This window comes from Momordica charantia (genome assembly GCF_013281855.1).
Source record: "Momordica charantia cultivar OHB3-1 chromosome 5 unlocalized genomic scaffold, Mcharantia_2.0 BLBB01000005.1, whole genome shotgun sequence".
NCBI lineage: Eukaryota > Viridiplantae > Streptophyta > Magnoliopsida > Cucurbitales > Cucurbitaceae > Momordica > Momordica charantia.
The window spans coordinates 1062943-1123890 of NW_028275163.1; the positions used below are offsets into that span (position 1 = coordinate 1062943).

Here is a 60948-nt window from a genome sequence, read left to right on the forward strand (position 1 = left end):
CACCTTGTCATATGTGATAAATTACAGTTCTTTATGCATGAAATGAAAGATTAGATTAGAAGATGGATAAGAAGGAAATAGGAAATACAACAATAATTGTTATGGAGTATATTGCTTTCAATGCAATGAATTGGGAGAAGAACAACTCAGCATCTTTAAAGTGCATGTCTGAGGAGTTTGCATTTGTAACTAAGTGAAAATTCATCCTTCTACTTCTGTCTCCTTGTACATATCCATTTGGGAAAAACTTTTGGGCCCAACCCACATGCTTCCACATTGGTTTTTCCATCATCCAACGCTGGAAATCAATACTCTCCACTGTTCTTATGATATCCTTTCTTGATCTGTTCATTTGGAGAGGCCCCATTTGCCTGATGCCTTCTGTTAAGACTAGGACATAATTGTCATTAGAATCAATTTCCCCCCAATTATCCAAGTGAAAAAAATAGTTGTATTATTATTATGTTGTCTTGTGTTCTCATGTCAATTTTTGACAGGTCTTAGTTATTCAAAGTTGTCATGTGTATCTTAATAAAGTCTTATTTAGGTCTAATTTCAATTTGGTTTCTATGCTATGAATCAAAGAGCATAGAAACATAAGTATAAACACTTGAATTTCTACCTGGGTTGAAAAATAAAAATTTTAAAATACTGTTTTAGTTCCTATACTTTAGCTTTGTTTCATTTTGGTCCCTATACTTTTAAAATGTTCATTTTGATCCAATGTTCGTCTTGGTCCCTATATTTTTTTATAAGTGACCACTTTGGCCCATTAATTTTATTTTTAATCTCATTTTTTCTATCACAATAATAACACGAACATTACACTTAATTTATTAATTGAAACGTAACCATGAGTTTATATTAAATATGAGTTCCGTTATGTGTAGAATTTGTATAAAATTTTGAAAATAGGAACTAAAATAATCATTTTTAAAAGTACAGGGAACAAAATGAATATTTTGAAAGTATAAGGACTAAAATGAATTAATGTTGAAAGTATAGAGATCAAAATGAATATTTCGAAAGCACAGAAACTAAAATAAATCAAAACTAAAAATATCGAGACCAAAATAGTATTTTAACCCAATAAAGAAGCGGGAAACCATGTGGTGGGGGCGAGGGCGAGGCACCAGAGTATAAGGTGGTGGAAGGTTGCTTTGTTTGATTCTATGGTGTTCTTTCAACACACTTATCAGTTGTAAAGTGGGGCATAAGCCTACCAATGTGTACATGTCTTCCTTTATTGGTAGAATAGTCATCAACTGAATTTAGTTCTTGGAATGAATAATATCACTTTGCAATACTTCCTAAAAACATTTGCTTCATCCTCTTCGTTTAAGACGAATTGGATTCTCATCAAAGAATTGGTTATTAAATTGCTGACATTCTTGAATGAACCGCATTTTCATTTTTTTTGTTATAGCATTTATTCTTTTTTTTTTTTTAATATTTACCAGGTATTTGAACAAGATATAGTGGAAAAGAGGAAGGTAAGTATGTGAGTGAAAATGTAAATTGATGTTGTTCGTGGGTAAAATTAAGAAGTAAGTAATTATGTAACAATTGAAAATGATAAGTAGATTTATATTTTCTAGATGACATGATTAAAAAATAAAATAGTCCTTTTCGTTATGTTTTGTACTCATTTATTGAATGGATAAAATATTATTTATTACCATTCATATCCCTTATAATGTTGAAAATTGATGATTGTGATCATGTCAACCATCTTGGTATATGTCAATGAAAAATCAAAGCTTTTTAAATGTAATGAAAATGATTATTCTTATTAGAATTCATCATCCTCCAAAAATGGTCAAATGTTTGATGCCCTATAACAAAGGGCATGGAGTTAATTTTATACCATGAACTCTTCCTTGCATAGCTTATTTATTTGGTGTTGACTTTGACTTCTAATTTGACCACTCCAACAAAATCATTTTAGTTTCCTTGTAGTAGAGAAAAATGAACCATGACCAAAAAAAAATCTCAATGTTCAAACATCATTTGTTTATCATAAAGGTACCTTCAATAACTACTATGCCTTTTAACTTTGTGCTTATATTGATTCACAATCAAATTTATTGAAGGTCTAAAGTTCTTCCTACTAAATATTAACCCGACATGTTAATCTAAGTATGGTTCAACTGGGAAAAGTATATATTTTCGATCAAAAAGTTGGAGGTTCAAATCTTCACTGACCCAATGTATAAATTCTCTAAAAATTTATTTGAAAGGATGAAACCCCAAGTGAAATTTTGATCCAAATTCACAGCTGGTCATGTCTTTGTCTTTGTGGGAATCAAACTGTTATTTTTCCCACCACTTTAAAATTGAAAAGGGTATCAAAATCCCAAGCTTTATTTGGAGGGGAAGGCCATAAAGGGAGAGGGAAAAGGGCAATGATGATGACTTGGTAGCATGTGGGTTGGCACATGCAAGAATTATCAACTGCCACACTCCTAATTGAAAGTGATTGCAATAACAAAACAACATAATCTTATTGAGAATCTAACTCCATTAATCACAACCAAAAAGTTTTAAAAGCCCTGCCTTTTACTGCTAAAAAGTGAACTCTCCACAATTTAATTGGCTTGGTCCCTTTTGTTTTAGAAAATATAATTTACTTCTAATCACTTTACTTCATAAATTCCTTTTCCCCTTTAATCTCTTCTTTTTCATTTGTGAATTTGAAATCTCGACACAAATCTTATCAAATTACAGAGCGTGTGAGAGTAAGAATTTGCACATATTGTTGTATAAAAGCTTTAGTAGCTTTTTGAAGATTCTTTTGTTTGTTAAAAGTAGGTTTCTTGTAAACAATTTTATTCTCCCCATAGTTCTTTTGTGGTAGATATTTAGTTAAGATTGCAAAATCATTTTAAAAAGTAGAATAAAAGGTTGATTTTTATATGTATGGATAGAAAGTTAAAAACAAAATTGCCACAAAATGGGGCCTAACATATTTAATCTGTCTATCCATAATTCTTTATATTTATGATTTTTGTGAAAAGGAAATACATGAGTATTTAAAACTCAACCAAATGAATTTATACCACATCACTTCTCAACCAAGAATAATTAAAAAAGAGAAGAAGTAGGTGAAAGATGGACAAGGGCATATCAACAATATTTGCTATAATCTTGAGCAAACTTTTGCTTCAATAATTCAATGTTTGACAAACATACTATAGCTTGTATCACTAGACAGAACAAAAGTGTAAAATGGGTGAAAAAAAAAGAAAGAACAAAAACACTCCAACAAGAACCAGAAGACAGAACAATACACATAAAAGAGTACCAATGATAGTTGAAGGAAGAAGAAGAAAAGTGGGAGGAAACTGAGAAGGTAATAAAAAGAACAAGAACAACGCTTCCGCACCTGCTTGTTGAATGGCAATTGTGGCTTTTTTAAAGATGAAGCAGGCCGAGGTTGAGCCATTGATTTCAGAGTCTCAACAAACAGCAAACTGAAACTGGGATGAGTTCAATGGGAAACGTCTCTGTGATGAGACGACAGAAAATGTACACTTAGTTTTCAGATGTGGCAGAGACAGAGAGGATTGGAAGGAGATATCAATTGATAGAATATGGATATTGGGGTAAGGCTATTGTAAGTAAATATTTGAAAAATTCACAGGAAAATAATAGAGGGAGGTTCTGTGACCGGCGGCCGGAGCGCTAGCAGGGATGGCCGCGGCGGCAGGAAAGCGCTCCGGCGCTGGATGTTATGGAAGCAACCATGGATGAGGATTTAGCTCCCAAGCTTGAGGCTCTGGCGTAGCTTGCTGAGGCCCCTGCACCAGATGGAGTGAAGAACGCACCATTCAACAATAGGTCTCCTTCTGATCTCCAATTCCAGCTTTTCCACTCAGTTTCAGCTGTCTCAACCCTCTTGGTCACCTGCACAAGAAGTAAAAAAAGAAGAGAAAAGCTGAGCCTAAGATTCTCGACTTTTGTTTATGAACTTGTAAATTAACGCAATATTCAGCGAGTAGCTATCGATATTAATTGAGGAAGAAATAACATTACACTACCATCCAACTTAAAAGTCTAAGCTAATCTTAACGGAATTTAGTACCTCTTTTGCAAAAGGATTGGTTGGGGCAGCATATCTGTTACCCTGGCTGTTGATGGTTGGGTTTGCACTTCCACCGATGGCATACATCTCCCAATGGGTATAATCATTGTTCACCACATGGAAGTATCCGTGTCTGCACCTGAATAATTGATGAAATTGATTCTATTTTGTAAGATTGGAAACGGGGTTCAGTTGTTCTTATTGTTCTCTTGCTTCTAAATAGCCAAACATTGTCGTTTAGCAGGCTAGAGTGTGTTAACCCAATATCTGTCCGTTGTCTTGTTTCTCTCATCACGTTTCAGGAAACTATGATACTTTAAATGAATAAACGACAAATAATAATCAATAATAGTAAATTGTACCTTGGCATTCTTTGGATGAGGCCTTCTCCAAAGTGATTGTAAGCAATGGTCACTTGCATTTGTTTGTCTCTTACATAAGAGTCACTGTGCCCCAATAACATTACCTGTTTATTAAATAACGTTATGTCTTTGGAAAGAAAACTTATTGAATGTGACGGTCAAAATGTAACTACCCTCTAATAATCGTTAGATGCAAATTAAGAACCTATACACTTCTTAATAACCATTCGGTAAAGGTTGTTTCGTAACACCCCCCAATAATTTCTCCTCTGAGAATGGTAAAACTACGAACTTGAGTAGAGGAATGGAGTGAAGATATACCTCATTGTGGTGGGTGAAGTAATTGCTGGTGATGGTAATTGCAGTGGATCCCATCACAGCATCAACGAGTCCATCAGCACAGTTAGAAAGTGAATTGTGATCGATCCAAATATGACTCGACCCAAAAATGGAAATGGCATCCCCATCAGCCATTGTTCTCCACCCAACATGATTGGGCGAGCTTCTTACCATGGCGTTTCCAGTGGGCTTGCAGTCATGGATGTTCAGACCATGAACAATGACATTGGTCACAAACTGGATTGTTATGCAAGCGCCATTGGCAATGTGAACATTGGCCCCACGGGCATCAATTGTCTTGAAACTATTCATGATCAGCTCCTGTTTCAGCTGTATCACCATGTCCCTTTTGAACACAATCCAGAGAGGTTCATCCTGGATGACCGCATGGCGCAAGGTGCCGGGCATTGGGTTGACCGGGTTGTCGTCGCCGGAATCAGTGACGACGTAGAATCGGCCGTCCCGACCACCGATGGCATTCCGGCCGAAGCCAATGCCACAATCTGCCAGACGTTTGCGGTTCTGTTGCCAATTGGGGTCGCAACGCCAGCAGTCATCAATGGGATTGCCAGTTCCACATGAGAAGAAACCGAGCTCCCTCCTAGCAGTGGCATTGCGGATACTCCTGTTCAAGTATATATTGTTTAACTGTGTTAACCTTCCACTTTATAAAACTTTTACAGAATTAAACAACTATAGACAGAAATAACAGCAGAAAATCTTGGTTGCAGCGTCGGTGATTTCTTATATAACTAAAACAAAAACCAAACAAGAGGGGAAATGATGGGAACCATAGGAAAAAAGCAATTCCATTTGTCAATTTGTGGAAGACTCTTCAGTTTGATGGGTGAAAGTTTGGTGGCCTTTTATCTCGGGTCCTTGTCGCCTGATGGGCCACGTTAATGGCAGTTGCGACTTGCAATAAACTCATCCAAATAGGCTAAATTTAATTTTCCTCATTTTACAGACCCACAAGGACTGGATAACAAGATCCTATGAAGTGTCCTGTTCCGAAATAAGATCAAATGGTAAAAACAAAGTAAAATAGACAAAGCTGTCGACGGACGCCTAGTTGCTGCAAATCTAAGGAGTCGTTAAAGAGAGACGGATAAAATTGGGTGATTCCAACTCTAGAATCAAGATTCAATTATAGAAAATCTGCCGACGACAGAAAAGCTACCAATTTTTTAAGGTGGGTTTGCAAAAATTTGGTCAGAAGGACAGTTTTACTTAATTTTCCTTGAAAAATTGATCGAGGCCGTTGAGCATAATCTGCAGTCAGAGATTTTCCCTAAAGATTATTCAAATTCAGACTTTACATGGTATTATTTCACATTTTTATTATCTATATGATGATGAAAAGAGGACCCACATGTCAACCATAGCAGCGATCTCTTCTGGGTTGTCCACGGCATGCTTGTTATCGAGAGCCTCAACCTCGTCCAACCTGAAATTACCATCACAGATCCAATAAAAAATAAGACCCCCAAAAGAAAAAAATGAAATGGTAAAATTTAGAACCGACAGTTGATAGGCACGATATCGATTCTTGGCAGGGACAATAATGCATTTGTGACCAAGACAGCAGCACATGCAATTTGGGAAACTCCAGTAGCCAGCAAATCATAAAGTAAAACGTGGCAGATGCACAAAGCGAGTGCAAAAGAGAGGGTGGGCTAACGCGTTTTTCTTTTACTCTTTTTTATTACCTACACTGTTCAACGCCGGAGAAACTATTTGAAAAAATTATTGATTTAGGCTGTCATATTGTAGTAAAATTTTATAGTTCCTCTCTCATAAATCCAACGGTGTAAAATAGTCATATTGTGGCCATCTCTTCCAATAATAATAATTCTGTATTAAATAAAACTTTAAAACTATATTTATATCAACAATTAGCAGACGCATATAAAATTTAAATATACATGAAACGTTTATTAGAGCAGCCACCCCACGAAAGGCCATGGTTGGAAAAACCGTTAAAATGGCCTTTTCTAAGACAGAATATGGTATAGAGCGAGCAAAGGAGAACTGCTGGAAAAGTTTTCTTTTTATTTATTTATTTATTTTTAATATAAAAGGGAAGAGTTGCAAATATGGGAGGACGCCCAAATTTGTTACTGCAGGGGAGGAATCCAAAGAAATAACGGGTAACGAAATAAACGGTTCAGATCCAGGGATCTAGATCTAAACGATCGAGATTGACACAAGAGTTGGGGGAAAATAGTACGAGATAAAAGCCCAATATTGTAAATAAATAAAGAACGAAGGCCTGAAAACAGACGGCTGAGATCAGTTAAGAATAGAGGGAGGTGGGAGGGTACGTAATTACGTCGGAAGGTTTTGGTTAGGTACTGAATCTGCCGCATTTATTCTTTCAACTGAGTTTATTCATTATATTATAAAGAAAAAAGGTATTCACCTCACTGCCATTGATGAGTTGCTCGAGCTCTGCAACATCTCAGTTGCCCCATTCCTGCAAAATTTATTGAAACCACAAGTTAAGAAAAGGAGGAATTAAAGTTTGAAGGAAGACAAGAGGTTATTCAACTGATCTCCGTCCATCTTCCTCGCATTCTCTCTGTACTGAAATGTTTGGTAGGTCGGAATGTACAAGACAGTAACAATCAAAATTCAGGTTCAAAGAACGAGAGCCATTTCCTCGAAGGAAACAGAAATTCCGCGGCTCAAAGGACAGGAGTCGTAAATGAGAAGCGGAAAGAGAGAATTAATTAAAACTCTGGACAATACGGCATTAAATGGCGATGAACAATAAATTAGATCCCAGGAGGATTCGATTAGAAGAACATTCAACATTACAAACAAGAGGACTCTAAAATTGTTCAAAAAACGAGCGTCTAATCACATAATGTAGCTTAAATCCACACCGAATCAGGAAGAACAAACGAAAACTCATCGGGATCCCCCGGATACAGAGCAAATAACAGAGAAGGAGGGGAAATCACCGGCGGAGGACAAAGATAAGATAACAAATTAAAAACCGAACAATTTCTAGAGCGACAAAGAGAGAGAGATTCATACTGAGTTTGAGAAATTTCTTTGGGAACTCTGGCAATTGTCCCGACGAACAACATGAACACCACGAGAAGAACCAATCGAATCCATTTTCCAGACGCCGCCATTGCTACTCCTTCCTCTCCAATTCCGTTTGCGTCCAAATGCAGACACAAATTTTCAGAAATGGGAGCGAAGAAGACGAAGAAAAAGGAGAAGAAGAAGAAGAAGAAGAAGAAGAAGAAGGCAGTAATGGAGTCAGAGTAAGCTTCCAACGAAATGGCTTTTTTTTATAGACTTTCTCCAAAATTATAAATAAATAAATAAACCAATCCAACCGACGTCAACACCGTTAACTCGGTTAGGTCACCTTTTAATCTTCATTCACATTAGAATATAACCTAACCCACCACCACTGTATATTTCCAATTTTACCCTCCGGTTTAACTTTTAACCACCGTACCACTCCAACATGGTTTCTACGCTGCCGCGCACGTGCGAACGTCGGCGCTCACGTGCGAAATTTCCTCTCTCCCGTTACGTCCAACGGCTCCTAAACATTGACCGTTTGACCATCGTTCCCTCATCCGTCACGAAATCAGAACCCAACTCTTCTTTTTCTCTTAATTTAGGTATAAGTCAATTTAAAAATTAATATTTATATTGGGTTTCTTTCGTATTTTAACTCCTACTTTCTTTTGTCTATCAAAAGTATTTTATTTTAGCTTATAAATTTTGTCTTTAATCTGTATACTGGATGGTTAAAAGGCAATCATCTATTTCTTGACAAAAACTTAATTCAAAATTATTGCTAATTTTAGAAACCAATCGTCTCAATCTTTAGATTGAATCACACTTTAAATTTTGATACCAATCAAACTTTGCTGTGTGAGTTTGTTTCATTTTTATCCAATATTAAGGACAGTGACGGATGCCCTTAAACCCAAGGTTCAAGGAGATTGAGAAATTAAAAAAAAAAAAAATGGCGCGGCAGACAGGGGATTGAGAGATTAGAAAAGAAAAATTGAAAATAAAAAGATAAAACTGGCTCTCCGAAGGCTCCACCCTAGGCAGCAAGGGGGCTGGGCAGGTGTTTCGGCCCTAAACCAACATAAAATTTTGAACTGAGAGTTAACAAATATAAATATATTCTAAGTTGAGGGGGCTCGAGCTCCCTGGCCCACACTGAATCCGCTCCTGATTAAGGACGTAAACAAATGTTAATTTTGTGGTTCACTTTAGACAATGCGTTCTTATATTTTGTGATCTTCGTATGAAATATACTTATTTAAATATTTAAGATGGTATAACCATACCTTCTAGGAGATGGACACTAAGTTTAAGTTCACTATGTTGCTCAGGTGTGTCACAACTAACCTGAATTATAAGATATAAAAACAAAAATGAAAAAATGATCTAACTATAATAAATATTACTTTAGTGCTTCTATTTTAAACTTTTCCTCCATTTTAATTTATATACTTTCAAAACGTTTATTTTGGTTATCGTATTTTTAACTTTGATTCATTTTAATCATTATATTTTCAAAATATCTATTTTAATCGTTGTACTTTTAAAAAGTGACAATTTAATCATTATTTACAAAATTTCAAGATAAATATAAAATTAAAATAAATAAATAAAATAAAAAATACATCGAAGAAAATATACATTTTAAAAAGATAGGATTGGAAATGAAATCAAAATAATAAATTTTTTCTTTTGATGGCGAAATCAAAATAATATTTAAAGAAAGTAAAAGGTTAATTAATTTGAGACAAGAGAAGGGAGATGGGATGGAAAATGTACGAAAGGGGTTACGGAAAAATGGTTATTTTGCTGAGATTAAGGAATGAAAAATGGGACAAGGGAAAATAATGGTAATAATAATAATTAATTAAAGTAACCACATAATAATTGGGGATTGTTTGGTTGACACGTAATACTCCCCCTCCCTCGCTAATCACGGGGTTGCGGCAGGTCGTGAATCAAGGGATTTTATTGGCTCACAGCTACCCCTCTTTCATTTTTTATTACTTAATTATTATGCTTCTTTTACTTTTACTTGTATATATATGATATATCCGAGGTTAAAAAGTGAAATTTTTTATTCCTTTGTTCCTTTATTTTTTTTATTTTTATATTATTTTTAACGGTTTTATGTTTGAGTTATTTTGATCTTTGTACTTTTAAAATACTATTTTCTTATCCTCTACTTTTAAAAAATAACAATTTTAATCCATATTTACAAAATTGTAAGATAAATTCTACGTATCAAAACGAGCACAACTCAGCGGTAATTAACAAATATTTTCAACTAAGAGATCGTGAGTTCGAAATCCTAGCCCATATGTTGTAGAAAAAAAAGATTATCGAGTGTTGTAGTATTGTGAAAATAATAGAAAGATAATTTTAAAAATAAAATTAAGGGACCAAAATGTCACACCTCAAGAGTACAAGAACCAAAACAGATATTTTTAGAGTGCACACAATCAAAATGAATATTTTGAAACCACATAAACTAAAATGGCCAAAGCTAAAAATATAGAGACCAAAGTAGGATTTTAATTTTATTTTTATCTCAATTATTTCTCGATCATAATTGTAGTCATAAATTTGTACCAAACGGTTTTTATTCTATATGGACTTTTGTAAATAAGGACTACATTTATCACTTTTTAAGTATAGAACAAAAACATATATTTTAAAAGTATGAAAATTAAAATGAACAAAAAAAAAAGTACGAAGATCAAAACGAACCTATACCAGAAAAGTATAGGGATGAAAATAGTGTTTAATTAAACAGGTAGACGTGTTTAAGGAGGGATATTTCTTTTCAATTTAATCTCTATTTAAAAAATAAACGAATTTAGCCCTTGCGAAATTTGGCATCGGCTTTAAGAATTTGACAAATCATATTGGGCTTTTATTATTAGGTTTTAAATTTTGATTTGGTGGTTGGTTGTTATATTTATTTTATTTTGATTCTTTAAATTTTTAAATACCTATTTGGTTGTTTGATATGTGCATGTTGTTCTCCATTTATTTGTTATTCAAAAAAAAGTAAAAAGAAAGGTGTGGCTGTATTTCTAGCCGCATACGGTAGCTAGATTAGGTGTTGAATTCAAATATATATTTTAATTTTATTATTTATTAATGAAAATTAACAATCTCTTTCGAATTTATGATCTCTTGGTAGTTCAAATTAGTGAAAGTCAACGAAAATTATAGTAAATCCATATTAATGTGTCGTTGTAGAAAAGAAACAAGAATTATAGTATTCTTTTATACAATATTTAAGAGTTAAAAGTAAAAAATTTATAACTTGAAGGACTATATAATAAAACGTTCATAAATTAAAATGTCTTACACCATTATTATGTTATTTAATTGGAGGATGTACTATTGAAGGACTTCATTGCCTGCAATAATGGAAATAGTTTTAACTTGAATTATAGGTGTCATGAAAAATGACAAAAATATATTAAATTTAAATCAACCAAAATTATTTTTCTTAAAAGAAACAATGTACTTGCTAATACTGGCTTTAGTGGGTCAGATAATCCTAACATTTTATAAGAATCCAATGGCAATTTTTTAAAAACGGTTATAAAGAAATAGAAAATTATTTTGAAATTATTTTCCCTATAACTTTTACTTAAAACATATCGTTAAAAACACTTTTTATCTTTTTTGTCCTTTAAATTTATGTACTATTTTTCGAACCTCAAACTTTTGAGGACATATATGATTACTTGTAAGTAAAGCAATTTGGTTTAAAACATTCACATAAGACACTATACAACTGTTACATTTTTTGTAAAGCACTTTTGTATCGGGGTAGTTATATATAACAATTTAGCACATATAACACAAGCACCTCTCAGCCAAAACGAGCTTAACTCGGTAGGAATTGCCATATACCTCCAAATAAGAGATTGTGAGTTCAATTTTCTACTCCACATGTTGTACTAAAAAAACTCTCAAAATAATTGTAAATCGAGCCTAAGAACTTTCAAAATCCTACTCTTTGTGATGTAGTTGCAGAAAAAAAAACTCCATTTACCACCCATTATAATTCCTTTCTATTTTTCTCTCGAACATGATAATATTGAGTGAAAAGTGATTTTAATCCTAACAAATATTTTTATCATGTCAAAAATACTGTCAAACATAATATAATTTAATTTAGGTGTAATTTTATAACTATCAAGACAAAGATTTAAATCTTCATCTTTGTTGAATTAAAATAAAAGAGGTGTAATTTTCACTTTTTAAATTTTAAAGTGCTATTAAATTTCACCACTGTAACTCAAACTTTAGGGTTCAATTCTAACGAAATTAAAATTTGTTACATTTTTTTTTACTTAAAATAAACCAGCAAATGGGAATTAAATCAAACGGCTGGAATTCACTTGGAGGAGATCAATCTTTTACAGCTCAACGCGTGATCGCATGAAATCGGCGCAGGCAATCCGTACCCGATCCGATGCGTGGCATCAGAGAATGTTAGTGGGTTTACGTTTAACTAGAAATATAGAGACATGTGAAACCGAGCATCTTGGAGAAATTTGTCTGTAAAAAGTAATTAACACGTGTAATTATCTTATTGGTTTTTCTATAAACAAATGACGGTCCCGTATTTAGTTATTATTTGCGCAAATACAAATCGAATATCAGAATTAATCCAAGATAAATTACAAATTTAGTATTTCAAAAATACATGAACTTTTACAAGTATTTACTAAGTTTATAAGCTTTGAATGCCGAGCCAATTTGAACATAGTTCGAATATCTATTATCATTTTAAATGTCGATGATTCGATTTCTATTATTGTAATTGTTGAACTAAAAAAAATTAATATTACATTTAATAGATTTTTTAATTTTAAAAAGTGATTAATAGTTCTACGAACTTTTAGTATATAATAAATACATGTTTTATGGGACATTTTTTAAATTTTAGAGATTTATTGGACACTGTATTAAAGTTTAAAAATCTATTAGATACGATATTGATAGTTTACTGAATTTAGAAACATAACAAATATTTTTTAAAATTGAGAGACTTATTAATTACAACTCGTAAGCATAACCTACACAAACACATGTTGTATGGGCCGAAATCGAAGCAGTGGAGAAAAATATATTCTACATCCTCATTTTAAAATGATAATCTATGAAGTAGTGCCCTAAATTCTTTTTGCATTCACAAATTCCTCAGCTAACATATTCAATTGAGTAACTTTTAAGCAAAATGAAAAATATAGAATTCAATTTAAAAAAAAAAGGGGGTCTTTGATGCTTGCTTCATGGACTCTTGGCATTAATTGGCATGTAATTTGGGTCTTTGCCAATACTCAAAACAAATTCTTTCTTGGGAATCAAATAAATAATCCAACCATTGATGAACAACCAAAACATGGCCTTAATTAAATTACTCTCTAATCTAATTAATTAATATTGCTTGGATGAGAGGGAATATCCAAAAAAGAGAGGATGCATTTTTTCCCCTAAATTAAGAAAATGAGAGGTGAGAGTAATTGCTTCAAAATTTAGTTGACATTAGTTACAAGACTTTGTCTTTTACAATTACTAATCCCAAAATAATCTTATTTCTATTTAAAGGGCTGATAAAAAAAGTGATGATTTAAATTTTTTATAGACAAATCTCGTCAAATATTGTCAAAGGTAAATTCGTTATAAGAATTTGTTTGGGGGATAATTTTAAGTGGTTTTAGTGTTGGGTAAAACATATGGTACGTTAAGTTAAATAAAATTTCGTTTCAAATTACTTTGATGTGTAAAGTCTAAAATCCACTCCATAGTAGATTTTGAGACTGGGTTCTTCGAAATTTTGGTATATCTTTTAATAGCTTCTAAAAAACATGAAATGAGAAACAAGAAATAATAAACTAAAAACAAAACATTATCAAACACGACAATATCCTTAATCACATTTAGTATTGTAAAAATTTCAACCCTACTCCAAATTCTTAATCTATTTTTAAACAAAAATTGTTTGTTGTTTGTTAACAATTTTTGTTAAAATGTGTAGAGCTAAAAAAAATAAAATGAAGAAGATAATTTTATAAGTGAACCAAAAAAAAAAGGTTTACTTTGCTTCTTTTGAATATCTATTTTTAAGAAAAGGAAATAATTTGTAAAAGTATGATGAACCAACTGACTCCGGGAAGTTGAAAATTGCAACTCCCTTCCAGACATTTACATTTCTACCCTCGTCATAAGACACATTTTACACAAATTATGAATTACCAACAAGCAAAAAGACCATTGATTACGTGGTGGTTATGGGGTTTGACTTTTTTGGTCAATTAGTTGAAATAAAAAAATTAGTAAAAGGCATTTTAATAGCAAACATAAATTTATTGATTGGAGGAGGTCCAAAATCTTTTAGGGTTAGAAATTAAATAGTTAATTTCAACCACCATTTTGAATATTTAAACTTCACCACGAGAAGTTGGAAATTCGATTCAATCTATGTTTTCATTCAATAATAGGACAACTTTATCCTTTAACCGGTTGAATTATGTTTAAATAGACAATTTATTTTATTCCTCTTAGATAAAATAGGTGAAACTTTAAAAAGAAATTAATATATTAATAATTATAACCGAGACAAAAATCAATTAATCTACCCTCTTGGGGGAGAAGAAAGTAATAGCTACATGTAATAAAAAATAATTAAAAAAATCTCAATATCTTCATCCCTCACCTATATCCAAAACATAAATTTCTTATCCTATAATGTTATTAAGAAATTTATCATTTTTAATTTCAATATAGAAACACATAATTCATATATTATCATTTATAAAAAAATATGAAAAAATCTTCACAAAAGTTATCTCAAAGTTTCATCGTATTTTCTTGAAAAAAAAAGTGGTAAATTTATAATTATTTTAATTAAAAAAAGGGTTGAAATGCAACACACCGATCAAGCCTTAAAATTTGCCAATCTTGAGGAGCCAAAAGGTAAAGCCTTTGCTTTTGTAGGCTTTATTTCCACTCAATTGCGCCTTTTTTTTTTTTTACATAAATCAAAAGTTAATTTATGGATTTTGTAGGCCAAACTTTTGTTACCAAACAATAATTTGAATATGTGATGGCTCTAATTTCTTAGTTTATATTTTATTTTGATATTTTAATTTTTATTCTTATTCTACTTTGGTTCATAAATTTTCTATGTTTTAATCTTTCAAGTTTGAATGTACTTTTCTAGTAATCATTTAACAAGAATTCAACTCAATTTATAAATTTAATATCTAATTTATCATACGTGATTTAATATTTTTATTCATATAAATAGTTAACCATGGACGATATTGAAATACAAGTGTATAAGTCAAATTTTTATGTTTTGGACATAGGTGAGCGACGGAGATATGGAGATTAGGTAAATGGAAAATACAAGTCTATCCTTTGAAAAAAAAAAAAAAAGCGTACAAGTCAAATTTTTATTATATAGTTTGTTGGAAACAATTGACGGGATAAAAACTAAATTTCTCTTTGTAAAATTCATATACTAAAATCGAATATTAGAAATTTTAATTACTAAAATAAAATTAAAAAAATAATGACCAACATTTTGATTGGTTTGTTCTGGAAAACAATTCTAAAAATTAGTTGATTTGGATTCGTGTGAAAACTTCCATTGTCTCTTATAAAATGAATTTTATGAAAATTGTCTCCTTCACACCAAATCACTTTTTTTATTCTCCAAATGAAATTGGACGACCAAAGTCACCTTAAAAAAGACACACCACACATTGTCGTCCTAAATTTTAACTTTAAAATTATAATTTCATCCGTTTAAATTCTAAACTTAAATATATAGAGAAATCAAATTTTCTTCAAAATTAAATTAGAAAGCTATTAATTAATAAATTAGCACAAATCTAAACGAACAAAGCTCTCAAAATCAAGCAACAAAATTACTAAAATCCAACCAAAACACCAAAATCTATTAAAAAAATCCAGTAGGTAAAAACTTCTTAAACTGATCCACACAAGTGCATGCCCTATTTAATTAAAAAAAAAAAAGAAAAATCCTACAAAGCAAAATTTTACTCCAGTTACAAGAACAACACTTTCAGTTTGAGCATCAATGACCTGTGTCAAAGCTTCAAATTAATCTAACATTATATTCTAAAAAAAAAGACCAATTTTGACAAAATAAAAGTGGAGATTTGGATTTTTAACTGAAGGAAGTTACAAATCTTCCCACCGTCGCACTACATTTAAGTTGATGGTTAAATTCGACTAATAAATGAACCAAAAAAAGAACAAATTGATGGAATAAAATAAAGTGGGTAAAAAATGAGTATTATGGCCTTTAAATTAGGGACAAAGTGTGATTAGCTTTTAAATAAAATCAAGCTTTGTACTACTTTGACCACACTTCAAAATCTGTCATTTGCACAATGATGAATGAACGAACGAATGAATTAGGCCTTTTGAGCTGCCTCCCAATATTCACTAATGAATTGCCCCTTGGCCATGCCCTTGTCTCAAAATTACCCACATTTTTCTCTTCCCCCAATTATTCTTACGCACCCCCAAAAAAAGGAAAATCACCTATGTCGTTTAAACTAAAACAAACTTTTCTACTTGTGTTAGTTTCCCAAAAAAGTCGGAATACTATTCTGGTTCACTTACTTTTGTTCATTCTAATCATAACGCCTATTTTGATCCTGTATTTTAAAAAGAGAATGTTTTAGTCCCTTTATTTCCTTTTTTATATCATTTTTCGATTGCACGACATTATGTTCAATAAATTTCTTTAAATATAGCAATAATTTTGACTTAAATAATTTTTATTGTGTATATAATCTGTGTTAAAATTATGTATATAATGACAAAAATAATCACTTTTTTTAAGTATATAGATCAAAATGAACGTTTTGAAAGGTATATAGACTAAAATGAATATTAATTGAAAAAAAAAATAGAGGCTAAAATAGACCATTTAAAAGTACATAACCAAAATGTACTAAGAAGTATAGCAACAAAAATAATATTTAAATCCTTAAAAGTTTATTTTTCTAACTTCGTTTCCACATGAGAGTTCATCTTTAGAACAACGAAAGTATTTTCTTTTCTTATATCTCTTTATGAAGTACGAGTGAGATTATATTTTAGGGCCGGGAATCCAATTTAATTTGTGTTTAAACACAACTTTATGGATTAATTTCTAAAAATTACTTTTAAGGAGTCAGTTTTTATTATAATTGTTATTTGTAAGTATGAACAAATGATGGAATTATTGGATTGTTTTTGCTTCCTTAGATGTTGATGGGAATTATTTGCTTGTTTCCTAAAAGCAACTTTTATAGTACAATTTTCAAAAATTACATTAGAGAAAACTTTGCAATGCTTTCAAATATTAAATATTAAATGACCTTACACTCCAACTCCAATAAAGAAAATACATAAATTTAGGTATACTTTTGAAGTGGACATCTAAAATTCTCACAGAATAAATGCTATCCAAAAATCAAGCTTCTCCCCATTTTTCTTTTTTTTTTTTTTTGACATGTGAAGAAATATTAAAATAAAAAACAACATAATATTTATGATGCAGTTGGCATTGAACTCGAATAATAAAGAAAGAAAATGGAGAAAAAAAATAGGGTGCTATGTAGATTGACAATGGCATTTGAGTTCACACAAGAACAGAAAACTCTTTTTTCAAACCCAAAAAAAAAAAAAAACAAATAATAATAATAATAATAATAAATAAATAAATAAAACAGAACTCATTTAAGGCCTACGTTTGAATTTTCCAAACTCTTTGGTGGAAACAGCTACATTGTTCTAGGCTAATAGGTTTATGTATTTTTTTTCTAAATATTTTTTTTAATTTTTAAGGTTATTTTTTAAAATTTAGTCCATATTATTTTTAAAGTTTTAATTTAAGCTAGTATGACCTAGGCATTTGCTCGTTTGTTTAGATGAGAGGTTTAGATTTCTACTTTCATATTTCGTTATTTTGTTTTACTTAAAAAAATGTTCAATTTAATTCGTTTTAAAATTCTGGTTAAAATACTATTTTAGTCCATTTACTTTTAAGTTTTGGTTCATTTTAGTCTTGTACTTCCAATTTTGATTCATTTTAGTCTGTATACTTTCGAAATATTCTGTTTTGATCCTTTTAGTTTAAACATAACACTACAATCAATATGTTCCATGAAATATAAATACGGCTTAATATTAAAAGGTTTCCGCTATGTGTAAAATTTTTGTAAAAATTCGACCGAAATAATCACTTTTTAAAAATATAAGGACTAAAACGAATATTTTAAAAGTAGGTGAACTAAAATGAGTTAAAGTTGGAGTCCATGAACAAAAATGAACCTTTTTAAAGTAAAGGAACTAAAATGAACAAAAGTTGAAAGTATTAGAACCAAAATAGTATTTTAATTTAAAAATTTTAATTATATACATAATATGATAATTAGACTTTTTTTTTTTTTTGAGTAAATGGTAATTATACTCAGTTTCTAATTTTTCGTCTAAATTTTAGGAGTTGGCAATATTTTTAACTTCTCTTTCTTTTAGTTAAGTTTGGAGAAAATGTAATTAATACTTTTTTAACCAAATATTGAGAAAAGGGAAAGTAGAGAGGAGAAATAAATGCAAATGAATAATTTATAAGGGGGAGATGTAAATGAAATTTAAAAGCATAGGCCGATTTACTTGGTGAAACTGAGATATCATAGCCGTTGGCTTTGACTGCCAAATAAAAATTTGCCCCAAAATAGGAAAAATTACCCAATATATATATATATATATATATATCGGCCTTTGAACACTATCTAATTTTCTCTATTCAATATAAGGTAGAAATCTGATGGATGAGTAGGCTTCCCCTTTCGATTCACGTGATTTGGGACACGATGGGAGTTTGCATGCCTCGGTAGGAAAGAGATCACCAGAGTATAGCATAAGATTGCCTTTTCTTGCTGCCATGGGGTCGACCAGTAAACAAGGTAAACCCAATGGGAACCAAAAAACGGGAGGGTACCGCATTGGACAGAAGACGATCCAAAAAAGGAAGGCTCACCCTTATTATTAGGATATCGAACCATAACTTTTGAGATGATAACGAGGGCCTTATACATTATTTGACTATATTTGAATTCACGTACTTTTGACAACTTAATTTAGATAAATCGTCTCATAATGTTCTTGTTTTTATTTTTTATTTTTTGAATTTTTTTTGTAAGATATATATATTTGATAATATGGGAGAAAAACTCAAGTATTATGGTATATATTTCATTCAAAACTAAATCATGTGAATAGTATGGATCTCGAATAATTAAATAATATGTATATTGATTATGTCGCAAATATTGATGGAGAGAGTATGTAGTATATGGTTGATAGTGAAATTTTTCATGATATATTTTTCCTTTTTTGACGTCTCGAGGCGAGGGATCGAACTTACAACATCTTGTTTGAAAATTTAAAACTAAATATATATATATATATATATATATATATATATATATATTCTTTTGATACAACAATTTATAAATATAGGGATTGAACTTCCGACTTCGAAGAGAGTAAATACATGTCAATTACCGCTGAGTTATATTCATGTTGGCACCATTAATGAGTTAAATGTTGAATTCATTGACAAACAAATAAAGCTGATTTAGCGAGTTAGACCATTGGTTTAAACTTAATTAATTTCTAAACCAAAAGGGAGGCAGAGGATAATTAAAATGTTAGATTTTGAAGATACCAGCTTTAATTTGAGTGAGTCCCACAAAATTGTATAAGTTAATCAATCACCTATGATATGTGAGGTGTTGATTGACCTCATTTATTTAGCTAAATTTATCAAGCTATTTTGCATTAATTGAAAAGTTATATTTTACCCATATGTTTAATAATTGATTCCCATGATTGTCTCATGTTTTTAACTCAAGTTCAAATTAAAATCTTCTTTCCATACTATAGTATAAAAAACCTCGAATCAAATATTGTCATAAAATATTGCATAATGCTCTATGTTCTAATCAATATCACCATGAATATCATATATTCTCGGACAAAGTACTAATCATATATAAAATCAGTAGTATCATATATATCTATCTTCTATTTGTAGATATATCGATCTGTATAACAAAAGTTCTTTCCGTTTCAATCAATACATACAATCATTTTCTTCTTTAATTACTTTCGTGAGATTTTAATTAAATTCATATCTAGACAATATATCAACTACATATCTACCAATATCTCTCCATCATTAATCATAGCTAAAAATTGGTCCAATGCCACATCCTTTAATATACAAATAGATATCCATTTAAGCATCATTTAAACCATCCATACAAGATAAGATTACACTCGATTATATATGGTATTTTACGAAAAAGTGCATAGATATGGTTGTCCATTAATTGGAATTTTTAATGATACGATAATAATGGTAATAATATAAGGTCTAAATACTACTCTACGTTTATACTTTCATATTTATTTCATTTTACTCCTTATATACTAACTCTTATATAAAGTTTCATGACGTTCGTTGCAGCTGAAATTTTGTATTACATTCAAATGAGATTTATGTGTAAGATCACATAATTAAGTTTGTATTCTAAGCTATGTATATTTAGAGACGAAGAGAAGAAGAAAAGGAAGGATATTAGGGCAAATATCGCTAAAATTTTTTGAATTGGAAGATTAAATATATAAAAAATTAGAATAATATAAATCGTAATACCTTTGAAAATTTCTTCACTCCAACATATATATATATTGAAACATGGTATCAAAGAACATATAATTAGCCTTATATATATCTCTATTATATACAATACAAAAATTAAGGAAAGAAAAATATAGTCTAAAATAGAATGGAGATATGAAATGTGACATATCGATTGAAATCCAAATAATAATAATGGAGAAATATGAACTCAAAAAAAATAATAATAATGGAGAAATATTAATGAAAATGAGGGTAATGCTACATCCAATATGAACATGTATATTACAAGATGACCCCAATTGTTCCCAACCAACATAAATTGTGCACATGGGAAGTCATTTTAGAACCACCAAAAATTAATTAAAATTAATTAAAAAAAAAAGAAAAAGAAATGCTCCACTATATTTGATTTTGGCTCCAATCATTTGGAATTTTACAAAAATCCCCCCTTTGAAATCCTAATCATTCGATCATGTGCGGGTGCAGGATAGTTTTTTTGGGTGTTTCTGGCTCCACTTTTTGCCACGTGTACCCTACTTTTTTTAATCGTGTGGTGTGGATTAGATCAAATCTTTCTCCTCCAGCTGATCCTCATCATCCATGCAAAAAGGCAAACTTTGATTGGATATTGACCATTTAGCCATCTTCCATGTTTGCCCCATGTGCATGGTGGAACCAATTGAGGGCCCACTTTTCATATCATATAATATGTGTATATATATGTTATATGATTTTTCTTTTTCTTTTCAATATGTCACATTTTCACTAAAATAAACTACATGTACCAAGAGCTTTTTTGTGAGAAATTTATTCTATTGGTCATATATATATATGGAGCACAACATGTGGGGTAGGATCCTGAACTCACAAATGTCAATTACCGCTGAGCTATGCTCGCTTTGATGGTTATCTTGATATAGAGCGATGTTTGGTTTCGATCTAACAATTTCAAATAATGTTAGTGTTTGTTTTCAAGTTTTCACGGTAAGCATTTCAACATAAGACAATAATATTTTAATATTGGGAGGTTTTGTGGTATGTTGAATGAAAATAAGAGAAGCTCAATATATATTGGCTTTTTATGGATTTTGTTTTTAGAAAATTTTGTATAATCACATTTATTGTTTAGTGTTAATTTTCAAATTGATAAACTATGATAGATAATTGAAATTGCTCAACCAAAACTTTAATTCAATTAATTTAATTTCATTGGGTTGTTCGATTTCGGCTTCTACCCCTATGGTCAATCGATATTGTATGGAAAGAAAAAAAAAATAGAATATCACGTGGAAAAGTATATAGTTCATTTTAGTTTTTGCTAGATGTCATTTTAATTTTTCGATCATTATATTTTTTAATGTTACATTTCAAATTGGGGTGAATTATGTTCAAATTGACACTTTTCATTACTATTTTTTTGGTTAAATTACAAGCTTGATGTTTGAATCTTGAAAATTATATCTAATAAGTTAAAAAAAAAAGGTCTCATAATATTTTAAATTTTCATTTTTGTGTCTAACCAATATCTAAACTCTAAAAAAATGTTTCATAGATCCTTAAACCTTTTAAATATCTAATAAATTTTTAAACTTTAAATTTTGTAGTCAATAAAGTTCTTAAACTTTAAAAATGAATTTATACGTTAGAGATTTATTATACACAAAATTAAAAATTAAAAACCTGCTAAACACAAAATTAGAAATCCACATATTTTGTACATAACAATATTAGATATCTTTTAAAATTAACTTTTACAATTAATTGACAAAATTTCTAATTTAACCTTCACATTAATTTGATAGTCGTTAAAGGTGAAAACTCTTTGCAACAAGTAGAAATACCTCGAGTTGAGTTAGCCTAAACTGTTTTAGGTGAGATGGAAAATCTCCACAATTCCTTGAAGGAAGGTCCCAGATCATCCTTTGACTATTCAAGCAGAGCACGCCCGACAAGAAAGTCGCTCGCATTCGACGAGCATCCAATCCTACAGTACCAACGAATCTTGGAAGTTGGCACAGAATCTTGCTCCATGCATACGATTCTCTCTCGATGCACATTCACCAAAATTGCTCCTCGATAAAAAGAGGAGTCAAAACATTTCTCACCGGTCCTCAAACTTTCCTACTACGAACAGACACTAACTTAAGCTTGAGAATGCATTAGATAAAAGTTAAAATACCACACAAATATTGAGTTCGGTCTTGTAGGTCATACAGTCGGAAGTATATACATGTCACTTTTCGACGGACACGTAAGCAAATGCATCAACAATATTGATTTTTTTTTTAATATAGAATTTATTTTCTTAAGCAGAGATTTGCGGATGGATGAGATTAGACTTGAGAGAGAAGTTGGTCCAACTTCCCTCTCGCTGTGTTCTCTAAAAAAAATAAATAACAAAAAATAAATAAATAAAAAACGACCCGAGAACGTGGGTCGAGAGTGGGGCCCGCAGAGGACCATATAAATGCGGAGCAGGATCGGGTCACGTGGCCAACCCGGTTCCGTTGAAACCTCTCCGTCTCCGCTCCACGTCTGCTTCCCTGGGCCCACGCGCACCCCTCTTAGTTGGCACCACGCTCCACCCACCCGCTCAATTTTCTCTATTCTCATTCTCTCTGCAGCTGCAGCCACCTTTTATTATTATTATTTTTTTAATTAAATAAATCATCGGTCACGGAGTGATTGGCGCGTGATCCTATGTGATGCTGCTGCCGCTGGTACCCAGATGAACGAATCAGAACCGTTGAAATTTGCATTCACCAAAATGAAAAAATGAGACACGTGGAAGCACCTGTACGGTCTGTTGTTCTGTAATCGTAACCGACAGATCTTATCTAAAGAACGAAGCGTTGTTTTGAATTTTATAATTCCCCTTGAATGGTGGAACTCTTGAAGGTTGGCCTGCGAATCCAATTCTTATTGCTATTTATTAATTGAAAAAATAATAATAATACTACAAATTCTTTTTTGGTTAAAATATTATTTGTGTGCTTCTATTTTTAATTTGGGGTTCATATTGGTCTGATACTTTATATTTTCAACTTTAATTTATTTTAGTGTTTGTATTCTTAATTATTCGTTTTTGTTCTTATACTTTTTAAAAGTGACTATTTTGATATTTATTTGCAAAATTTTAACACAAGAAAACTCTCTAATATAAAGTATGTTATTACATTTCAAGAAATATATTGAGTGTAGTGACTTGTTAAAATTGTGATTAAAAATTATGTTAAAAATAAAATTACAGAACAAAATAATCACTTTTTAAAGGTACAAGTGAACTATGACCACAATGAACTGAACCGAATCTGAAAATACAAAGATCAAAATAGTATTTTAATATTTTTTAATACTAAAAAATGGGGTGGGTAGAATTATATATTTTATTGTTGAGTTATATTTACGATAATAAATTACAAATTCCATATTTATAATTTGGATGTAGCTTTAAGTGTGGTTTGGTTTTTGATTAAACCTCACAAATTATTTTTAATCTATTTTTACCTCCTAAAAGTTTTACCTATTTTCGTTTACTTTTTTTTACTCGGTATTGAACTCTAGTATAATCAATTTACACAATTAGAGAAAAAAAATCTTCAAAAATTTTGTATTCAATGTCAATGATGGTGTTATTTTAATTGATTGGGGTTGTTTTGAATTACAATGTTAGTTTGTAGTTGGATCATTGTTGACTATCCTGTGTGTTGAAATATGCATAATTTCATATCTTTGGAAAAAAATAAAAAATTCATAAGCACACAAGAATGAAATTAAATTAAATACAATGTTATCCAATATATATATATATATATATATATATATATATATATATATACACACACACTAAAAATTGTTTTAAAATTGATAAATAAATTTAAGACTCCATTCTCGAGATCGAGAGATTAATGATTCATATTATGGTGTAAATAATATCATATATATATATATATATATATATATATATATAAATTTAAACTCACGATCTTTGATTGGAGATAGGTACTTTAATTCGATGGATAAATAATTGTAAATGACACATGCTCCATGTTAAGGATCACACGTTGATGAAAGAAGGAACCTAACAATGATTTATAATAGATATAGACTACTCCTCTCATTGCCAATTGATTTTGAGATGAAACTCATACTAATTAATTATAACACCGTCTTTTCTTCCAACTTCCCCAATAGTAAAAACCATTATTGGAGCTTCTTGAAATTAATATCAAATATTTTTTTTTGACTTTTAGATAACAATAATGTTTTTATTAAATGATGGACGCAATGTAATGAAATCAGCTTTAAATGTAGTTTCAAAATTTTATTTTATGTCTATATATTGGTCTTTAGAATTCTTTCACACTATTTATTATTTTTTACAATTTAAATTGTAATATCCAATTTAGTTTTTCAATTGTCATTAAATTTTATATGTTTCACATTGCAACATATTAAAAATTTTATATAACCTTCTTTATTATCTCCCGATCGTATCATACCTGTAAAAAATCCTGAGGAATAATATTAAAAATATTAAAGGACCAACCAACAAAAAAAGTTCATAAGACTCAAATTACATTATTAAAATTATAGAGGTCAAACTGTAATTAAATTCATATCATAGAGATGAATTAAAATTCTTATAATCATAAGGATTAAAATTAAAACTAGTTACTTCTCTGAAAAAAAAATTAATAATACTAAAAAAATAAAATTAGGGAACAAATTTTTTATTTAACTTAAATTTAAGTTATAAGGGAAAAGAAAAACAGAAAACGCTAAAAATGAGGAAGGGAAAAAGAAGCGTGACCTTTTTACACGAAACGTCTGGCCCACGTGCACATGGGGATGCCGATGCTTATTTATTTATTTCTTATTTTTGGATAAAGAATGCCTTCTCTATTAATTAAATTTCATCATCCAACTAATTATCATTATTTGTCAAAACCAGCGTGATTTAGGGTTGATTGACATATATCTCTAATCCAATTAATTATCATTATTTGTCAAAACGAACATAGTTTGATATATATCTCCAATCAAGAGGTTGTAAGTTCGAACACTCATCCCACATGTTGTACTAAAAAAATAAACTAATTATCATTATTTAGTTAAAAAAAAATTTTTCAAATAATTTTTTCTTAATAACTATTAATGGTCTCAAATCCATTTAAGCTTATTTATGTTAATTTTCATGTACAACTGTCTGATCTTACAATATTTTTCTTATCATGAATTTTAAAAATAAATAAAGAAAAACTTTAAATTTTAATTGAACGTTACATTAGATCTAATTGAGAGTTAATATAAGCATAATTCAGTGCATACAAAATCTACTACAATTCTAAATGTCAATGGTTTAATCTACCATCTCTAAGACATGAATAATATTAATTGATACTAACCACATATTATTATACTTTGACACGTGCATCGTATTATCTTTTTTAAAATAATGATACTAAAATCATTTTACAAATTGTCGTTTTATTTTGTTTTGTTATTCCTTTACTTATGCTATTAATTTGTCAATCGTGTCAAATAATGATTTTTAATTAATATACATGTCACATTTCTGTTTAAATTCATAAAAAAAAAATTACTAGAATCGTAATCCAAAGTTAAAAAGAACAAACAAACAAAAAGTAAACTTTTTTAGATTTATGATACGAAGTAAATAAATGCTAAGGACCAACATTATAATTTAATATAAATATTAGGTCACCAAACAAAGAAGCTCGTTAATAAAAGCATTATGATTTTTTTTAGAAAACGGAAAACGAAAAACAAGTAATATTAAAAAAAAAAAAAAATTGGGCCGACGTGTCTAAGAATATAGGGATGGGTGTGGTGTGGGCTTGGGCTGCGTCTTATGACCAAGTATTGGGAAGGTTTTTCAACCGTGGGCTCGGCCCAGCCCAAATATGACATTTTGAGGTCGAACAAACGAAATTTCTCAATTGATTATATCGTTAATTACTAATTAGTGTAAATCTCATAAATGTCACGATTCAATAATATAAGCTTTTTATGTTTTGTAATTATTATTGAATTATACTAAATAACAAATTCGTATAGGTAAAAAAAAATCATGTTTGTATTAACTATTTGAGTATTATTCAAATTTGTCTTCAAACAAAAAAAAATCAAAATTACTTAAATATTTTATTAATAAAAGTCAATTACTTTATCAATTTGATTAGTAATTTGAGTACTTCATAAACAGAACTGTTTGTTTTTCATCATTTTATATTAATTTTCTCATCAAATATGATTTTTTTTTTAAAAAAAAGGAACAAGAAGTTGTGTTAGTCTTGATTAATTTTTTTTATTATTCACCCTTTTATTAGATCTGTGTCAAATAATGATTTTTCATGCAAGGTTTTAAAAAATACCAAAATTGAATAAGCTGTAAATTTAGCTCTACGTAACATATAAATTATATTTGGAGATATACGTCAATTACCATTGAGTTATACTCGCTTTGACAATATATATGGAAAAAAAAAACGTTTAGTTTCAGAATTTTCAACTTTTGTCTATTTTACTCATTGGAATTTCATTATCTTTTTTTACTTTTTGAAAAAATTTCAAAGTGTCCCTTCTGAAGGAGTTGCCGTTTTAGTTAATTAATTAATTAATTATTTATCATAATAGAATTACTTAAATACTAGTTTAATGTTGTATTGAAAACTTTTCGTTGGGTATAATTTGCAAGAACTAACGGTCACCTTTTAATATACTAATTCTTCAGATCCATTTGGCGCGTTAATCTTCTTCAAACTGACAAAGATTGTGATTTTGTTTTCTTAGTAACTACTAACTACTCAAAATGCGCCAATGGACCTGCAGCATATTCCACTCTCATGGCAAAGATGCGAAACCCCACCACGATTTACCTCCATTTTCCCTCTCTGCCATCGCCACAATCCTGTCGACGAGCTGTAGATGGAAATCGCCACCATGAGATGGGTTTCGATTGCCCTTTTCTTGCTCTTAATTGGGTTGGCTGTGGCTGATCATCGCCGAATCCCCACCACTCTCGATGGACCATTTTTGCCCGTTACTCGGCGATTTGATCCGTCTCTGAGGCGTGGAAGCGATGATTTGCCCATGGATCATCCAAGGCTCCGGAAGAATGTCTCGTCGAACTTCCCTGAACAGATTTCCCTCGCGATTTCCACGTCGTCGTCCATGTGGGTTTCTTGGGTTACGGGTATTTTCTTTCTCCATCCCTGATTAATTAATTTCCAGTTCGTTGTAATCTTAGTTCTGCGTTTTGATTGCGAGAAGTTTTGTCTACGTGCTTCCGAGTTCAGATTAAGTTAAGTCAAATTGGTGTGAGGAATCATAGCATCATTGATATGTTTTCCTTTTGAAGTTTCGAAGTAGCTGTCATGTCGTTGTGTTGTTTGATGGAATTTGCGATCTGGGTTTGTTCGAATTGGTTCAGGGGATGCTCAGATTGGCAAAAATGTGACCGCGCTGGATCCATCATCCGTCGGCAGTGAGGTTTGGTATGGAAAAGAAAGTGGGAATTACACGAGCGTGAGAAGAGGGTTTTCGACTGTCTATAGCCAACTATATCCGTTCGAAGGGCTGCTTAATTACACATCTGGCATCATTCACCATGTCAGAATTGACGGTATTAAAGCTCTTCTTCATGGTTTTCTTATGATAGTTGGACTGTTTTGAACTCTGTAATTGTTTTGATTGTTCAGGTGACTGAAACGATCACGATTTCTTATAATTTCGTCAGTATGGCTAGTTGAGGAGATTAGTTTGAAAGGATGGTTTTTTGGAGGTTTAGTTTTGCCTAATATGTTGTTCCTATCAGAGGTTGCTAGTAGAGTAGATGTAGAAGACTATTCCCTTTAATTTGCCAAATATGTGTTTAGTCTCTTGCAGGTCTTGAGCCTGAAACAAAGTACTATTATCGATGTGGAGATAGCTCTATTTCAGCATTGAGTTGTGAGCACGTTTTCGAGACTTTACCAGTGCCTACCAAAAGCTCATATCCTCGAAGAATAGCCATTGTTGGAGACTTGGGCCTTACGAGCAATTCAACAACAACCATTGATCATCTTATTAAGAATGATCCTTCTCTGATATTGATGATAGGAGATTTGACTTATGCAAACCAATACCTCACAACTGGTGGCAAAGGAGCTTCGTGCTTTTCATGTGCATTTCCGGATGCCCCTATCAGAGAGACATATCAACCACGTTGGGATGGGTGGGGTAGGTAAGACGCGGGATAACAATATCCAATTTTCTTGTATTCAAGGGTAGTTTGGGTTGCTTGGGGCTTCAAGAAACCTCTTTGAGTTCTTAGGTTCAAGTTATATGGAGCGCAAATCTATGAAACAATGACCTCTTGCATATGAGGACAGTGGGCATACCCCAGGTATAAGGACGGTCAAAGGATAGTCGACACCTGGGTAATAAAAAAAACAAAATAATAAAAAAAATCCCCCATTTTCTGAATCCTGTTTTTAGATGTTGGAAATAATTTCTCTTACAAATGTTTCTAAGATTTGGGGTAAATTTTGTGGAAGAAGTACTTTTTCAATATCAAACTTTACTAGCATCTATAAAAAAAAAATTAAATTATTGTAATCTATTCACTTAAACTTTTGGGTTTAGCGATAAAATGATATCAAGTAGGAGGTCCTATATGTATTCGAGCTCTTATAATGTCATTTCATCCCCATAACCCATCAATTTAAGCTTTTAGGTTGAGGGGAGCAAGAATGGTCTGTTTCTATAATTCTTGCATTACAATATACTATGGTTTTGACATGGATCATTTTGGAGTATCAGGTTCATGGAGCCGCTGACCTCGCGAGTTCCGATGATGGTTATTGAGGGTAACCATGAGATTGAGCCCCAAATCTCTGGGATCACTTTTAACTCATATTTGACAAGATTTGCAGTGCCCTCTGTTGAGAGTGGCTCGAACAGTAGCTTCTACTACTCATTCAATGCTGGAGGAGTTCATTTTCTTATGTTGGGAGCATATGTTGATTACAACACTACTGGTATATGCTTCCTATCAGTGTTTGAAAAAGAACTTTTCTGGTCAAATAAGAATGGTCTGTAAAATTTTCAATGGCATGGCTCTCATATAGGTGCTCAGTATGCTTGGCTGAAAGAAGATCTAGATAAAGTGGATCGCATGGTTACCCCATGGTTAGTAGCTGCCTGGCATCCTCCATGGTACAATAGCTATTCTTCCCATTACCAGGAATTTGAATGCATGCGTCAAGAGATGGAACACCTTCTTTACGAGCATGGTGTCGATATTGTTTTCTCTGGTCATGTAAGTCGCCAAATTAAGGATGCTCCTGGAAGAATCCCCAATCAAAAGGAAAATAAAGATTCTTTACTGGTAGTTCTCTGTTATAAGATGAATATTTGTTTGAATGTGAATCATCCATCTCTGCTCTTCAGGTGCACGCCTACGAGCGCATGAACAGAGTGTACAACTATACACTGGATTCTTGTGGCCCAGTTTATATAACAGTTGGAGATGGTGGAAATATTGAGAAAGTTGATGTAGACTTTGCGGATGAGCCTGGAAAATGTCCTTCAGCTGGAGATAACATCCCAGAATTTGGAAGACTCTGTCATTTGAACTACTCTTCAGGTCCAGCAAAAGGAAAGTTTTGTTGGAACATGCAACCGGAGTGGAGTGCATTTAGAGAAAGCAGCTTTGGTCATGGAATACTTGAGGTAAATAATCTTTTGTTTAACATTTTTGTCCTTAGGCAACTTTTCTCACTGGAATTCAGTTGATCTGCTCTCCTATTTTGTTTTTAAAAGATCAACATCTATTTTAGTGAGGCAATAGTAAGTCATATTAAGTTAACTTTATATTTTCTCTTTAAAATATAATTTCAAGTTCCGATTCTACAAAATTTTAGACTCGATAAAAATTTCATGAACACCTTGTTAATAGTGCAAACAAAGTCTAGTATAACTAGAGACGGAAGAGACCAAAAGCAAGAGCAAAGCTATGAAAGCTTTTGTCATCATACCATTATCAAGATACTTGAAGTCGATTTTCTTTAACACATCAGATATCATAGCTGCTAAATTATATGCAAATCTCAGTCTTATAAAATATAATAACATAAAAAGTTGGCCCTTCTAGTGAGATGCCTCGTTTTTTAAATGTTTCGATTGATTTTGTTCTCTAGTTGAAGATGCTATGCTACTTCATCTGAGGCAAGAGCTGCAAAACTTTACCAGTTTATTTGTCTTGTGCAGGTAGCAAATGCTACGCACTCGTTGTGGACTTGGCATCGGAATCAAGATGTGTACATGGAAGATAGCCATGGAGATCAAATATACATCGTTAGGCAACCCGAGTTGTGCTCTCCAACCATCAAGATCACTTCTTTATCCAAACTATCTTGAATTCTTCGTCCGTACAGGTTCTTTGAATCTTTCCTTGTTCTTAAAGAAAGCCAATAAAAAATAGTTCGAGGTTGGAGCGGTAAGTAACCACCATGGATTCTCCCAGACATTTTTGGTATATAAAGGGACTTGGAAAGAACGAGTTCAAGCCCATGATTCACCACCTACCTAAGATATAAAAATCTATCTGAGAACCAAACGTTTCTTTCCTTTACTCCCTCGCTGGACGCTTCCATTGGAAATGGGTACCTCTATCAGGTAAATGCAAATGTCATCTCAATTTTTTTTTTACGTTATTTGTTTGTTAAAATTAATGGAAAATAAAAATGGCATACTTGTTTTCTTATTAATGACATTCAATGAAGAACCTTAGTAGTCCAAAACAAGAAATGGAAAGAAGTTTATTTCTTTCTTTCTTTTAAGTTTTAAGTAAAGTTTCTTTCTCTCTTCCGTTTTCCCTTATTTAGAAAATATAAATTTGAAGGTTAAATTGGGGTTTTTTTAATTAAAAAAAAAGTTACAAAAAAAAAAGTAAAAAAAAAAAGAGTTCCGTTGGTAACTATTTAAAAAGGATTTAGAGGGAATGAAACCATAGTGACCACCTACCTAAGATTTAATATCCTAGCACAAGATGGAAGATCGAATTTCTATAAGTTGTTTAATCGTTGAACTATGTTCCGGGCGTAAATAATAGAAGTTGAAATCGGGAAGTTGTGGTTAAAAATAAAATTGGAAAAGCAGTTTGCCGTTAAAAAAATTATTATGTCTATTAATGTAAATAAATTATATGTATTTCTATATAAGTAAATATTAAGGATGAAATAATAGAAGTTGATGCTACAATTTCAGATTTTAAAATCGGCCACGGATGCTTTTCACGTGGAGCAGTGAATTATTCGAGAAGTTGGCGGGGCCCACCTGAAATACTAAGCCATTTTTGCTTCTTCCATATTTCTCAATGATTTCCACGTGGCTTGCTTGATGAAAAGGAATAGGTCACGTAATTATAAATAAAAAAAAAGGAAAAAAGCTAGATTTTTAGTTTTCCATAAATAATTAAAATGATCCTCAATAATTCGAATTTAAATGCATTGTTGCTTGTTTTTCTTATTTTACTTTTGAGAAAAGTACATAAAACGAAGCAAAACAAAATTAGAATGCAAGGTTGCTTGTTACTTCCGTCAAGAACAAAAAAAACTATCTATACAACAAAATTTATGGATAAATACATTTTTTTGGTTGAATATTCATGTTTCAAAAGTATAAGGATCGAAATAAATATTTCGAAAATATAAATATAAAAATGAACAAAATTTCAAAATAAATATTTTAAAAATATATGGATTAAAATAAACTAAACGTAAGATTTAAACTATTTTTTAAAACTTAATTAAAATTTTGGAATACATTAAGTGTAAAATCAATAAGACTAAATTGAGGTGGTCTTATATTTTAATATTAACTAACAAGTTAATTGCATTAATTAATACATACAAAATAAAATTGAAATTTCAACAATTACAAAGTAATACGATTATTAGTACAAAATTAGAAACATAAACATAACTCTAATTAGGACATTTATCTACGAGCAAAAGATCCAAATTTCAAAATCCACCGTGGTACTAAAATAAAAAATATGGATAATAAATTAAAATAAAAATAACAAAATAATATTTTTACCTAAAAAAAATTAGCAACATAAACTTTTCAAAATGGAAGAATTATTAGATACAAAACCTTGAGAATTTCGGACACGGTAGCCGTGAAAAGATCACCAAAGACCAAAGTTGAAGAACTTGAGCTCGGAAGTTGTGATTTGGGCATCGAATATTTATATGTCTCTTCCGTTGGAATTGTAGCATCACCACCCACCGCTTCACGTGTCGCTGTTGCAGAAAATCTTTACCGTTCCGATTCGATTCCTCTGTTCTTCCGTCGCCCCTCCACTTTTCAAACTCCTACCTCGATCTTCCTCCATTTCCGTCCACGATGCAGTACAAGAACTTGGGGAGGTCCGGGTTGAAGGTGAGCCAGCTATCCTACGGGGCTTGGGTCAGCTTCGGAAACCAGCTCGATGTGCGGGAGGCCAAATCTCTTCTCCAGTGTTGCCGTGACCATGGCGTCAATTTCTTCGACAACGCCGAAGTCTACGCCAATGGCCGGGCCGAGGAGATCATGGGCCAGGCCATTCGGGAGCTCGGATGGAAGCGCTCCGACATCGTCGTCTCCACCAAGATCTTCTGGGGCGGTTCCGGTCCCAATGACAAGGGCCTCTCCAGGAAGCACATCGTTGAAGGTACCAAGGCTTCGCTCAAGCGATTGGATATGGATTACGTCGATCTTATCTACTGTCACCGCCCGGACTCCTCCACGCCGATCGAGGAGACGGTGAGGGCCATGAATCATGTGATTGATAAGGGATGGGCGTTTTATTGGGGAACCAGTGAGTGGTCCGCTCAGCAGATCACGGAGGCTTGGGGAGTCGCCGATCGATTGGATTTGGTTGGCCCGATCGTGGAGCAGCCCGAGTATAATTTGTTATCTCGGCATAAGGTATGTGCCTCCATTCGCAGCTACTCGATTGTTTCCTGTTGTGTTCTTAGATCGTACAAATAGAGTTTTCGATTGAGGGTTTCTGTAATTGGTTGCCAATGGAACTGTGTATATAGTTTCTTCTCTGATTGATTGACTGGGGGGATCTTGATGGGCTAGATATATAATTTTGTCCTTTATCTATGTTCTTTTCCAATTTCATTTTGATCTTTTAAAAGTTTCATTCCGTTTTTTTTTTCATTCAAAACTTTAGTTCGAGTAAATATTAAAGAAACAACTATGCGGAGATTGAAAAATAGTACTATTTTCCAACAAGGTGATTGGTTGGTAGTGTAGCACTAGCAGTACTTTTAATGGATAGATTTTCTATATGAGTAGCACATTTCAGGTTGGGTTATATAGAATGTGTAGGTGTTTCAATCTTTTTAGTGGGTTTGTCTAGCTCATTAAATTAAGATGGGAGGAATCCTCAAATCAATTAATAAAATGTCTAACTCATTACTTCCTTTTATTAACAGTAGAGATTTTATTGAAAATATTTAATATGTAGAAGATGAAATGACAACTTTTAAAGATTAGGGATTAAATTGAAAAGTGGCACATAGATGAAGCTATTAACCATGTACGTTCACTTGTAATAGTATTCTCATTGTTCTCCTCTCCCATTTGAGAACAAGTGGAGGCCTATCTTTAGAAGATTGTCAAATGAGATTTTTTTTGTTGGAACACAGTCTTTAATTTAACTCATGTACGGTTTCATCTGGTGGAAAAATGATTAATTTGTACTCATTTATGTATAGATTCAGACGTGCTGCTAATGTGTGGATGCAGGTCGAGTCCGAGTTCCTCCCTTTATACACCAACTATGGTTTGGGTTTAACAACATGGAGTCCACTGGCATCTGGTGTGCTCACTGGGAAATATAACAAGGGAAGCATACCACCTGATAGCCGATTTGCTTTGGAAAATTACAAGGTAAGATGAATTTGGATTTTACAGTTTGGCATGCTTCCATATGAGTTAGTGAATGTAGTGAATAAGTTATTGGTTAATCGGTTTCTTTTTCCAATTTTAACGTCTGCAAGTGACCTCCTCCCTAGTGATTAAAGAACTTAGTGTTGTTTACTTTATCCAACAATGAGAACATGGTAACTAAGCCTCTTATTCTGCATGTTTGTAGAATCTTGCAAACCGATCATTGGTTGATGACGTGTTGAGAAAGGTCAATGGGTTGAAACCAATTGCAGACGAGCTAGGTGTGCCATTGTCGCAGCTAGCAATTGCGTGGTGTGCTGCAAATCCTAATGTCTCATCAGTCATTACTGGTGCAACGAAAGAATCTCAGGTAAGTTTTATGAGCTTTTTGGTTTAGAATCTATGCACCCATTACTCCGAGATCTAGTCTTGTCAGCATGTATGGCCAATTCTTTCATTTAATAGGGAAAGATGAAAAGACTGATGCAGGCATCGGTTAAACATGGGTGGACTAATTGGGAGTCTTTCCTTTGGCTCATCGGGTGCACCTAATTGGATTTGTAAGGGATGGCCTTCAAAGAGTGGGCTTGTATGGAAGAGGCTTGTGGAGTGTGCTCTTCTACTACCCATAATATTTCAAAAAAATCTGTTAATCTAACCGGCATCAAACTATACCAATTCACTACAAAACTTTTTAGATATAGGTCTCATATTCTGCTAGTTATTGAGAGATCTTAAAAGGTTGATCTTTTAGCTGTGAGGATATATCTAACCTGATTCAGTGGGATTATCTCTGTTCTCTTGGTTTGGAAGCGTAAATATGCATATCCAAATAGGGGAAATATAATAACAACAATTTTGAATGCCCTTGCATCCAGCCATTGAATTGTAGTTCAATTTCCCATAACGGATTTAGGAACCACACAGTTAAGACTGATAATAGTTGGGCAATATTTAGGGAGCACCTAAAACTAATTAAGTTGGACAATTAAGACTTAATTTAAGGTAGAGAATGTTTGTTCTCATATGTATAAAAAGTTTTGAGATTGTGAGACTTGAAGTTGAGAAGTTTTAAATTGTGCGATTTGTGTTCGGATTGTAGAAACTATAAAGGAATAAGCTATAATAACTGAAGTTTGTGCAACTTGTATTTGGTTGATGAGTTTTATGATCAATAATAGTTAGTTTATAGTATAACAAGCGAGTTTCATAGGCTTTGGTTTGGTTTGGGTCTGTTTATGTAATATGGATTTATACAAGTCGTGGGATTAGCAAAGCTGTAATCTATGATAAACAAATCAACAACATAAGTTTGATTTCTTGACTTCGGGCAACATTAATCTAACTCATGAGCTAAACATCCTCTTAATACCAACCCACCATTGGAACTTTGAGGTTCTTTGTTTGTGTCTATTACGAAGGCTCGACAAACTGTTTTTTGGACGTGTGCAGGTGCAGGAGAACATGAAAGCTGTGGATGTGATCCCGTTGCTAACTCCTGCAGTAATGGAGAAGATCGAGGCTGTTGTTCAAAGCAAGCCAAAGCGTGCAGAGTCATTTAGGTGAAGATAGCACATTATTTAGCAGTTAGCACCGTTGTCTTCTGCGGCTCCCATTTTTCTATGTTGTTTATTGGTGTGTTATGACCTTCATTGTATCTCGTATGTTTGTAATGAACTAGTGGGGGGACTTCATTATTCTGGCCTTTGGTGTGTATGATTTTTAGGGAGGTAAAACAAACAATTCTTAATTATATAAAAACTTGATGAAGTATCGATGGTCGCATGGACCAATGCTTCTGTTTCGTTCAAGCAGGATCCGAAGTATCTGCTTTATCAAGCAGAATGCTTTCGATGGTGGGTTATCGACCCACTCTTAGTGGTCATTAATCCACCCTTAGTAGTAAAAAAAAACGAGTTGTAAATCTAAATAGCTGTGGTTCTTGTTATTGGCTTGAACCGTAGGTGGTTCAAACGAACGAGTTGTTCGTGTGGTTGCTCGAACGAACGAGTTGTTTGTGTGGTTCTTGTTATTGGCTCGAATCGTAGGTGGCTCAATAGATCGGGTTGGAAATCTAAATCTAAATATGTTTGAAGTGGCTCATATGTAAGACGTTAAGGGTGTGTTTTCGCATGATGCTTTTAACTACTTGAATATGGTAAAAATTAACTTTTGGAAATTTTAAAATGCTTTAAATTGCTTCCAACTCGGAAAGGGGAAGTATTGAATTAGCATCTCTTTATTAAAATATCATATTGATCTATTTATTTTATTTATTCTGTTTTGTTTTATTACTTCTTAAATTTCAAATTTAGTCTGTTGTACCTTGAATAAATCTAACAGGTTATTAATGGCTTGATAAGTTGAACATAGATAACTCTTAATGTGATATGTTTATTTGATAGATACATCTCATAAGTAGAATAAAAAAAATGTTATACATTTTCTAAAGATTATTTCACTTAAATTATATCTGTGAACTTTTAGGTCTGTGAGATCTTAGTTTAAAAAATTATTTAATATCTCTATAAACTTTCGGTTTTATGCCTAATAAATCTTTGAGTTATCTATTTTTTTAAATAAATTTATGATTTAATCGATTTTTTTAATTCATAAATTTATTAAACACAAAATTAGAAGTTTAAAATTTTATCGGATAAATTTAACTTTATGTCCAACAAATCTATTGATTTTAAAAAAATAAGAAACAAAATATTAGGAATTTACACCAAATTAACTTATTAGAAAAAATAGATGATGATCATACATGGGTGGAGAGCACGTATTGGCCACTGCCACTGTGTTCCACGTAGGACTGGATTTCCATGGACCTTGCAAAAGTTTGCCATCCACACACACATATATTTATTGGTTTATTATTATAAAATCAAATCATGTGCAGCCTATATTATAATTAAATCCAAATAATTTTGAAGAGTAAAATTTTTACCTATCAACTTCTAGGTCAATAGTAAAAATATATAACACTTTTTTATCAAAGTTGAAAGTTTAAATCTTACTTGTTGTAGTAAAAAATAAAATACAATATTTTTTAAAATTTTCGATTCAATATTATTTTCTTAACATATAATTTTCAAATTCAATTCTTATGAAAATAAAATAAGATAGTTTGTTTTATTATCAATTAATATCTATGTATAATTGCCAACGTCGCTATAGCTCAACAACACAGGTAAGTTTCGAATAAATTCAAGAAACATTTAGCACTATTTTTCAAACATCAAAAACTAAAATGTCCCTTTTAAAATTTTAACGACTAAATGGACAATTAATCCAAACCTCAGGACAAAAAATATATTTTACCATAATCATAACTATTTAGATTAAATTTTTAAAAAGAAAAAATAAAATAAAATTCCTACATGTGTGTTGTCAATATTATTCTTATGTATTAATGTATGCCTAATTCAATTGGTTAATGATCCTTACTCTCGTACCTTGTTATTTTTAAGAGGAAGAAAGATAAATTAAGACATATATCATCGATAGTCGAAAATTCGAAATCTCCGGACTAAAAAAAATAAAATATAAAAAATACATATTAGAAAAGGGTGCGTTGAAAAAAGCGAGAAATTCATAAATTAGTTTGGCGGTTGGGAACTTCCCTCCCTGAGATTTTTGCCGCGTTATTCTGACCATTGTTGTTCTCCTACAACTCCGTTCCTCATTCAACACCTCTCTCTCTCTCTCTCTCTCTCTCTCTCTCTCTCTCTCTCTCTCTCTCTCTCGTTTTCTGAGCTTTTTTCGTTCGTATGCAAGCTTCGCAGAATCCGAAACAGGTACGATTTTGTTGCATTCTGATCGTTTCTAGCTAGGGTACAATTCGTTTCCCGGAGGAGAGAAGAAATTCCCCCAAACACCACGCGCTCTTCTTCATCTCCTGCTTCGTGGAAATTGAGAAGATTAATCGTCGTGAGTGGAATTAGTTTCTATGGTTTTTTCGATACATTTGTTAATTGAAATACTCTGTTTCTATGGTATTTTTTTTGTCTTTTTTTTTTTTTTTTTTTTTTTTTTTACATTTCAACTATTTGCAGCAATATTATTATTTGAGGAACAGTGGTTGTCATCGTGACCAAGACGGGGCATTCTGTAAATTTTGGGGAAACGAAATTAGCGTCTGATGCAGATTATTTGGGGGTTCCAAGTGTAGAATTTGCAGATTTGTGGCCTTTTTGTTTTTGTTGTTGTTGTAATGGAATAGGATAAGGAAAGAGATTTATATTTTGAAGAAGAATTAGAGAAGGTATAGGCATTCGTGCCCAGTGGCTTAAAAGGCCAGAAAATGTTCATATGTTGAACAACTTACCCTTTTGAGACCATGACTAGGGAATTACATCGCGCTTTAAGCCAAAAATATTACATGGAAACACCGAGGGTTGTTTCGGAGGTCCGAATTACATCAGATCAGAGTGTGAGTGATGTTTGTATGCAGACGGGTGAGGTATTTTCCCCCCAATTTATTCGGGATCGAGCTGCTTTAAGAAGATTGTCAGATATTAGTGATGGAGATCAACAGCAGCAAAAGAGATCAGGTCTTGGTTTCAATCCGAGCAATCAAATAGCATATGAGGATCTCAGTGGTATTCTTGGACTCAAGAGGTTGAATTCTGAATGCAGTTCAGAATTATTGTCAATACCAATGACTGTTTATGCAGCTGAAATAGAGAACAAGGTTTATCCTAACAACACAAACAAATATCATTGGGAATATAGTGCTATTGGACAAGCATCAGGTTTACATGCTGATGAAATCAACCGAGGAGTTCAATTCACCCCCACGACGCCAACCTTGTATGCGTTGGAATCACCTCGTTCGTGTTATCCTTGTGGGGCTGGAATGGGAGATTTCTCTGTCACTGTCAAGATTAAATTTCTCTGCAGTTTCGGAGGTAGAATATTACCAAGGCCTAATGATGGGAAGCTTAGATATGTAGGTGGAGAAACACGGATTATATCCATTAGGAAAGACATCTCGTGCGAAGAACTAACGAATAAGACATATGCTATCTGTAAACATCCCCACACTATAAAGTACCAGCTTCCTGGTGAAGATCTTGACTCACTTATCTCTGTCTGTTCTGATGAGGATCTTCATCATATGATAGAGGAATATCATGAGCTGGAGAACACAGAGGGTTCCCAAAGACTTAGAATTTTTCTTATTTCTTCAAATGATTGTTGTGATAGCCCTCCTGGCATTGAAGGAAGGGTAGTTCAACCAAGTGATGTTGACTATCAATATGTTGCGGCTGTGAATGGTATATTAGACCCAAGTCTTCAGAGGAGCTCTAGTGGGCAGAGTTTTACAAGCCAGACTAGCCTAGCGGGAACCATCTCTGATCACAGTCCCAATTTTCGAACAGATGCTTCACATGCTACAGACTTTAGAGATCCCAATATACCAAATTTGGCAGGAATGTTCCCTAGACCTGTTGGTCAATTGTTACCTCCCCTTCAAATCCCACACAAGTCATTTAACCAATCACCTTTGATTTCTCCGGTTACAGTTATGCAAAAAGATTTTAAGAACGTGGATCCAACACTTGCAGAAGATACTAGAAACTTCACTCCAATTGTTTCAGAAAAACGCCTATGTGATACTACAGTTTATTATGTTGATGCAATGGGCCGTCCCAATCATCTTTATCATGGTTCTCCATTGATGAATTACCATCATGACAAATATACAGCGGAAACTGATGAGGCATACAAAGTTCATAATGTTCATTTCCCACGAAGCTCAAGTGAAGATTTTGTGCCTGCACTCAACTGTGGTCGAAGGGGTACACATTCAATAAAAAATATGCTGAACGAAAGGGCAGTTAATTATGAACAGCTATTCTCTGATGCTGAGTACTCGATGCAGTTAAGATCCGGAACCGCCCATATGGGACAAAGAATAATGCATTCACATTCTGAGCCAATACTGCAGGAACAGGATGAAAAGTCGATTCATGGAGCAGGCTTTCCGCTGACCTCAGCTAATGAAATAGATGAATCACCTACACTGGCAATGTCTAGTTCCTTGCAGGATTTGCCAACGATGTGGAAGGAGAGAATTGACAGGGAATTGCGAGATGTTAAATATGAGAAACGTGGAAAGTTGGCGCCTGGTAGTGAGAATGAAAGATTTGATGAATGCAATTTTTATGGAAAAAGGGATAATGTCAAGGGAGGTATTTATCATCTGCAACATGTTGACTACCAACAAAATGGTTGTCTCCCGCAAAATGTACAAAGGCTTGAAGGCAGAATTTCTGCCGAAAGAGGTTTCGAATTAGAAAATTCTGCAGGTACCATGGGTGGCCACTCCCTCATTTACCATGTAGAAACAACTGCTCCAGAGCTGTCCGAGGAGAGCAAATATTCTGTCAAGGATCAACAAGCTACTTCTGATATAGTAAGGAGCCAACCATTGTCTTGCGCATCTTCTGATCTACGACCTCTTACAACTCAAGCTTTGAGCGACAGAAAGATCATAAATCAGGAATCGGTAAGTATATCTCCTTTTTGCAAATAATAATTTTCTTTTAGGCTCCAATTTGTATGAACTAGTTATGTCCTTTTGTTGTTTTCAGAAATGGGATAGTTCTTCTTCAGGTATAGAGGTTTCTCTTATTGAAGAGAACTTTGTAACCTGTAATTACCATAAGGTTGCAGCCCATAGCAGAAAAAAAAGCAACTGTGATGATGCTCTCTTTATCAAATCATCACACTCAGATGAATCCCATGGCAAAAAGGATGAGGAGTTAGCTGTAATAGTTGAAGATGTAACTGATAGTATGCCTCCTGACGTACCCTTAGCTTCAGGAGTTGTCCCACGGGTTGAAAACGAGGTCAGTGATGAATTTTCATCTTCCAGAGGGAATGGTGCTCTAAGTTCCAGTTCCGAAACTGAACGTGAGGTAAACTTTTCCTGTTAATTTCAATTTTTTGTGGCAGTATATCCAGTTCATTCATTTTTAACCCAATAGTCCACTTTTCAGGATGCAGACAGTGTTACTAGTTCAAGGGATGAGTGTATGAGCGAGGCAGCAATAGCTGAAATCGAAGCTGGCATCTATGGCCTGCAGGTTCGGAGCTTCTTTATTACAACCTTTTCGTGTAGATTTAATTTTCATATATTATATAACATTATTTCTTTCGTCAAGTTAAAGTACCTGTAACTTTTTAAATTCAAGTCGACATAGCGGTGACAATTGAGATTTGTAAAATATGCATCATAGTATGGCGTTGTTGTAATACTAGTATTGAGCATTTTCCACAGCTAAATACTAGTATATATAAATGTCATTTAATAACTCTTTCTTGTTCGTCAAAAGAAAACATGTAAGGATGTTGATAAGGATTTTGCAACTGTAGAATAAAGATGATGGTTGTAGTCAAAAGCGACTTGAGTAGAAATTAGGTTACTACCTTCCAAGGGTGTAAACTAGTAGTATATGATGAAGTCTCTTAGATTTCTGCAATCTACGAAAGCTGAAATTATGTTTAACCGATCCATCCGTACGCTGCTATGCAGATTATAAAGGATGCAGATCTTGAAGAACTGCAGGAATTAGGATCTGGGACGTTCGGCACGGTTTATCATGGAAAATGGAGGGGAACAGATGTTGCTATTAAGAGAATAAAAAAGAGTTGCTTCTCGGGCAGTTTTTCAGAGCAAGAACGATTGGTGGGTTCCACATGATTTAAATTTTTTTTTTTAAATATATAACGAATTCCAGTGTTCATGGAAAATTTCATGGAAATTTCATAGAAAATCACTAAATTGTGCCTGCAGTTTCGACGTAAAAGTTGTACCTTCTATTTTCTCAAATGCATTTCAATAATGACTAGACCTATGAACATATTTCCTGCAATCTAATTCCACCCTCCCCCCTGGCCCTCAACTTGGGACCAAAATCTCACTGTTTGCTTAGACTAGAGATTTCTGGAGAGAAGCAAGGATTCTATCGACTCTTCACCATCCAAACGTTCTAGCTTTTTATGGGGTGGTTCCTGATGGACCTGATGGAACGTTGGCAACCGTAACCGAGTATATGGTGAATGGTTCGTTGAGGCATGTCCTTCTAAGGAAGGACAGGTAAGTTTGTCCAACTCCACATTTTGATTCTCTGCTTTATTGTGAAAAATGATTATTGAACTTTCAGTATTCTCTCTGCAGAGTGCTTGATCGTCGGAAAAGGCTTATAATTGCAATGGATGCGGCTTTTGGCATGGAATATTTGCATTTGAAAAACATTGTTCATTTTGATCTGAAGTGTGATAACTTGTTAGTCAACTTGAGGGATCCTGAACGACCAATATGCAAGGTAATTGTTAATATAGCTAATAGCGATCTCACGCACGTATAATATGTCTCCATAACCTGTTGTTCTAATGGACATTTACGCTTGAGATGCTGTTGGATAATTTAAAATTTTTTAAGAATGCAGTTTCCTTTAACTAGTTCAAATTCCTATTTAATGTATGGAGCTCGTCTGGGGTTATTTGCCATCTTTCAGGTTGGAGATTTTGGGTTGTCAAGAATCAAACGCAACACATTTGTTTCAGGAGGCGTCCGTGGAACTCTTCCATGGATGGCTCCAGAATTATTAGATAGTGGCAGTACCAAGGTCTCTGAGAAGGTTAGTAATTTAAAAATGAAGTAAGACCTTTAGTTTGATTTGTTTCATCCGAACCAAGTGGTGTAAATGTTGAATAGATATCGTGTTGGCGAACATAGTTTTATATTAATTAGAAGTGAGAAAGACTTAGTTCTGTATAATATTCTCATTGATATGGAATGTTTTGAGTGTTTTAGATCTAGAGTGAGTAATATCATACTATTATGAAAATATGGAGAGCTTCATTCTCTCAATAAAGAATCTTACCATCATTTCTTTTCTCGATAGGTTGACGTTTTCTCATTCGGTATTGCAATGTGGGAGATTTTGACAGGGGAGGAACCATATGCTAACATGCATTGTGGTGCCATCATTGGTAATTTTCCTTCCTATGTTGCTTTCTCAAAGCCTTCCTAAGAGAGGTCTATATGCCTCACTCTCGTAATTTTCATGAAAATTTCCTTCATCTTTCTTTACTCCTCACTCTTCCCTCCTTGTAATACCCTTCAATGTTATTTCTAATGCATAATTCCCTTTATAAAAAATGACAATAATCTTCAAATTGGACTGAATTTGGAGAATGACTTTTAAGAAGTGAAACGTTTTTAGAAGAAGCCGAATCTTTTGAATAATAATCAAACACTAGAAGAAGTTTGAAAAATGCTTTCAGTTAGTTAAGAGCACTTTTCTGTACCGAACCTAGCCATAGCCTTGCTATTGCAAAACTGTGTGCCACTGGTGAAACAGTGAGTTCTCTCTATGTTGTGCTGAATTGTTCAAAGTTTCAAGCAAGGATCATGGTTGTGCTTAAACTTTGTTTTGCAGGTGGAATTGTAAATAATACTCTTAGACCACCGATCCCGAAACGATGCGATAGCGAATGGAGAAAGTTAATGGAAGAGTGTTGGTCTCCTGAACCTGCAGCAAGGCCATCATTCACAGAGATAACAAATAGACTTCGAAACATGTCGGTAGCTCTCCAGCGAAAGCGCCCAAATGTAGCAACAAGTAGATGAAACAGTACAACATCCTCCTGTAAGTCTCACCATTTCTAGTGAATTGGAAAAACCAAAAAAAAAAAAAAAAAAAACTCAAGCTTAGGCTGTTGTTTGTAATTAATTTAACTGGCTTCCTCCATAGCCAAGATCTAACTTCCATGGAGTTGATATATGCTTCAAAAATCTGTAGATACTGTTAACTGTAATGCTTATAAAATGCATTTGGCTGCAGTTTCATGTGTCTGATGATTCTAAGTTCTAACTTTATGATTATTGTGGATTGGTAGTGCTACTTAGATGGTGGAAAAGCTTGTACTTTTGAGATTACCATGAATTTGGATGTATTGTCTTTTGCACTTGGAAATGTCATATCATTGAGGCATGAATTTATCTAATGTAAGTGTCAAAGACAGCGTTTCGTCGCCAACATAAGTTTCGCGATAATTGGCACCTATCTCTAATCAAAAGGTTATGAGTTTAAATTCTCACCCTCATTTATTGTATTTAAAAAAAGGCAGCATTTCATCAACAAATATTATCAAACACCGGAGATAAAACATAATAAAAATGAAAAATACTTTGGTGCTTATTAGTTAATACCTATCTTTTGCTAACCACTATTAAAATTTCGACAAGAGAAAGAAATGAAAAGAGAGATTTTTTTCGATTCTCAAAAAACTACAGAGCTGTGAATTTTTTATTAGTGGTCGACACGAACATGGGTGCTAATTAGTAATCATTTAAGTATTAGTCATAAAAGTTCTAAGAAGGTAAGTCGGAATGCTTAAATTACATTGATACTTTTTTTTTATCTAACCTATTATTAATGACATGAATTATATGAATGAGTAGATTGAGAAGCCACATTTGATTTTCGATGGTATGAGATTCATAAGCTTCATTTTACTCGACTCATATTTTATGTAGAGGTTGTTTTTCAATTTTTTTTTCTTTATATCCACGAGTGTTCGAATCGGTTTGCGCACATCTCAACTACAATCCCTAAGATAGATGATCATCATTGTTTTGAATCGATACCCTATCAATTAACCCTAACCCTTGAATTAATGAGTCATCCATGATGGTTTAATTTCAATCAAATAAATCATTATCACAAAAACAATTTTAAAATGTTAAGCGTGCAAAACAAAAATTTGAGTTAAATTATAAGTTTCTAAAATTTATCAATTTAGTTCATATATTTGAAAAAGTTTTCAAATATTAAATTTTTAAGTTTATGTCAAATGTTGTTATATTTTTAATAGACACTTTTTTTTTTTTACAGAATTTTTAATAGACACTTAAACTACTCATTTGTGTGTAATAGTATCTAATGTTAAGTTTGGTACTTTAACAAAAACTACCAAACACTTTAATTTGTCCAAAATCAATCCATTGCATAGTCTCTAATTAACAATAACTATGCATTAGATTGACGATAATTAAGATAAGGATCTATTAGACATAAAATATTAAGGTCTATTAAAAAAAATTTATAATGTACAGAGATCATAATAATACAAATTTAAGATTTTATTAACCAAACTTTAAACTAAAAGACTTAATAAATTGACTTTTAATGACCAAAGACTTTATAGTTTATCCTATATTTTATCCAAACTATAATTGACTTTTAAAATCATTTATGAAACTTTAATGGTTGATCAAAGCATAAGTAATAATTATTTTTGATGTTCCGCATAGTTTAATTGGTCAAGTCATCTGACTAAAAAGTCGTGAATCCGAATCTTCGTCCCTACTGGTTGTATTTGATAAAAAAAGGAAAAAAAAAACTACTCACACCATTGAAAATACATTTTTATATTTTTCTATCAATATTTTATTTTATGACATAAATTTAATATGTATTTTATAAAAATTTCACAGTTTTTATTTGTTGAAAATATACGATAAATTTAACTTTTTCTAATGTATTTTACTTTACATTTGTGTTTGATTTAAAAAAAATATGTTGTTTTTTTTAAATACACTTTTATTTTATATTTTTTACATAACTCCCTCAATGGAGTGCATGTAATACTTCCATGTATGTCTAATAACATTAAAAAAATTATGACTTAAATATTATTTTGATATTTTTATTTTAAAAAAATGTTCATTATGATTGACTTACTTTCATTTTTTAATTCATTTTGTTTATTTACTTCCAAAATATCTATTTTAGTCCCTATACTTTTAAAAAATTATCATTTTGATCTCTATTTATAAAATTTTATACAAATTCTATACATCACATTGGAAATTATTTAATATATATTTATGGCTATATTTCAAGAAATTTAATAAATGAAGCCTCATGTTAAAATTTTGACCAAAATTTTCATCTTTTAAAAATAAGTTGATCAAAACGAATGTTTACAAAAACTAAAATAAATAAATATTAAAAGTATAGATATCAAAATAGACGTTTTGAAAATAGAAAAAACAAAAAAGACCTGAGAATATTTAAACTAATAATTGATAGTTCATAATCTAAACATACAATGGAAAAATTTCCAATATAATTGACATATAAAATGTCAGGTATAACCAAACTATTAAATTTCTGTCAATGTTTTTATGTGTTCATGATTCTAGTATTTTTTATACACACACACACAATGTTAAAATTATTTGTTTACTTCAATTTAAATATTTGTTACTAATTTTTTTTTATAATTTTTTCATAAATAGGAACATAGTGAAGTTTCAAACCATGCCGGATAATCTCGTGGGACGAAAGAAGAAAAATAAATACTATAAATTATGATCCCGAAACTTGAAAATGGCGGGGTTGTTCTAGAAGAGAAGAAGCCATGGCGTTATCCTTTATCCTCAGAGGGCACACATTTCCAAGCAACCGCCTCTCCGGATCTCTATATTTTGCGCCGAATGGCCGCCAATTCCCATTTCATATTCTTCTCTGCTCAATCTCAACCCTCCGGTACCCACACTCATGGAGAAGGCGATCAACAGGCAGAGGATTTTGCTCCATCATCTCCAACCTTCTTCTTCCTCACCTTACGACCATGAATCTTCGCTCTCTGTAAGTTTTTTCCATCGGAGGAGCTGACATAGTTGAGGATGTCGATTGATTGGATTTAACTTGTTTGCTTTGCTTGTTTTCATCTTGCCAGGCGTCGGTTTGTGCGGCTGGGGACAGTGCGTCGTATCAGAGAACGTCGGTGTTTGGAGATGACGTCGTGATTGTTGCGTAAGTTGCTTCGATTTTGATGGATTTCGCTCTCTGAGTCTGACTTGTTTGCAGCTTATTCTGAAATGGTTCGTTGAATTGCATTTGTGAAATCTCCATTTCGTTTCTCTCGTAGTGCATATCGTACTGCCCTTTGCAAATCGAAGCGTGGTGGCTTTAAGGATACTTATGCCGATGATCTGCTCGCCCCTGTTTTGAAGGTTTCTTGTTTCGCCTTAACTATTGATCTTAGATGAACTTATCGAATAAGAACAAAATCATGTATCTGTATTTCATCATTTTTGTTGTTTCTTGATTTAGTTGCTTGCTCATCTATGGTCATGAATGATGATGATTTGGTTCAGGCATTGATAGAGAAAACTAATCTGAATCCAAGTGAAGTTGGGGACATCGTTGTGGGTTCTGTGCTGGCCCCAGGTTCTCAGAGAGCTAGTGAATGTAGGATGGCTGCTTTTTACGCCGGCTTCCCTGGTATGCCTTTCCCCAAGAATTAATCATGTTCGTAGGTGTCTTCTTTATATTCATTTAAACATTCTGGCCTAGTTTAAAAAAATATTACCCAAAAAAAAATTCAAAACAATCAAAACAATTACTGAAGTGGTCTGGAGTATACTATCTCACATTTCTATATAATAAAATTTCTTTCATTCTTGGTTTTATATAAACACGAAAGTTTCTTATTTTTCTTGATAAAAAACCACGGTCAGATTTATTTTAATAGCAAGTTGTAAAGAACACATTCTTAGTTAGGTCTCTGATTAAGGCATGTGATGTTTTTGTCACAGAAACTGTGCCCATTAGAACTGTTAATAGGCAATGTTCATCTGGGCTTCAGGCCGTGGCCGATGTAGCAGCAGCCATAAGAGCAGGGTTTTATGATATTGGTAAGTAGCCCAAGGAGTTTGACTAAGTCTTAAAACTGCATGCCTTGTTTAGTATGCAAACTTATCTCATTCCTCATCTTTAAGGGATTGGAGCTGGGTTGGAGTCGATGACTGTTAATCCAATGGCATGGGAAGGATCTGTCAACCCAAGAGTACTCTCTATCCCTTGCTCTATTACACTTCTGAATATGGATATTTTAGTTCAATTCCAGTTAGTCTTGAAACTATACTTCAAGTGGAAATCTTAAAATGAATCTCCTCTTAAAATTGACAGGCAAAATCATTGGAACATGCACAAAACTGCCTTCTTCCTATGGGGGTAACCTCAGAAAATGTTGCCCAACGTTTCGGGGTGTCAAGGGAGAAGCAAGATCAGGCTGCAGTAAGTAGATCGGTGGATCTTCCTTTTCGTCCAAAGGCTCTTAGTAGTATATTTTGTATTGACCTTCTGGCAATATGTGCATAGGTTGAGTCTCACAGGAAGGCTGCAGCTGCTACTGCTAGTGGTAAATTTAAGGATGAAATTATCCCTGTTTCTACTAAGGTAAGTAGAAAGATTCAACACTATTGCAGTTTTCACATCATACATTAATAGGTAAGGCGATTGTTGTTGGGGTTTTGATGTCTTTATTTCTAACAGATTATTGATCCAAAAACTGGTGAAGAGAAAGCTGTTACGATCTCCGTTGATGATGGGATTCGACCGAACACAACCCAAGCAGATCTTGGGAAGTTAAAGCCTGTGTTTAAGAAAGATGGGAGCACCACTGCAGGTATAATGAGGTTTGATCATATTATTCATTTGGAGGAAGATTCTATGCTCCTTTTGGTCATAATCCTCTGGTGTGTAGGTAATTCTAGCCAGGTGAGCGATGGTGCTGGAGCTGTTCTCCTCATGAAGAGAAGTGTTGCACTGCAGAAAGGGCTTCCTATTCTTGGCGTCTTCAGGCATAAATCTCAAGATCTTTTTTAATATTTAGATGAAACTCGACAAGTTGCATTGATGAAATCAAATTGCACTAGATATTCGAAACTTCTTCATCCCCATATCCTTACTTGCAAACTTCTTAACAATTTTTCATTATATTAAATTCACCATTACTCTCTCGTGCAACGAGTAATAAAAGCATGCTTTCAGCTAAACATGTTAATGAAATTGTATTAGCCATTTAGCAAAACAAGGAAGGAGATTAAGCATAGTTTGACAACATAGGTGTTCTTCTCTCTTGGGTACTGTTTCGGGTCTTACCAAAGCATAGATTATTAAACTGTTCGAGGATGATAACAATGACCAGTTAAGTTTGGAAGTTCTTGAGCACGTTAATACTTTCTTTTTCTCAACATTTACTGTTGTTGGTTTTGTAGAACTTTTGCTGCTGTGGGTGTGGATCCAGCTATCATGGGCGTCGGCCCGGCTGTGGCAATTCCAGCCGCTGTCAAGGCTGCTGGACTTGAACTTAGTGACATTGATCTGTTCGAGATAAATGAGGTATCTTATCTTTTCTATCACAAATTGAGGTTTTAGCCTATTCGACATGCATTAGATTAGACTAATTCTCAACCTAACCTGCAGGCATTTGCATCCCAATTCGTGTACTGTCGTAACAAGCTGGGGCTTGATCCAGAAAAGATTAATGTTAATGGAGGAGCAATTGCCATTGGACATCCATTGGGCGCAACAGGTACAGCTCTAACACATAGCAGCTAATAAGTTGGAGTATATTTAATCTTTTATACATATTCGTAGCAGCTTAAACATCGATAACTATGAAAGTATCAAACAACATACTGTCTGAATTACTCTGACTAGTAACAAAATTTAGCAAATAGATTATCACAAAGCATGTATGTAGGTCTTTAAAATCTTTCTAGCATCAGATGATGCTCTTTACAAATGCTCATTAATTTGGTTGTGTATGCACTGGCATCTGTGGTTGTCGTTCTTCTGCAGGTGCCCGCTGCGTTGCTACACTGTTGCACGAGATGAAACGCCGCGGTAAAGATTGCCGTTTCGGGGTGATATCAATGTGCATAGGTACTCTCTCTCTCTCTTCCTCTTCCTCTCTGTCTCTAGCGTTTCTGAGTCAACGACTCGGCTGAATCGGTCGGGAATGATGATGAACACTTGAAATTGCAAATGCAGGCACCGGAATGGGGGCTGCAGCTGTGTTTGAGAGGGGTTATTGTGTGGATGAGCTTTGCAATGCCAAGAAAGTTGAAGGAATGAATCTGCTGTCCAAGGATGCTCGTTAGAACAAAACTTCACACCTCTTTCAGTAGTGAGAGACAAGGAATTAATAAAGGCTTCAGTTGTGGAAATTTGATTTATTTTCTTTGGTTCCAATTTCACCCTCAAGTTCTATTCTAGTTAGTGTCTGTTGATTTGTTCTCAAAACAAGCATTAATTTAATCTCATGGAGTGTTGAAAATAAGATTAAAATGAAAACAACTTTAATTCTTCTGCTCCTATTTCAAATATGTGTCTTATTTTAGTTCTTTTCAGAGTGGTTGTAAATAAATATCTCAAGGAATTTCAAGATTTCTTTTGGATGTCCTTAGATTTAGAAAAATATCTAAAATATTTAGAATTGCTCAAAATTTTATTTTATTTTTTATTGTAATTTCTAGTCCAGATATACTGTTTGTCCTCGTAGACAAATTTAGTGTCTTATTCCAAAAAATATTCATACTTGTATTTTATTGATATATATATATTTTTTTTTAATATATGGAATGTGATTTAAGGACGTTCTCAATATTAATTCTGCTTGAGCAACCTAAATAGAAGTTTATTAATTAAAAAAAAATCTGGACTATACGTATTTGAACTTAAGGATAAGCAAAGCATAGAGCTGTCTGATCAAAGTTGATAGATTCAAAATTTCATATGTTCCTGTATCGTTGAGGGCTTAAATCTTTTCGATGAGCATCCGAATCATTTACAAGGAATCAGATTCAACCCGAATCTTATACAAAATTATCCTTTCAACTAGTTGAAATCCTTCTAAAATATGTGTTTTATACAAAATTATCCTTTCAGCTCTTCCTCTTGATTTGGCTTGAGACGTTAGTGTGAACAGTGGACAAACTCTTTGTGAAAAGTAAAACAAAAGGTTTGAATCGTTAACTTTGTACACAACATGAACATAGATCCAATATAAGATTGGAGATTTAAATTCTCCCACACTTACCCATTTGTTGTGTTGTACTAGAACAAATTAGATATAATTTAATTATCGTGAGAAAATATTCTCAAATCTTTTAATAGATAAAACCAATAATTAATTCCAACAAAATGGAATCAAATCCAATCCGATCCTATCTATAATTTGGGTAATAAAGAGTAGATAAAACTTAGTATATAAAACAACTTTTTGGGTCTTAAATATTTATTTACAGGTCCTTTCATTTTCAAAAACTACATTTTTTATCCTCCACTAACAGAACCGAACAATCGTCCAACTTCTAAGCTGGGCTGAGCTGACATGGCATTTTAAAAAAAAAAAAATAAATAAAATAAAATTCTGCCCGCTCCCGTTTCCGCCGCCGTCAACTCCGTCGCCGGCCGCCTGAAACTGGGAATTTCTGCGTTCAAAAACCCACTAGGCGAGAAGCTTTGAATTGGGGTTGAGATTTTGAGGCGGCGGCCATGGCGGTTTGGAACTCGAGGCGCTTCGATTCGTAAGCGCGAGAAGCTTCCTCTGCAGTGTTGTAAGTTCCGAGCCAAACTCGAGCTCTCTTGAAGGGGTCTCGAATTTCAGCAGCCCATTTCCCCCATTTTCTCTGCCTCACTCCTCTGTATTGGGAGGTCGTTTTTCTGGCCGAAACTAGGGTTTCAGCCAAAACCCTCTTCTTCGTCAGCTCTAGGGTTTCCCCGCCATTGTTGTTGTTGCTGTCCTGGGAAGAGCTCTCGATTGATTTTGCAGAGTGAGAGGAAAACAAAGGGAGGTGGATTTCCCGCACGATGCGTTTCGATTTCGAAGATTTTGATTCTTCTCCTTCATTTTCGCTGGATGATAAATCTGTTGCATCTGGATCGTCGCAGATGACGCGGATTTTACGAGTCATTTTCGGTTCCTCGGGGAAATTTGATCTCGAATTGGAGTTTTTTTACGAAATCTTTTTGATTCTTTAGCGGTAAAGAAAAAGTATGACGGAAGGGTGGGCGGAGGGGGCCGGCGGTGGAACTGACGGCGACGGAGGAGGAGGGGAAGGAAGGAGAGAGTGGGGAGGGGGAGAGAGATTTTTATTTTTATTTTTTATTTTTCCATTTTAAATGTCCAGTTTTTTTTCTTTGCCAGAGAATATTCCAGTTTTAACCCTCTTTTTTCAAAAATTCTAACGTACCAACGTAAAAAGAGGGACCAAATTTTCCTGAAAAAAAAAACTTCTTCAGAGAGACCGTTTGGTAAAGCTTTCGTTTTTCGCTTTTTGTTTTTTAAAATATTTTACTTTTCATTTTCTGTTTATAAAAATTAGACTGGGTTCTCTTGCAATTTCATTAGTATTACCTCTCTTAAAAACATAACTGAATTTTTCACTATATTTCAAAAATAATAACAAGTTCTTAGAAACTATTTTTCTAAAATTTGGTCTAAATTTTAAAAATATTTACTAAAATTATATAACGGAAGAGATGAATGAGTAATATTTTTTAATTTTATTTCTAAAAGTAAAAAAAAAAAAAAAAAAAAGTAGCTCTCCCCATTAATTTATAAGATTTTTAATTTTAAAGACAAAAAAATGGTGTAAAACCTCAGACAAAATCTAAAGAAAAGTATTTATTCCTAATATTCACTAGAGAGATGACAAACAAAATTTCACTTCCACAGAATGATTAACAACTATTTAAATGTAAATCTTGCTGTTGAATTTTGGGCATTCCAAGCGTGACCAATAAATTTCACAAGTTCATCGTTAATTAGATTTGCTTGCTCTACAGAATGGCAATGAGCTAACTTATAAAATTATAATCTGCCACAGATACAAATTCTGCATCTTCTCCACCAGATCATTCAAAACCATTTCCACCCATTCAAGCTGGAAATTTTACTTTCCTCCCCACAGATGGAGAATTGCACCTTTGGAGTGTTACGCTTCCGACTTCCCGAGCTCAAGCGAAAAACCTTCTAACAAGCTATACGATGAGAACCAAGAGCAAATTAGAGAAAACACATGACGAGCATCTTGTCGTGACGACTGCCATCGTCAAGGGAAAAAATGTTCATAATATATTAACATCGCATTCCATATGTAGCAAAATCCAAGTTTGGTGGGAGACAAACTCGACTCCCGATATGAAAAGATCGGTAACATTATCTCATCCAAAAGGTCGAAAACAAAATGTAAATAATCTGACTATACCTTGGCTCCAAAAAAGAGTAAGAGCGTGTGCAGATCTGTAATGGCCCGAAATCATCATTCATATCAAGTGATGGACGACTTACAAACCGGGCACGATGTTCGTCTTTGTAACCATGGATCGATACACTGAAACAGAAAACAGTAAAAGGTCAGTGAATAATGGCACAGAAAGGGAAGGGCCATACGTCAGTCTTAAAGCGTCCATCCATACATCTTTATGAAATTTGTGTAAGCATGGTAGATGGCGAATGACATCTCCGATGGTCGGTGCATCAAGACAGATTGCACAAGCTTCTTCCATGCTGTCAGTCTGAGGAAGAATACATGAAACAAATTGTAAGTTTTATAACCAAGAGCATATAACCAGCAGATCTCGTGGTCCAGCGAATGAGTTCTGATAAACAAAAGGAAAATACAATCGGAAACTGGAAGTAGAACCCCCACCACCTACCTGTACTGTAGATTGTGGCAAACTATTAATCCGGTTGGTTGATGCACCGGCATGGCTGTGATTGTTCTCGTCAAGGGCCAGCAACATTTCGTAATCATTTCTACATGAAAATAATGAAGAAAAAAAAAAGTCATAAATCTAAAACAACTAGTCAAAGGGAATCAGAGAATATCTTGATCTCAAGAAGCGGCAAAGATAGCTATTCTTGATCATCTGTCGAATTGAGATCATATTCGTTTTGGTGTCCTTCTAGTCCTGGTTCCTGTGTCTTCTAGGGATTGAGACTTGGGGCCACCTCTTTTTTTAATGTGTTTTCGGCAAAATTATTTGGGGTGGTATGATTGCTTTGCCAAGTTCATCTCATCATATTTGCCTTTGGGGACAGAGTTGGTGTGAATCTGTCATATTAGTGAGTATTGAGGATCGGTTGGACTGCATCTATATCTCACATTTTGGATATGATGCCAAAAATAGAACGATTTTATATCACCCTTCAATTCAAATTAGCAAAAATGTCTCCTTGCATAATATGGTCATTCCTTTTCTAGTCATGTCAGCATTGCGAAGAGAGGTTATTATGTTAGCAACTGTATCCTTACCCAGGATAAACTATAATTATTGGTTACTTTGAATTTTGATCTAATAAACATGACTTTTTTATTAAATAGTTATAAATTTTTAAAGGTATATGCGGGATACACAATCTACTAATTAATTTCATTCAAATACCATAACTATCTCACGGTCTCATCTTATGACGTAATTCCATAATTCATGGTGATGTCTTTCTTCGGGCTTCTATATTTTACATCTTGTTCATAGTGATGTTGATGCTCGTACTATCTCTTGGTTGGATAGTGTTCACTCTAGAAAACGAACTTTGTTAGGGTTTGCTGGAGTTTTTTTCTTAGCTGAGTTGTTTTTGCTAGCTCTGTTATTTATCTGTGTGTTTGTTCATATTTTGTTTGTGTTGTTGTCCTTGTTTTCGTTATCGCTGTTTTTTTAGTGTATGGTCTCCTTGTTCATGCTGTGTCTTTATTTCAGACTGTGAGATCTATCTTTTTCCTTACAATATACATCACCTTTGCAAGTAAGCAAACAAAAAAACCAAAACATCCAAAGACAATTAGCCATTACTTTTCCAGTCTCTAGCCTAGCATACTGGTCATACCTATATACACACACAAATATATAAATTTTTGTAAAGCAAGCATCGAGGGACACACTCATTACTAATGTTCATAACCCATCAAGTTCACGTCACAAAAATTTTAAAAATAATCTTAAAATATAAGCACAAGTTATAAATTGTTTTCAAATGGATCAAAATCTTACTCGTTGAAATCACGCTGGATGTGAAAGATGTCCCTATTCACTCTCACACCTTCCATATCTCCAACTGCAGCCTCCAGTGCTTCCAATATATCAAGCCTCTGTATTAAGAGCAAGTTACTGCTGTTTAGATATGGGAAAGGATCTACTATCTCCTTACAAAAAACCATCAGTAAGATACGATCATCATATCATCAGGCATCAACCATCTATTCGTATATTTTGTCCATATAACAGAAAAATAGAATGTTGATTAATAAGAGAAAAGACACTACCATATCCATATCCATATTCATAGGAAAATTTATATTCCTTGGTCTAGTTGCCACTCTATGAGAGCCACCAAAAAATTGATTCCTCAGTTGTGCCATTCGTGCAGAGTGGGTTACTCGAGCCCTGGTTCTATTAGAATTACTTTGTGAAGATTGAGATCGAGTACGTCTATTTGCCTGTGCTACCAACGAGCCTCTCTGACTCTGAATAAGAAAAACCAATCATCTTTGTAGCAGATAGACACAGAAAAAAAAATGCAGGACTGAGTTGCACTACACTCCAACACCCAACCCCGCCCCGCCCCCCCCCCCCCCCCCCCCCCCCCCCCCCCCCCCCCACCCTTTCAAGTCCACCTCTTCAGTAGCTTTGTAGATATAAAATAACATGGTGGGGGAAGCAGTAGTAATGATTTTCAGCTTTTATAAACAAAAGAGAAACTGAGCTTCATAGGTGACCACACATTCCAAAGATGAATTTCCAAAGATGATATCTGTAATCTTGAATTGAAGCAATAGATCCTTTTAGATGATAGAGTTGCCCAAACAAAAGGTCAAACTAAATACATTGCGACCACAGGAAGCGAAATGGCCAGTCAAAAGATATAATACATTGTAAGTTCGGCGAGAAGGTGCAAGAAGCCCATGCTCCGCCTGCTGCAGTGCCATAGCTAAATGTTCATCAATCTGCCAAGAAGAAACATAAAACTTATGACAACTAAGAATACCTTCTTAGTAAATTGCTAATTAAACATGAATCAGCATAGTTTATATAAGAATTAACCACCTCTACTCCTCCAATAGGCATCTCCTGATATAATTGTTCCTGAAGTTCACGAGCCAATATCTCATCAGCTTCAAGTTGTCTTGCCATGGCATCTGAGTGATCATCATTTGAGCAACCAACAGTCTGGGAGACAGGGTGTCTCATTTCAGGTGACAACTCATCAACCTCAATAACTTCGTTCAAATTATCATGAATTTTTCGGCTCTGGAGTCTAGTTGACCCTGAATTTGAAGACTCCCCAGATGTATCAAGGCACACCACATCTGAAATATGGCATGAAGTATTAATCTGTGAAGTTGATCCATGTTTCTTTTGCCTTTTGTTTAGTTTCCTTTCAGAGAGCGTTGGCCCAGTTGTCTGGTCTATCTTGGGTACAATGCTGGAAGCCCTTCGAGTTGTACCAGCATTTCCTGCAAAATCACTTTCAGCTCCACGTTCTTGCCTGCTAGCGATTTGTCTCTCCAGCACAATTTCAGTTTTTCCATTAGAACATCTTCCAACATTATCTATTTTTCTAAAGGAACTCCCAGATGGATTAAGCAAGGGAATCCCTCTCCTTGAATGAATATGTGTTCTTCTCCAAGCACCTGTTTCTTCAGAACGTTCAGATGTATCTAACCTGGAACTTCCGGCTGGATTAGCTCCAACAGCCTTTTCAGTGTCACTGAAAGCAAATAAGATATCAAGACAAATGCTTTTGAAGGCTGCAGGCATAACAATAAAAATTGAGGCTAAATTTTAGTATGCATTGGTATCAATTTCTAGAATTGTTAAATAAAGTAATTTTTAACTGATATTTAGATAGGGATTCAATTTCCAAGCACATTCAACTGTTGTTAATCCATCAAAACAGTTAATATGTGGTTTTGTATACCTGCGAGAGTGATCACAAAGTAGTGTGTCAAGCAATCATTCATGACTGACAAGACTTTAGTCTCTTGCATGGAGACATGGAATAGACCTGCATGGTCTCCCAACGCCGAATAATTGCACTACAGTGTACAGTGTACGGAAGAGTCAAATCTATATGATAGAAGGTACAGTGGCACTAAGCACTTTCCACGGACCAAATGAAAATGAGGAACATGCTAAGCATGCAACAACTACATGGAAGAGAGTAGTTTTACAAGAATTCTATGGAAGACACCAAGAGATAATAAAATCCTAACTTTGAGGACATAGCTGGATTCAACATAACTACAAAATTGTTTTGTGATTGAAGGATAGCAGAGCATGCAAGTGTCAAAATTAGTCACTCTAGCAGCAACCGATAAGGTTGTTAGAGGATATACGAAGTTCCAATTATAATCAGCAACATTCGTAAGATAAAGAAACTGCTGTTACATCTTAAGGTGAATGATATAACAAAGATGCCACTCCTTGATTCACCTTTTTCAATAGAGTTGAGGTTCCAAAATAAATAAAGTATGAGGGCATCAAAGAAAGAAAAGCTTTAAGCTTAAGAAAAGAGATTCTAATAGCTAAGAAGTACAAGGATCTCAGAAGAACCACCAACTAAGCATGAGTGACAGCATACCAAAAAATACTAATGAACTCACAAGAAAAAAATTTCAGTCTCCGATACCTCATGGCCAACAATGTCAAAATATAAGCAAAAAATAAAAATAAAAAATTTCAGCACCATGTCAACACTAACTAAAAAAATTTTATCCTTGTGAAAGTATAGCATGAGGATGAGCTTTCTGTTACCTGCTAGATGCACAAATAACTCTAACATCATCATCATCATGTGACATAGAAGGCCGACGCATGATCCCTTTTCCTTTCTCTTTGATACTATGATTGTCTTCAGCAACTATTTCTGTTATATCTATCAGACAAGATGGACTGCTTGATGGCATGTTCCCTAAATCACTTTGATCGACAGCTCTAGAACTCTTTTCATACTGCTCAGCTAAATTTTTCGTCTTTGTTGCTATATTATAAGGCGAGATACAACCATTCCGTACTAACCTTTTATGTCCGGCAGCTCTTGGGGAGCTAGTGGAATGATGAGGATCCAAAACTTGCTTTTCATGCCGATTATTAGTGTCATTGGATTTTTCTATTCCCCTTCTATGAATCATGGATAAACCAACATCTTGGAATGATTCCTCAATAACTTTTTCCTTCCCTTTAAGGTTGATGCTGGGTTTCTTTGGAGCATTTGGCATGTAACGTGCAGATTGTTCAATCAATGTGTTCTCCGTCATACAATCCTTAGCTGTAACATGATGATAAACCGTCTGAGGTTTATAGTTATGGTCATGTTCTCTTATTTTTGGAACAACAGTATTTTCTTGACAAGGAGGTTGTTTGGAAGGAGATTCAACAGATATATTTATCCCTTTATCCACACGGCGAGGGCAAGCAAATGGTGTCAATTTTGGCCCCTGACATGAATATTTTTCCCTTCCACCTTTTCTAAGTAAAGGACAGTTTTGTGATGCATAAGAATTCTCTCTTGGTGAAAGAATAAAGGTGTTCCTACGGCCCTTAAAATCATCACCAGGAATATTTTTGGGACTACTATCTAATTTTGATTTGTGCCCATTTTCACTGACCAGCACCCCCATTCCCTTCGTGCCATTCATCCTCTTTTGTGTCATGAAGTCAGGGTTTCTCAAACGATTAGATAAAGATGTACCGGTCTCCGTCTGAACAAACTGTCTGCCGGTAATTTGCCGGGCAGCTAACCGATCAGGTGTATCAGGAACATCCACAATCCATTCAGTCTCCATCTCCTCCATACTCTGCATTGTGGGTAAAAAGATCAGCTCCAATCAATTACTGTACCACCCAACTGGGGGACACTCAACAAAGGACAATTGGAAATTAAACAAAACTAAATGAATATTGATATAGAGGAAAGAGAGAGAGGAGGAGCAGCAAAACCAAGTTGACAGTGACACTCACTAGTATATTTTCCAACCAAACCACAAAAATGTAAATTCATGAACAAAGAGAAGAAAGGAAGGATTTAATATATATTAATAAAAATCTTATCCATCCAATCAGTCCATAATCTCACACCTAGGTGCTCTCTCATCTCATTGATTTGGAATGATTGGCATTTTACAGCTCACTACTTCTAGGTGGTACTACACTTATAGTTATAGCAAATTCTTTTGTAACTACTCCCTTTTGCTTGATCCTTCAAAATTGGAAGACATTCATGGTTTAGTTTCCTTGCGAAGGGGTTTCCTCTACCCTTGCCGTTAGGCTGTTCTCTTTTGTGATTAATACATCTCTTTTAAGTTTCCTATAAATTTTTTTTTTTTTTTAAAAGGCATAGGTACAACTAAAATAGCAATCAGCCAATGGTCAGTCTCAATTGTGAGGGAAAATTAAACAAAATCTTGGAAAACCGCAGGTGCATTTAGATGTGTATATGATAGTGCTATTAAGTGTGTGCATATGATATTCAAAAATCAATTCCTTCATATGTTAGATTTTCTGAAATTGGCAGAGCATTTTCCAAGTTCCTGACGCTTATGCTCTGTGACCCGGTGAGAAAATTTGAAAGAAAACAAACCAAACGATGCCTACCAAAAACAATTAACACGGTAAATTGCAAAAGTTACCACTACAATAAAAGCCTGGTGCACGATTTTCTCTTGCAAAGTCAATTTTTTAATTAGAATCAGCTGGTTGACAAGGTTTGAAAACAAATGAATATAATAAAAGAATTCATACAATAAATGCATATCTTGCAGAGTACAATAGGTAGACAACAACATTCTGCAGGTACTACAGCTCTTACCTTGTATTACGTTCTTATCGTTTATCAAGACCCAACTGATTTAGAAAATTATTTAACTAAAAATCAGAACCACAAGAATTACAAAAACTAAACATTCTGAGAATCTAGGAGGCGAATCGAATATCAAAGTAAATAGTTTGTAGACAATTGTTAATGAAAAGCAACGACCCAATTGAAGTTTTTTACAGTTGAAAACCTAAAAACGCAATAATCAAACAAAATAAATGATCAAACCTCGGCGTGTTTCTCGTTCAAATCCAGAAGAGCGAGAAGCCCACAGGTTGAATTCAAGAACGACGAAGAAGACGATGGTGAGGCCATCCAATCACCTCCATTCTCTTTCTTCCCTTCTCGTGACCCACCGTCTCTATTCCCAGGTAGGAAACGGGTCGGGTCGCACCGGTCATTTGCATTTGGGCTATATGATAAAATTTAGGCCCAATACCCAAACCTTGGCCCAGTTACAGTTCTGGGCTCCCTTCCATTTTGGTCCAAAATTGATGTGTGTTTTTTCATAAAAGTAAGGATTACCACATTAGACTATAATTACATAAAAGGATATAAAAGGATTGAGGGTATAAAATTTATACTTTTTGTCATGAAACCACTATTTAAGATAGTATCCATCACCCAATTTACTAATATATTTTTTTTTGTATCTGTATCTTAATATTAATTAATTTTTAAAATCGAAAATTGGTTACTTGGGAGGTTACATTTTAAATCCCTTAAATTTTGCC

General features: G+C 33.5%; 8 protein-coding genes across 14 annotated transcripts in view; 5 read left to right on the forward strand and 3 right to left on the reverse strand.

The window, feature by feature from the left end:
- The window catches only part of LOC111016105 (Inosine triphosphate pyrophosphatase family protein), a 5165-nt gene extending 3530 nt beyond the window's left edge, over window positions 1-1635 (forward strand). Inside the window, exon 9 of one of the 2 annotated variants that reach the window (XM_022291388.2) lies at window positions 1461-1635. The gene's annotated coding sequence lies outside the window, so the exon portion shown is untranslated. Of the gene's footprint in view, window positions 217-1460 lie in introns of those variants that run through there. The other variant, XM_022291387.2, reaches the window with a different exon arrangement.
- Window positions 1636-3124: 1489 nt separating this feature from the next.
- Window positions 3125-8080, reverse strand: LOC111016150 (putative pectate lyase 8). Its single transcript, XM_022291458.2, has 7 exons — window positions 7828-8080; window positions 7208-7261; window positions 6158-6232; window positions 4768-5410; window positions 4447-4550; window positions 4085-4223; window positions 3125-3906 (listed from the first exon to the last, which is right to left on the reverse strand). Exons 1-7 carry the CDS (start codon window positions 7926-7928, stop codon window positions 3685-3687), a joined length of 1338 nt encoding a protein of 445 aa, XP_022147150.2. The 5' UTR covers window positions 7929-8080; the 3' UTR covers window positions 3125-3684.
- Window positions 8081-27394: 19314 nt separating this feature from the next.
- Window positions 27395-31328, forward strand: PAP23 (purple acid phosphatase 23). The gene is made up of 7 exons (XM_022291199.2): window positions 27395-27776; window positions 28014-28205; window positions 28469-28805; window positions 29384-29601; window positions 29692-29882; window positions 30014-30295; window positions 30833-31328. Exons 1-7 carry the CDS (start codon window positions 27509-27511, stop codon window positions 30980-30982), a joined length of 1638 nt encoding a protein of 545 aa, XP_022146891.1. The 5' UTR covers window positions 27395-27508; the 3' UTR covers window positions 30983-31328.
- A 1379-nt stretch (window positions 31329-32707) lies between these two features.
- Window positions 32708-36324, forward strand: KAB1 (potassium channel beta subunit 1). Its single transcript, XM_022291335.2, has 4 exons — window positions 32708-33538; window positions 34370-34513; window positions 34719-34883; window positions 35966-36324. The coding sequence occupies exons 1-4, from the start codon at window positions 32975-32977 to the stop codon at window positions 36077-36079; spliced, it is 987 nt and encodes a 328-aa protein (XP_022147027.1). The 5' UTR covers window positions 32708-32974; the 3' UTR covers window positions 36080-36324.
- Window positions 36325-38124: 1800 nt separating this feature from the next.
- On the forward strand, window positions 38125-44409 carry LOC111015985 (PB1 domain-containing protein tyrosine kinase). Of its 3 annotated transcripts, none has more exons than XM_088124598.1 (10): window positions 38125-38446; window positions 38572-41030; window positions 41116-41442; window positions 41524-41610; window positions 42060-42212; window positions 42460-42623; window positions 42705-42852; window positions 43045-43167; window positions 43435-43522; window positions 43972-44409. In XM_088124598.1, the coding sequence occupies exons 2-10, from the start codon at window positions 38856-38858 to the stop codon at window positions 44160-44162; spliced, it is 3456 nt and encodes a 1151-aa protein (XP_087980724.1). In that variant the 5' UTR covers window positions 38125-38446; window positions 38572-38855; the 3' UTR covers window positions 44163-44409. The 3 variants fall into 3 exon arrangements, with proteins under 3 accessions (XP_087980724.1, XP_087980725.1, XP_087980726.1); XM_088124599.1 differs by having other exon boundaries at window positions 38125-38313; XM_088124600.1 differs by lacking the exon at window positions 43435-43522 and having other exon boundaries at window positions 43972-44115.
- Window positions 44410-46926: 2517 nt separating this feature from the next.
- PKT4 (peroxisomal 3-ketoacyl-CoA thiolase 4) lies at window positions 46927-50720 on the forward strand. Its single transcript, XM_022291405.2, has 14 exons — window positions 46927-47190; window positions 47282-47358; window positions 47474-47558; window positions 47703-47829; window positions 48144-48242; window positions 48327-48394; window positions 48517-48624; window positions 48709-48786; window positions 48883-49015; window positions 49094-49190; window positions 49608-49731; window positions 49816-49924; window positions 50194-50277; window positions 50386-50720. Exons 1-14 carry the CDS (start codon window positions 47101-47103, stop codon window positions 50493-50495), a joined length of 1389 nt encoding a protein of 462 aa, XP_022147097.1. The 5' UTR covers window positions 46927-47100; the 3' UTR covers window positions 50496-50720.
- An 866-nt stretch (window positions 50721-51586) lies between these two features.
- On the reverse strand, window positions 51587-52530 carry LOC148211124 (ethylene-responsive transcription factor ERF118-like). Its single transcript, XM_088124220.1, has one exon. The coding sequence runs from the start codon at window positions 52308-52310 to the stop codon at window positions 51834-51836; it is 477 nt and encodes a 158-aa protein (XP_087980346.1). The 5' UTR covers window positions 52311-52530; the 3' UTR covers window positions 51587-51833.
- Window positions 52531-53048: 518 nt separating this feature from the next.
- On the reverse strand, window positions 53049-60588 carry LOC111016035 (RING/U-box superfamily protein). 4 transcript variants are annotated; one of them, XM_022291277.2, is made up of 10 exons: window positions 60443-60588; window positions 58156-59198; window positions 56446-57109; window positions 56271-56345; window positions 55665-55865; window positions 55393-55490; window positions 54058-54157; window positions 53818-53916; window positions 53607-53732; window positions 53049-53379 (listed from the first exon to the last, which is right to left on the reverse strand). In XM_022291277.2, exons 1-9 carry the CDS (start codon window positions 60527-60529, stop codon window positions 53670-53672), a joined length of 2430 nt encoding a protein of 809 aa, XP_022146969.1. In that variant the 5' UTR covers window positions 60530-60588; the 3' UTR covers window positions 53049-53379; window positions 53607-53669. The 4 variants fall into 4 exon arrangements, with proteins under 4 accessions (XP_022146969.1, XP_087980393.1, XP_022146970.1 ...); XM_088124267.1 differs by lacking the exon at window positions 55665-55865; XM_022291278.2 differs by lacking the exons at window positions 53049-53379; window positions 53607-53732; window positions 53818-53916; window positions 54058-54157 and adding an exon at window positions 54164-54455.
- Between the last annotated feature and the right edge of the window lie 360 nt (window positions 60589-60948).

Excerpts from the sequence above, each read along its gene's own strand:
- LOC111016150 (XM_022291458.2), bottom strand. The coding sequence starts at position 7,928 with ATGGCGGCGTCTGGAAAATGGATTCGATTGGTTCTTCTCGTGGTGTTC. Across the intron at positions 7,262-7,827 it reads AAAGAAATTTCTCAAACTCA|GAATGGGGCAACTGAGATGT; the intron begins GTATGAATCTCT and ends TAAATTTTGCAG. Across the intron at positions 5,411-6,157 it reads ATCGCTGCTATGGTTGACAT|GAGTATCCGCAATGCCACTG; the intron begins GTGGGTCCTCTT and ends ATACTTGAACAG.
- PAP23 (XM_022291199.2), top strand. The coding sequence starts at position 27,509 with ATGGAAATCGCCACCATGAGATGGGTTTCGATTGCCCTTTTCTTGCTC. Across the intron at positions 27,777-28,013 it reads GTGGGTTTCTTGGGTTACGG|GGGATGCTCAGATTGGCAAA; the intron begins GTATTTTCTTTC and ends GAATTGGTTCAG. Across the intron at positions 28,206-28,468 it reads TCACCATGTCAGAATTGACG|GTCTTGAGCCTGAAACAAAG; the intron begins GTATTAAAGCTC and ends AGTCTCTTGCAG.
- KAB1 (XM_022291335.2), top strand. The coding sequence starts at position 32,975 with ATGCAGTACAAGAACTTGGGGAGGTCCGGGTTGAAGGTGAGCCAGCTA. Across the intron at positions 34,514-34,718 it reads TTGCTTTGGAAAATTACAAG|AATCTTGCAAACCGATCATT; the intron begins GTAAGATGAATT and ends GCATGTTTGTAG. Across the intron at positions 34,884-35,965 it reads GTGCAACGAAAGAATCTCAG|GTGCAGGAGAACATGAAAGC; the intron begins GTAAGTTTTATG and ends GGACGTGTGCAG.
- LOC111015985 (XM_088124598.1), top strand. The coding sequence starts at position 38,856 with ATGACTAGGGAATTACATCGCGCTTTAAGCCAAAAATATTACATGGAA. Across the intron at positions 41,443-41,523 it reads GTTCCGAAACTGAACGTGAG|GATGCAGACAGTGTTACTAG; the intron begins GTAAACTTTTCC and ends TCCACTTTTCAG. Across the intron at positions 43,523-43,971 it reads GCATTGTGGTGCCATCATTG|GTGGAATTGTAAATAATACT; the intron begins GTAATTTTCCTT and ends TTTGTTTTGCAG.
- PKT4 (XM_022291405.2), top strand. The coding sequence starts at position 47,101 with ATGGAGAAGGCGATCAACAGGCAGAGGATTTTGCTCCATCATCTCCAA. Across the intron at positions 49,925-50,193 it reads ACATCCATTGGGCGCAACAG|GTGCCCGCTGCGTTGCTACA; the intron begins GTACAGCTCTAA and ends GTTCTTCTGCAG. Across the intron at positions 50,278-50,385 it reads GGTGATATCAATGTGCATAG|GCACCGGAATGGGGGCTGCA; the intron begins GTACTCTCTCTC and ends TTGCAAATGCAG.
- LOC148211124 (XM_088124220.1), bottom strand. The coding sequence starts at position 52,310 with ATGACTCGTAAAATCCGCGTCATCTGCGACGATCCAGATGCAACAGAT.
- LOC111016035 (XM_022291277.2), bottom strand. The coding sequence starts at position 60,529 with ATGGCCTCACCATCGTCTTCTTCGTCGTTCTTGAATTCAACCTGTGGG. Across the intron at positions 59,199-60,442 it reads TGAACGAGAAACACGCCGAG|AGTATGGAGGAGATGGAGAC; the intron begins GTTTGATCATTT and ends CCCACAATGCAG. Across the intron at positions 53,917-54,057 it reads TGCCACAATCTACAGTACAG|ACTGACAGCATGGAAGAAGC; the intron begins GTAGGTGGTGGG and ends ATTCTTCCTCAG.